Source organism: Aulonocara stuartgranti, assembly GCF_965226115.1.
Source record: "Aulonocara stuartgranti genome assembly, chromosome: 2".
In the NCBI taxonomy this organism is placed as follows: domain Eukaryota; kingdom Metazoa; phylum Chordata; class Actinopteri; order Cichliformes; family Cichlidae; genus Aulonocara; species Aulonocara stuartgranti.
The window spans coordinates 25,022,209-25,088,724 of NC_138940.1; the positions used below are offsets into that span (position 1 = coordinate 25,022,209).

Sequence of the window (66,516 nt, forward strand, 5' to 3'; positions counted from 1 at the left end):
TAAAATTTGAATTTGAATTTGTAACTACAGCCCAGCCCATACAGCAGTATATTAATGACTAACCTCGTATTGTGGATGGATTATCTCAGTTGTTCTCCTGACTGAAGTTTTTCATCGAGTGGAAAAACGTTTGCGTTCTTCCTTCAGATTCACTGTGTTAATGTTATGCTAACATAGCTGTGTCGCTAGCGATCACGTAGCACATCATTAACCAGCTAGCCCAACTTTGGTAACCCTACAAGCGTCACTGCTGTTTAGTTTCCTGTCTTTATTTATGTTGGAAGAGATAGCAGAGCTGTACGTTTTAATTTGTTTCAGAAATCCCTCATTCAGAACATGGTATATTATATTTAGATGGAAACTGACTAGCTAACTTCCTGCTAACTTTTAACTCTGTTAAATTTCATAAATTCTGTTTTCATGGATGCCTGGATGTTAAACTTAATTGTTACACCTGGTAGAGCAGCAACGCTGATCATTTTATTACAGATGAAAGAATTTAGACAGTTCTTCAGCTCTCAGCGATCCCGCGGTGTTTGTTTGACTTTGGGACCTGCAGCGTAGTTTGGGCCCAGACACGGCTAATGACATCAGACTTAAAGACCGGATAGATCCTGAATATTGGTTCCTCTTTTATGTCTGTACCCTAAACCATGGAGCTGAAGTTGAGACTTGAGCTTTGTCTAGATAAGAAATATCCTTCCAACAGTTCTACTGTTTAACCAACATTAAACAATAGCTGAACAATAATTGCTTACAGCTGAACCCAGCCAAAACAGAAACTTTGATTATTGCACCATACAGTACAATACCTGATATTAAATGGCGACTGAGGTTCCTCACAGAAACAGGTGCTAGTATAGATCACTGGGTTAAACGGGAGACCCATATACCACAAGGCTATTACAGAGGCCTAGGTTTGATTCTATCCTGAGCCTTTTTGCTATGTGTCTTTCCCCTGTCTCACTTTTTCTGTCTGCTCTCACTCTGTCCTGTCATAATAAAGAAATAAAAAAGAAAATGAGTACTGATGAAAAAAGAAAATGAACACTGATTATTCATCCAAGTAAAACTAGTCATGGTTTGTTAGCTCAGGTTTCAATGATGCCAGTGTGGGGGGGGTCATAGTTTGGTCCCGCCTTCACTGTTGTGATTGGTGTGGGGGTAGGGACAGGCTTAGGGCGTCGGGGGGTTCCCTGGAGGCATCTTCCTTGGGGGGCTCAACCCGGGGTAGCGGTCATGTCCGGTTAGGGGTTCTGTTGGCTCTCAGGTGACTGTTTCCTCGTGGCTGCGTGCAGCGGGGCTAGGGGAGGGTCTGTGCTGACGGACGTGGCTTACTGACCTGGTAGCCTGGCTGCCCCTGGGTGGGTCCTTTATGGGCGTGAGGTTCTGGGGGCGCTCCGTCTCTGGGCTGGGGCCCTGGCCGGGCCTCGGGGGCTTGGGTCCTGGTTGGTGTGTTGCCGGGGCTGTGGGCGGGTGGGTGCATGGGGGCCCGGCCCTGGCGCAGGGTGCCGCCGGTGCGTCGAGCCACCTGGGGGGCACTTCAACTGGTGGGGGAGATTGTCACATCTTGCAGGAGCGTTCCTCTCTTCAGGAACTCTCTCTGCAGGAGGGGGAGATACAGGAGAGGTGGAGGAAGATCTCAGCCTGGGCGTCTATTGTCTTATGTAGTCTGGAAGATGAGTGGATGGTGGGGTGGGTGCAGTTTTCTCTGTGGTGGGGTTGGGTGGACTGTCCCGGGCTCTGTGGGGCCGGGAGGCGCTGCTGCACTGGGCCCCGGTCTGCATGGGCCTGGGCCCCCTTTCCCTGGCAGGTCGCGGAGTATGGGGGTGCCTACTGGGGTCAGCGGGGGAGCTGGCCCCATGGAGGGGTCACTTGCCCCTCCCTTCCTTCCCTCCCCATCTCCAGCTGCCTCCCCTCCCTCTTTCCGCTCCACCACAACCACCCACACATGCAGGGCCTTGGAGTAGGGGTATGTCACCAGGGTGCAGAGGAGGCAACCCCCCCCCCCCCGGTCCCCTTCTGGCTGCCTCTGCCTCAATTTTATCCCACAACTTAGACATTCACATTACTCACACTCTCATTACACATAAAAAAAAAAAAAAGATGCCAGTGTCGCTGCTTGGTTTTTGCCAGATATCTATAGAATTAGGAAACGTCACTCGTCAGACAGTAACACAAGTCTTCTTAAGGTAAGTGGTCACTTTAGACAGAACCAATTCCCATCGAGTTCCAGATGGTTTCCATGCAGTCACCTTGTCAGAGTACACATGTTGTCAGGACGTTGTTTGTTGTCACCCTGCTGAGAGAAGGTCAGCACCTTGCTGTTCCAGAGAGCGGAGCAACCTCCTCTGGAACCACTCCTGCTCTTGCCAGCGTGCTTGACGGCTACCGTTTGTGACATAGTTTACTAATTGTGGGATGCAGACCAATAACATTTTAGTAGCATGATGTGTTTTTCTTGGCTTGTCTAAAATAATACCCCTGTCCCTGCGTTAAGACAGGACATCAGTTTACACTAATTTGTGCGTAGGCTGGCATGGTAAAATAGAGGTAAAATAAGGCCAGAATATGAAACGGCACGCGCACTGCATTTTGTAATATACTGCTCTTTGTCCTTGCTCATATTCAACTGTGATCACTGTTCTGGCATCAAAAGGAAAATTACATTTGGGAAATAGGAAATGTCTTCTGGCGAAACATCGTCTGGCCAGCCATTGGCCTCAGCTGAGTTCAGCTCAGGAAGAGATGAGACAGCCTTATCACCGCATTTCTTCCCCGTAATGCTTGCGGGTTATGTTCAGGATTAGGATGATTTTAAAAAGTGCCATTATCTCCGTTGTGAAAGATTTCAAAGTTGGATTTCTGTTACCAAAACCTATTTTGAGACATCCGAGAACATGAGCTAACTCCACTCCTTTAACTCAAACAAACTCAATCAGCGTCAACACCACAGTATAAATTTGTTATAATATATATATTACCTGCATGGTCTCTAATTACGCTACTGGTACTGATGAATTCCAGATTGACACACTGGCAGAGTTGTTTTAATACCCTGGGCTACCTGACGTCAGTCGGTTGAAGGGGTTTGGAGGAGGCGTGTGGAGGAGTAAGAGCAGATTCAGCAAAAAAAGGTGACAGAGAAGTTTTAACCACATTTTTAATAACCTTTATCACATGCTGCTGATCAGTACAGGGCATGCAGAACAAAAGACTGCTGTGCTAAGCAGAGCACGAGTGTCGATTCTCTTGGAATGTCAAGATATTAATTCCAAGTATTAATTATCATCCCTTTTTAATGCAGGACTAATAGCAGTTATTAAGACAGTATGACTCAAGTAGGGGCTTCACTAATGTGCTAATGTGCTTTACATCATTGTGCATTAAGTGCTGCAGATTTGTGACAGGTTGTCTTTTGTGTTTGCTATAGGCTCTGCTACTGTTATATATTGTTGCCACATCATACTCTGAACCCTTGTGAGAACTGTTGCTGTGGGATGTTCTCTTATTGATGCTCTGTTTTATCCAGATAGCTGAAAACATAAGGGTGCATGTACATCTCTGTGAGTCATTTATTTTTTCCCATGTTCTCTCTGTCCACGTTGTGTACTTGTACAGAAGGGTATGTCAGTGCAAGGTTGGAGTCGGGGGTGCCACTCATCAAAAATAGTCTCCCTTCCCTTGAGCATGATTGTAATTTCAAGCCCCCGGGGGAGTCATCGTGTGGTGCATTGACTGAGGGTAGATAACCGGTCGAGGCGTACATACGTTCCTGTTCTATTCTATCTCGCCTCACAGCCCACTGCTTCCATTTATGTGTGCGCATCTGTTGGCATGTTGGAAGAGAACAAAAGAGGGGAGAACGTGAAAAGAGGAGCTTATTGCTGCGAATGTTTTATGCATCGCACATAATGACACGGTGTCATATCTCTCACCCCAGTGGATACCTGCTGTCACATCTTCAGCGAGTGTGCGTGCCGATATCTGCCGTCCCCACAGCAAAGCCAGCTAAGCCAGGTGCCCTTGCTCCCAAAGATAAACCCCTAAAGCTTGAATGACAGGTTGAGCACTTTGAGACCACACACATACTCCCTTTCTCACTCTTCTTCTTTTTGTGTGTGTGTGTGTGTGGGGGGGGGGGGGGGGGGGTTATCACTCTTTCACTTTTCATCTGTTGTGACGCTCTTCTCTTACTCTGGCCTCAGCTTGGTCGCTTGTGATTGTTTTTTATGAAACACAGCACAAGCACATGTGATATTCTGTCAAATTGGGGGATAGTGTTTGTTTGTTTTTTTTCTTATTATATTCATAACTCACAGTTGATATTTTGTCCTACATGTGCAATTTTCTTTTTGATAATCCATATAGAGGTTTCTCAAAGCTCTTTTGCACTGCAATAAAGATGCAAGATTCTCCCTCGCTCTCTCTGTTGGCAAAGAACGTGAAATAGGAGGAAGCAGTTCTCTGAACTGAGAAAACCTCACAGTTGATAGACTACAGTGAGAGATAGCTGAGTAATACCACAGAGATAGTCCGGTCTTGTATGTCTTATCAGGGAAGACTTTAAATTTGGTTAAAAGGATTTGAGCTTCAGGATGAATTCAAAAACATGCAGCTGTGTGTACTGCAGTGATAGCATTGATCGTAACTATCCTGTTTACTTGGGTGGGCTATAAAAAAAGGTAAACATTGCTTGATCTGGGCTGTAAGCCTCAAATTGGGTATCTGTATCCCTGTTGTTTATTTCAAATGATACCCACTGTCCATGTGTTCTAATAATGTTTTCCAGTTGTTAATTTCCTTTCACATATTAAGCCATTTTGATGTTTTTCTGTCATTTTCAGGATAAAAGCACAGGTGATTAGGCTTGATTTTTGCTTTATCATTGATAGGTCCAGTCTGGTGGTGGTGGTGGAGATGTGAATAAGATGTGTCGGAGGGTATAGCGACAGAATAACAAGGCTACTTTTTGGTCAATGATACCCGCGTTTCACTCCAGTGGCAAATGTTTGTTGTAACACCAATTTAGGCCGAAATAGAAAATAAACATTCGGCTCTCAGATTTATAAAACTCAGGCAAACAGCAGTTGGTTGATGAGATCAGGACGGAGCCCGGCAGGAGTCGAGCAAAACTCCAAACAAGAGCTCTTATGTTACAGGAATATGACAAAGCTACTCGGCGCTTACTGCACTCGGTGTGCACAGATCATAATTACAGCAACTTCTGCTCTAATTAAGTAGACATACAAATGAGTGTAACATGGCATAACTCGAATGAACATTATTATAACATCTGGACAAGAGAACAATGCTCCTCTGACTTCCCCGCCATGGTGAGACTTTGCAAAAATGTGCAACTCCATTTGTGTGAATGTGGGCTCTACGAACCCTGTGTGGTAATTAGGCCCAGTGCCAGGATTAAATAATTGCAAGCATAGTTAAAAATTGTGAGAAAGCAAGTATTTACGTAGTAAAAAGATAGATTGCCACCCTGCCTGCCACCCTGCCTCACTCCCTATCTTGTTTGGTGCACATACAAAAATTAAAACGATTACAATTACAAAAAAGAGAAAATTCAGATTGCCTTTACTCTCTTTTTCCTCATACACCTAAAAATGCATATATGTAGATTAAGAGACTTGATTAGAGACCAACCTTCAAAATGTAAACATAAGCGTTTCGTTATTTATCTGCAACTTTTTATAACATTTTTTTATATGATGTATAAAATTATACTGTGGGAAAATGGGGAAAACAATCACTTTTCCACTTGTAGCATCAGGTACAGGTCAGGACTAACTGAACCCCAAACAGAACAAATATGATTATCCGGTTGTTCAGTCTGACGTCACTAGCCGTGTCTGGACCTAAACTCCGCTGCAGGTCCATATATCAAACGATCACTATGGCATTACTGAGAGTTGAAAAACTGTCTAAAGTCTTTCATCTTTAATAAAATGATCAGCGTTCTGCTCTACCAGGTGTAACAATTGATTTTAACATCCAGGCATCCATGAAAACGGAATTTATGACATTTAACGGAGTTAGAAGTTAGCAGGGAGTTAGCTCACTAGCTTCTATCTAAATACAATATAGCATGTCCTGACTGCGGGGTTTCTGAAACAAATTAAAACGTACAGCTCTGTTATCACTTCCAGCATAAATGAAGACAGAAAACTAAAAAGCAGTGACGTTTGTAGGGTTACTGAAGTTGGGCTAGCTGGTATATAATGATGTGCTACGTGACCGCTAGCGATACAGCTATGTTAGCATAATATAAACAAGCTAACTTTTTTTCCACTCGATAAAAGTTAACGTGAGTGTTCTCGGTGGTCAGGAACAAATGTAATCGCATGGCAGGATGCTGTAAAAGGACCAAACTTCAGCCAGGAGAACAACTGAGATAATCCATCCACAATACGAGGTTAGTCATTCATAATCTGCTGCATGGGCTGGGCTGTAGTTACATCCTAAGGTTTTAAAAACTGAGCTTAAATAAATGATTAGCGGTAATAAAAGCCGAGGGAGATCAACAGTGATCACTGACTGTTTTAGGAGCTTTTTGAGATCAAATAGAAGAAAATACATAACATTAAACATGTTAACAACACAAAAGCCATATTAAACGCAGACTACTTTAGACCCGGAAGTAGGATTCGTCGTGTCATCATTGAACAACCGGATTGCGTGACATCACTTGTGTGACATCAGTGTCAGTTCACTAGTGTAAACTGAGTGACCTATGATGAACCCCTTTGCCAAGTTTTGTAATAGGCTTTTTGGGACATTCAATATATTCTATTTATCACCATGCATATCTCTAGACTGTAAGATGCATAATACTGAAGGTCTACCTGAAAAACATAAGATATAAGATGTGTTTTAAGAAAGATACACTGCTCAAAAAAAGGAAAAGAATACGTTTTAATCAGAGTATAGCATCAAGTCAGTTAAACTTATGGGATACTGATCTGGTCATTTATGTAGCAGAGGGGTTGTTAATCAGTTTCAGCTGCTTTGAGGTTCATAAAATTAACAACAGGTGGACTAGAGGGGCAACAATTAGACTATGCTCTAAAACAGGAATGGTTTTACAGGTGGAGGCCGCAGACATTTCTTCCCGCTTTCCTCTTTTTTCACTAGTTTTGCATTTGGCTAGACCAGTAGTAGTGTAGAATATATCATAGAATACCAGAATTGTCAGATTCACCACTGGCAACCCGTGCTTTTCACAGATAAGAAAAGGTTCACTGTGAGCATATGTGACAGACGTGAAAGCGTCTGGAGAAGCCAATGTTACTGCCTGTAACATCGTTCAGCATGATCACTTTGGTGGTGGGTCAGTGAAGGTCTAGGGAGGCATAACCATGGAGGGACACACAGACCACTACAGGCTAGGCAACACTACCCTGACTGCTATTAGGTATCAGGATGAAATCCTCAGATCTACTGTCAGATCCCGTGCTGGTGCAGTGGGTCCTGGGTTCCTCCTGATGGATGACAATGTCCGACCTCATGCAACAATTGTCTGCAAGCAGTTCATGGAGTATGTCGGAACTGATACCATCGACTGGCTCCCACACTCACCTGACCTTACTCCAATAGAACATCTCTGGGACATTTTGTTTTAGTTCATCCAGGCTACACTTCAGACTGTCCAGGAGCTCAGTGATGCCCTGGTCCAGACCTTGGACACCATTCATCCTGTCATTAAGAGCATCCCCATTACAATCATCTGCTGACGTGGAGGCCATACAAATTACTGAGTACACATTTTTAGTTGCTGTGATGAAATATTGGCCAAAAAGACTAGCCTGCTGCATCATTTTTTCCACTTTGATTTTCAGGCTGTCTTTGAATTCAGCCCTCTAAGTTGGTCATTTTCATTTTTATCAAAGAGTATGGCATCTTTTCATAACACATTTCCGAGCCCTTATCAGCATAGAAATCCAGTATGATTTTTTTCCAATGAGATCTGATGTGCTCTTTAATTTTTTTGAGCAGTGTATTTTCGGGCATTAACTAGTCTAATTTTTTGAGCATCAAGTTTTTTTTAATACAATATATTTTTTTAGTAAGATAACATTACAGCCTACAATAACACTTGACAAAGTGACCGCATGTAAGGAGGATTTGTCTTGTTATAGTTAATGAGGTCATCAACAACAGAGATAAAAATCCCTATATATTATCTTTGAAAATGATGAGGTCGACTGTGTATTTCTGCTAAGGTTAGCAACCAAGAAATATATGCTTTCATGAATTCAACTGACCTTTGCCGTGGGTTGCTAAAAGTGATAATTGCACTAGGGCAAAAGCCATGTGAAATGTTTTTGCAGGACCATCCGGCTCTCTAACAGAGCTCTTGATAATTTAATTAACAGTGAATAAGCACTATGTTGTAGCATGGTTCTAGAAAGACTTAGGAAAGTAATAAAAAATAAAGCATGTCCACTTTGTTGATAAAAATCAAAGTACAAATGCATATCCATTAACACCTTGCTCAGATATTGAAAGACTGCAGGCTAGTATGATTTTAATATCAATGCCGAAGTGCTGCAAAAAGAAAACTGAAAATGTAATATCCCATCCTATCATTATTCTGAGATCCGAGAGAGAAAAAGGCAATATGGGTGACCCAAGGGAAAGGTGTGGCGACCCTTGCTGTGGGTCAAGCATGGATTTGCACTCCATAGCACTGGCTACAGAGAAAACATCACTAATCTGACCCGAGAAGGTCGGGGCAAATATATGCGCACACACTCAGGCACATTCTCAGGCAAACACACTCTAATAGTCACATGCATGCACATGCACAAGCCCACACAGCTTACTCATAGATTTGGCAAAGGTGCAGAGGCTGATCACAGGATTTGCAAAATGACATATTCAAAGGCGTGAAAGAGAGAGGAAGAGTTGAGGAGGGTTGGCGGTGTGAAGTGGGGGGGGGGGGGGGGGGGTTATCAAAGGATCATTTAGCAACATCTGGGTCCACAATCTGCATCCCCCTCCCACTAATTAGCTTCCCCTGCATCCTCATTTTTGCTCTCCCTCCTGTCCTTTCCATCTATGCCATCATCGTCATCCTACCCTCTTCTTCTTCACTTTCTGTGCAGCAAGAGGCCCTTATTTTTTCAGTTTAGCTCTAATAGAAGCAAATGCAGGAGCACACCGACACACACACACAACTCTGAAAGAAAAAAAACACAACAGGAAGATACAAATATACACACACTGTTTGATGTAAGGTTGGTTTCTAATGCCATCGTCATGGTAACACTCCCTCGCTCCTTTGCACAAACGAACATATCCCAGGAATCTGTGTGAATCCTTATGTAACTGCACAACCCCGCAGACGTATAAAGAGACAGACAGAAAGACAGACCGGTGGGGGGGGGGGGGGGGGGGTGTGAGTCAGCGCTAGACCACATAGTGAGAGCTTCTGTCATCAACGGTATACCTTACACTGTGACAAGAACAGTATGTACCGCTGTGTTACTTCAGCCTCATTATAAGACACACACCACTACACACACACATACACGCTTATACACCCACCCACACACGCACACGCACACACATCTGAGGCTTCTTCAGTGCTTCACCACAGAGCGAGAGGTAGAAATAGCTGTTGAAATAGTTACGGCGACACCACTGGCTCATGTATCAGCATACTAATTACTACTTTTGTTTCCTGAGGGCCCTGAACATGTATGTGACATTGGGTGTGTGCGAAGAGGAAGTGCTGGACAAATGAGAATGGGGTCAGTAGAGGCATAGATATAATGAAGTGACTGGCTATTTGTCACGGCAGAGAAGCATAGCACAGAAGGAAATCATGGAGGAAACACAAAAGAAGACAACGCCATGTGCTGGATTATTTATGCGGTCTTTGGGTTAAAATGCAAAGTGCATGTGTGAAAGCACATAAGTGCATGGCATCCTGTATGTGACTGATGTGGAAAGAAGAGATAATTCAGTGTTCCAGGATGATGCTCTCCTCCTCTGCTACTTGTTTGCTTTAAGTAGGCATGGAGTATTTAATTTGGTGGGGTTTTTTATCACCCTTGCCGCGGCACTGATACATTTGTATATGTGGGTAGGTGACGCTCTGCCCTTGCTGGTGCCTAATATAGCCCGGTGTACGATTTACTGATAGATGAAGACAAGATGGGTGAATAATAGAGACGTGCTGATCTGGTACTAACATTGTATTTTGACACGATATTGACTGAAATACTGACTCATGAAGTAAACATAAGGTCTCAAACATGGTGGGATAAAGAAACATATAGGGGGGGAAATAAATCAAAGAGCTAGTTCTTTGAATAAACATGGTATTGGAATCCAGTAAATAAATGCACAATTGCTGTTTTTTATAACCGTAGAAAAATCATCTTTCTCCAGTTACATAGATTTTATAATATATTGTGTGTAATCATTTTGCAGCACACTGAGTATCAAAGAATTGGCTTTTTTTGTGATAGCACTGATATTGTGGCAAATGCATCTTGATTAAATTGTGTCATGAACAGTGTTGGGGAGTAACGGAATACATGTACCGCCGTTACATATTTAAAATACAAAATATGAGTAACTGTATTCCGTCACAGTTACCGTTTAAAAAGGTGGTATTTAGAATATAGTTACTTTGTTGAAATAAATGGATTACACGGCGGTACTTTCCTGTTTCATATTGTCACGGGTCAGGACTGTTTGGGTTTTGTTTGACAGCTACGTTCTGTTGTTCCAGGCGGCAGCGTTACAGTTGCCATGGTTACAGGGTGACGCTCTCTCTCTGTGTGTTTCCTGGGTGAGAGAGCGCCTTTTTGTTGTTGTTGTGCTAAGCTAATAGGCAGAATGCTACAGGTATAGCTCTGAAGAATGTAGCATCATAGGCAGTGTAGTCGGGTGCTGCAGTGAGAATGGACTGCCATACCCGTTATGTGTCTGTGAGCGAGGGAGCGAGAAAAAGGAAAAGTACGAGCTGTCATCGAGCAAAAACGGGAGCTGGAAGCATGCAAATATAATAATAACCACAGCCAAGAAGAGTGCCTGACGAGCCCAGTTGTAAGTAAGCTATAAAGACTCGACTGTACACCGTTATCGTGTTTTCCTCCAAAACAATAAGTTCCGTTGGAGCAGCCTTTCAACGCCTCTCTCTGTCTCTCGCAAGCAAAGTTGACCCACACAACAAAGTAAAGCTAGTTTTCGGCTACGAGCCCGACAGGGAACCCACCGTATTAGCCACAGGTCCCTTTACTACGGTTCGGAGCCGCGGACCTTCAGTAACAGTAATAAATCACAGCAATAGGACATTCACGTAGTTGTAAACAGCATGATAATCTATTAAGTAATCCAAAGTATTCAGAATACGTTACTGTCATTGAGTAACGTAACGGAATACGTTACAGAATACATTTTGGGGCATGTATTCTGTAATCTGTAATGGAATACATTTTAAAAGTAACCTACCCAACACTGGTCATGAATGACTCTAGTTCCCAGCTTTATAATTATCTACTGCCAGTATTAGATCGGTAGACAGCATTGCCCAACACTCAAAGCTGTGATTTATACCTCATAGCAAGAAAAGTATAAAGATTATGTCTATAGATTTAAAGATTATGTTATATCTTTTATTTATTTATGCACTTTTAAAAGCAGACAGACTGGTGATTTGCCAAGGGGGTACATCGCCTTTTGCCTTGGTAGGTGGGAAAGGCTCCAGACCCCCCCCCCCCAACAACCCGGATGAGGAGAAGTGGAAAAGAATGGATGGATGGAGGGGTGAATTTTTAAAGCACGCTGCTATTAGGCTGGTGCTGTAAAACATAACACCTCTACTTCACACCAAGAGGAACTGGGATGCAACTCCTATACAGTACATGTTACAAAAGTTCCACAAGGGGGAGCTGTCCATTCACTACCAGACCAGTTTGTCACAGCCATAGACTGTATATAAAAGGTGGACATATGCCTGGTACCTTTTAGCTCAAAGTCAAATGTCAGACCTAGGAGTGATTTCATTCCTGAGCTGAATGTGTTTAATTTAAGTAAGGACTTTAGACCCCACATTCTGCATTTGACTGATAAACCAAAAGGAAACTGCAATCTCACACAGCAGCAGCTTGCCAATCGGAAGCTAGCAAAACTTAAACTAAAGAGAAACCTGCTTTAATTTCCTTTTTAAGTCTACAAAATGAACATGATGTTGTATTCATTATTACATCAAATTAGTGAATGAGGGAATACCAGAGGCCTCTATGCAGTCAGACTTCTTGTTCAACCAGAGAATAGTCTCCGTCTGCTAGCCATTACATCCTGCAGATCTGAAGCTTCTCTGTCTTCCCTTTAAATTGTATTTGTTTTAAATGTTATATACCTATGTGGTATGTGACTTTTGTTGCTATGATGCCAGGTCTCTCTTGGAAATGAGATTTTTAATCTCAATGAGATTTTTTACCTGGATAAATAAAGGATTAATAATAATAAAAAAATTAATGTTCCAGATTCCTGAGAATTGCAAAAGAAAGTGGAAATCTGAGGAAGACTTTAAAAACATGAATTTTGCAAAATAACTATTAAAAATAGTAAATATAAGTTAGTCTTAACATCTTAACACAACTTTATATTTTGTATTATGTTTATGTGCTTATCTGTGGTCTGTGTAGTGTGCTTGTACTGAACATGTGCATGTGAAGGTGAGTGACTCACTACTGCTGCAGACCAAATCTACCTACAGGCACAAATAAAGTAATCTGAAATCTCAAAGCTCACAAATAGCTCTTCCAAACCATCTATGACCATTTAAGATTTGCACATTTATGCTTTCAAATTCTCGTTTCCATCACCTCTTTCTTTTCTTCATCTCCCTCCCCTACTTCCCTCTCCCTCATCATCTTCTTCTCCTCATGTGGCACCTTATCTCCCCCACTGAACTCAGAGCTATAACACAATAAAATCTGCATAAACACGCGTTTTCATTTGTAATATTGTTCCAGTTAGTTGTTGTCATCGATGAAACGTGCAGCCCTTCCCTGTCTGCAGCCAGCTGACAATGACAACAGCTGGTTAAAGGCTAGCTAACATTCCTAATTTGCTAATTGCCTGCCTGACAACGTTAGCGACACTTTGAAGAAAGTTTGCAGTAACACTGGCTGATGATGACTAAATCAAAGGACTTACAAACAGAAAGGTAATAATGATATCTGTGCACTAATAGGTTTTAGGCTAGGCATGCCTCCTGAGAAATTTAACTGTACGTCTTGGTTTTAATCACCAACCAAATACTAAATGGCGACCACAGAAGTTCCTTGTGTTTTTCTTTCCTCAAAAGGAGGGAGCATATAATCAGTTCGGTTTGTTTGTCTGCATTCACAGCATTCGCAGTTTTTAAGGTATAATTTTCAAATGTTGTTTGATGGTAGATACCAATAATAGCTAGAGCTGATTTTATCTTAATGAAAATTGGGTTAAGGTCAAGGTTACACAAAATTTGAAAATCAGTAAAAACTTTATATTATGCACAAGTTTTTATGCATTATCCTAAAATTTCACAACCTTAGAGAACATGTGTACCTAGGCTGACTAAGCATTTGAACTTGACTTTCATTGTTTGTGGCAAAGGTCAAATTTGACCGTGAAAAAAAATGTAAAGAAACCATATTGATTAATATATCAAATTAAAAGGGTATAGAGAGAGCTGCATAGAGACAGCTGCGCAAAACACGTTTTGTTGTAACAAAACAACATAAATACAAGTTTTATTATAGGCTTGCCCTTAGAGTGCAGTTAAATGATATGTTTTAAATGATAGCAGAGAATTAATCCAATATAGTGAGTAAAATATGAAGCAAGTTGTATTATATAATGCACTGCATTTTTTTTCACTGCAAACATGGATCACATATCTCTGTTGGAAGCAACATCCACAAGCTACTTCACAAAAGAGACGTACTGAAACAGTTAAGGCCTTTCCACTGCACCTATCACAGACTGAAAGAAAGAATGGGAAAGACTCAGCCACTGTTTCTCCTGGTGAAGTAGAGACATGGAAAAAATCCTCTGCTGAACTATAAATCAAAGCCCGGAGAGCTCCCTTTAAATTCACTTAGAGTATGAATTTTTTTTCCCGTGTGTGACTGAGATTTTTCATGTTTTATGCTACTCTTGTAGGATCCTGTGAATATAGTTTGTAGCTGCGAGACACAAATTATCATTCATGTCCTTTTCAAAACTATACATTATGCCTGTAACTTTGATTGCTGTTATTTTGAATTTGATGTCACAGCAGGAAAAAAACCTGGATAGAATACAATAAAATCTTGCAGTAACATTATCACAAAAACATCTGAAATCATCCCTCATCTCAGGTCGCAAATTTAAATTCGAGAACACAGATGATAAATAGGGTTTTATAAAAACTTGGAGTTGAACTAACAGCCAATTCTCATTCACGGAAATGGATTTCATCAAGAAATGTTGTTTCCGGGGTCTTCTGAGCATCCACCTGTTATATGTTTCCAGTATGTTTCCCTCTCACCTCATTAACTGACAAGCGGTTCAATTTGTGCAACTTTGTTTCAAGCTGTTTTAAGGAGGCGAGGTGAGGAGGTACGGTGGCTCGTTCACAATTGGCTCCTCGAGATTATCATGTTTTAGAAAGCTTCCCGGAGAAGCCGTGAGCCCAATCATCTCTTCTACTCCGAGACAGAGTATGTCTGTTTGCGGCAAAGCCTGCAGTGCATGAAATCTGACTGTCAGGGTCTGCTGACGCACCTGCCTGCAGACACGCACTGACGCATTCACACACATGGACAAACACATGCTGAAGCTAGGTAATTGGGCGCACGAAGCCAAAGAACAAGACAGACAAAATCTCCCTTCCTGCGAGTGGTTTTCTGTGTTTCAGTTCAAATGCCCTGGCACACTTTCACCATCCTAAAACCAGGCAATTTCCTGTGAAGCCATCCGACTGTGACAGCTGCAGGTGCCTAATGGGCAAGGCTTAGGAAACAGGGCATTACCACAATCTGGCAAACTCAATTGTATTAATCCTCGGGATTAGCAGCTTTAATTCTCGACACGTTTCCAGTTTAAAAAGTCTTATTTCCTTGCTGAAAATGGGAGCGGCACGTGATGAGAATGCTCGACTTCTTCAAGTGCTGCACAAGAGTTTCCTCCTGTTTTTTTGTTCTTAAGTAAGAGCTTGTTTAAACTTGGGCATCAAGCCAGAATAACACACTTTGTTGTCATGTCATGAGAAATTAGGATTTTCCTCCCTCCCCCTTTTTTTAAAACTGCAGACAAAGTATGACCACAAGTGGAGGACTAATGAGAAAATCCTTCACAGTGTGTTTTTAAGATGCGCCTTCAAACCTCTGGTTTACCTGTCAGTTTCACGATGAGTGTGCTTCTTGCTAATTAACCCTGCGATCAATCTCTTGCTGGTACCATAGAGCCACTATCTTAACCCCACTCTGCTCACGGGGCCCTTAGACCATTGAAAGCTGTCACTTTTAATCTCCCTCCCTGCCACCATCCTCCCGTCTCACACACGCACAGCTTTCAAATAAGGGATTTAGATTACAGTGAACAGTGCTAGCTTCATGATGATGAAGTGTGTGCACTCTGAGGTTGAGCCTTATTGGAATTCAGATGATGTTTGTTGACTCCCTTCTTATAAACAGGTGGCTGTGTGAAGATAACATACAGCATATTGTGCAGACGATGATGTTCCTCCACACGCGCGCACACACACATTCACACCACCGGATGTGTGCACGTGTGTGCGTGCTCTTTTTTTTTTTAAGCAGTCACAGGTACATTTATTAATCTCTCTATTTCAGAAGTGCGCAAAAGCCTTTCAGGTGCGTGAGCAGGGATTCCTGAACAGATGTCACCTCGTATCCACCCAACATGGAGCTGCAATCGCAAAACAAAACCAGCTTTGTTTTGTTGCCTTTGCTGCAGAAAAGTGCAAAATAAAAAGGCAGCATCTCTTCTGTTTTTTCATACCCTACTTCCTGTATTCTCGAAGAAATACCTTCAGTTTATTTTCACAGCTCACTTTCACCTATTAAAATCATTCCTGAAAGATGGATGCTTTTTCTTTCTTTTAAAAAAATGCACTTCTCATCTATTTAGGAGAGGTGGTTAGTAAGGTTTTCTGGATTTCTGAAGCACACACATGCTCACAGACACACAGGCACACACAAATCGTTTATTGAGCTCCTGATTGTCAAGGTAACAAGACTCGACTGTCACCTCAGTGATCTACAGTACCCCTCAGTACCTTTTGTCCTGAACAAGGACAAAAGAGAAGAAGAGAGGATACATGTGTGTGTATATGTCTTTTTACCACAAAAACAGCATATATGTGCACGTGTGTGTGTGTCCCCATGATTTGTTGCTAAACTGTTCATCCTAAATAATAAAAGATGAGGGAGTTTTTTTTCTCTTCTGACAATCTCTTACTTGTCTTTACCAATACTATGTCTGCATGCAGACCTTGCCACTTCACATCCGGCAGCAACCCAACCTCGATATTGATCTCTCGTCTCAGAAACACAGGCTGACGGTGATGACGGAGCCATTACAATTCATCATAGCTAAGTCAAACAGATCCCTGTCTACGTGGGACAGTTTTAGGGAACTTTTGCATTGTTTTCTTCTGCAGTCTATGTATAAAGTAATAGATAAAAAAGGAACATTTTCTTTGGTTTGGATGTTATTGTTGGGTCTTCAGTTTCTCCTCCTTTTTTGTGCCTCCAAAAAAGGCGCCATAAGTGAGATCAACTAATGTCGCGGTTTCTTGGTCACCAGAAGATTTGTGTGCAACCTGTTATAAATAGCTAGATGCTCCTTTAATAAATAATCCTCTCTTTGAAAAGCCATAGTGACTCAGCCAGCCCACATAGCGTTTATTTGAAAATTACGGTTAGCCACTAAAAGCCCTCTTACTGTATAAGGTCACAAAAGACAGCATCATCATTAGCTGTTGACAGAGGAAGGTATGGTTAAGCAGAAGAACCCAAAATACATCTTGTTTGATTTTAGAGAAACCAAAATCAAAATGCTCTGAGTGCTGTTAGAGAAGGAGCTTGCTTAAAAAGTGAGTAAAGATATTCTTCTGAAATGTACCTCGATTACACCCCAAACCGAAACATTTAGTCTATATTGTGTCATTTTAGCCTGACTGTTGAACTTAGGAAACTCGCAAAGGGACCATTTGAGAGTTCTTCTCAAGTTCTATCCCAAAGAACTTTAGCATTTTTAAATGTCACAAAAATTCTCACAGATATACTTCAAAGAATAATTCGGTATGAGTGAAAGACTTTTTTATTTTTTCTCACAAAAGCATTTGGGTATATTTTTAAATTTCTCTAAATTTAAAGTCCTGGTTTAAAAGAGACCAAGTTGAAATGGTATAAAAATGGCAAATAATATTTTGCATGGTTATGAGTTTAGAAATTGTTATTATTACTACTTTGGGTATATACATTTTTATAATTCTTACTTTGCTTAACAACAGGTTGCAAATGATAATAATAAAACAGAAACTATAACTTTTATAAAGTAACATAAACCTGCCCTTTCTTGCTCCTTGGTAATAAATCTTATGGTAAATGAACTGAATCTTATAGCGCTTTTCTACTCTACCAGACTAACTTATACAGCATGTATCATTTACCCATTCACATTCATACAAGCACCATTTCTATGCAGCAATGCTTTCTTTCTAACATTCAAACACATTTGTACTCTGATGGATGCACTGGAGAGCAACTTGGGCCCAAGAATATTTGGCATGCAGACCACCAACTTTCTGATTAGTAGATGACCTGCTCTACCTCCTTAGTCACAACCACCCCTGACTTATATATGTTGGAAAGCCTGTTTGTTTTCTTTAAATGGTGCCACATTTGTAAGGAAAATGCATTTGTGGTTTAGCAGCAGAGTTGTGTATGTGGGTTGTTCCCATTAAAAACTTTCCTGGTCTTCCCTGCTACACTGTAAAAAAGGGCAGTGAAATTGACATAAAAACCATGTAAAACCCCTACAGAAATGCATAGTAAACCCCAAAACACAACTTTCCTGTTTCGATCACAGTGAATTATTGTAAACCTTTAAACAGAATGTTCCTGTTATATTTACAACATGAATGTGTGATTATAATCAAATTTATTGGTTAAAACTACAAATACTGTGAATAAAAACAGTGAAACACCGTAATACTCATAACCAAACAATCATGTTAATTTGACATGCAAATACTGTAAAAATCACAGTTTTAGTCAGTTTTTCTTAAAAACACATGACGTATATGTAAGTCACTTTACAACTGCATGGATGTACTGGGCCTACTTTTAACATGATTCATGAAATGATGCAAAGTCATGGATTGGACTAATAAAAATGTTTTCACAGAAGATGTCATTGTGAACCTGAGAGGTTGCCTCTCCATTTATAGGCTATATAAAAATATACAATTAAAATTGTTTACATCATGTTTTTTTCTTAAATCATTTGCAGCCTATTGTAGGGTAACCAATAAGAAATTATTATTTAACGACTAAGTAATGCTTCTGTCATAATGCTTGTATTCTTTATGTTTCTTTTAATTGCAATGTGATACTTAGACTAGAATACTTTTTTGGGTTAGGTCAGCAATGTCTCATTATTAAAGGCTAAACAAACTTACAGTGCCTCCCATAGGATCTCTATGGTGCCTCATCTCCACAGAGCTGTAAGCTACTTCAGGCCACTCACAGTTGCACTGAGCGCGCCTAATTTTGAATGTGCATCTGAAGCTCGTCTCTGATTGGATAATGACGTGAGGGCGGGAGGAGAAGAGCGCCTAGTTCACGACTATAGCTAACGAGCCAGCACGAGAGCGAAGACGGGAGAAGAAAACATCGAACTTTCAGCAACTACGTTGTTAGGACAAATTACAAACATACGATTTCAAGTGTTTTTTGAGGATCTGTGTTTGTTCGTCAGAAAGTCTGCACGGTAAGTTCAATATCTTGGCGACGTTTTTTCGAGATAAAAGCACCAGTTGATATTTAGACCAAGGCTCATAACCTAGCGCTAGCATGCTAGTTCAGCTGAAAAGCACAGGCAAACTTTAGAAATACTAAAAATGATCATCTGCGTCTTTTGTAAAAAGGTATTGGTCACATTAAGAGGCTATGTACTACATTGCAGAGTGCATAAGAATGAGCCTTGTTGTATTTTTAAATGTGTTGGCGCCAATTGCAGCCAAACATTCACCATGTACTCTGCTTTCAAGGGGCATTTTTATCGTGTGCACAATGCACCTGCACTTCAAGCTACTCCTAAAGCTCTTGTTGCAGATTTAAAATGTGCAGTTTCATTATGTGCCCGCCATTTTCAAACAGTGAAAGAGCTAGTGTCTCACTTAAATGATCATATTGCAGGGGGCAGGTCTGTGTCATGTCCAGTAAGTGGTTGTAAGCATATGTTTACAAAAAAGTCATCATTTACTTCTCACATGTGTAGGAAGCATAAAGCTTGTTCCCCAGATGGTATTGATGACATGTACAAGGAATCTCGTCCTCAGCCCCCAAATGACAGTACAGAATATTCAGAAAAAACACATGAAACTATGGCATCTGCTAGTTCAGCCAGTGATATGCCAGAGAAGGATAGTCATTCTTATCTCAGAAACATGTGTCTCTTTTACCTTAAACAGCTACTCAGCTACTTTGAAGAGAAGGAGGAGTCCATGCTTCTCTGTGTTGAAGATACATGTCTGGCAGATGAGGTACAACTGGAGCAAGTGCCTCTGACACCCACTATTATCATGTGTGGTAAGTCTGTTTCATAGCTCTCTCTCTCTCTTTTTTTTTTTAAGTGCATTTTTTATAGAATGTCATGTGACTGCCGTGTTTATTGATATAACCTGTTAAATAATTTCTTCACAGGACAGTCCTGCTATTCCTCAAGAAGATACATGCTGAGTGTTGATCGGCACCTCGTCAGCACAAACATATCCTCCTTCATTTCTGCACTGTGCCTCATGTTCGGGAGCTACTACAATTTCAACATCCATTATCCATCTGAGCTGGCTTCCACTTTAGAGTTTCTTCAGAGGTGAACAAATATGGCTTTGTTATTTCTCATAACTGAGACTCTGGGATCTGGAGTCTGGCTTTGATGTGGTTCGAGTCCAGGTCTGGCTCTGAGTCTCGGTCGGCTTTGGAGCCGGTTTCAGTTGTTTTTTCTGTTTTTTGTTGTTGTTTTTTTTGTTTGTTTGGTTTTTTTAAATACATTAACAGTCTGAATCTGGGTCCAAGCCTGGCCGAGACTCAGGGCTAGACCAAGCGTCAACTGACGTCTGACTACCTATAACCTTTGCTTTGGATTTTAACAATGCTAAAGTGTGACATATCACTGCAGAAGACACTCGTGAAGGGTGCCAATACTTTTGACCATGCATTGTTCACTTCCCCACAGCATTTTGGTTATACTTTGTCTTGAACGTGGTCATGGCCATGACTGTATATATATGTATATACTTAATTTTTACTTACTTTGTATGTGTATTTTAACTGATCAATTATAAAAATGCTTAATAAACTTTTATATGATTGTTATTCTACAGGTGTTTCTTCTCCATAAACCCAGAAAAAGGAACCAAAGTAGAGAACAAAAACTCAAAGCGTCGTCTCAGTGTGAACCCTCGAGTCCTCACCCTGATTTAGGATCTCGCCGACCACGAGTGGCGCTAAGCCTAAATCTTGACTCTCTGTGGACTGTTAGTTTTACTTTGTTAATTTTGTTCCACAATGTGTACTGGAACCTTTTACTGGTCGAATGCATGAAGCCAATTCATGAAGATGTTCTTTCTTTGTAGGAATGTTCTTTATTTACATAAGAAAAGAAAAAAAACAACATGCTGCTACTGCAGTGTTTCTAGACCACATGTGTAGGTTTGTTTCACCACGTGGTTTTGCTGATGTTTTCTGACCAGGGCCATGGTTGTGGTGACAGCAGGGTGCGTGTTGCGTTGCACGGTGATTATGATCATTTTTGGCACAATATGTGTTTTTTGTTTTAAAGTCTTAACAGGTTATTTAACTTTTTCTGGTGGAGGGTCTAACAAATGCTTGTTTCATGAACATGGTTCTTGCTTTGCAGGAATGTTCCACAGCTTTTATAGCCTATATTTTGATTGAATTGTGTAGTTGCTGTGTGCCTTGCATATTGTGTTAGTTGGAAAAATGGATCCATTTGCTGTCATTTTGCTAATGTGGCTGCAAAATAAATTTCCCAAAAGTGATATTTTCCTCTCTTGTGTTTTCTCATGTGTATTTTTGCATGTTTGGGTGTAGGCGTAGCAGTAAGAAATTTGCTGGGTTATGGTTAAAATTTTACATTAAAACATATAATATTCAGCATAGATTTTATGTATAATTTACAGAGCAGCTCCATTTAATATGCACAGTTTCACCGTAGTTCTACCATTTTAAATTAGTTCTTTGTACGATATTTCCCTGTTAATTTTGCAGTTTATGGATCCACAAAAAGCATTTATTATTTGTAAAAGATACAGGAAATAGTGTATTTATATATCACATCTATGTGTGAAATTAACTTCTTTTTCCTGTAGATTTAACAGTTTTAATCTGAGATTCATTCACTGTAAATCAATTTACAAGTTGCATCTGTAAAGCGTTTTTACAGGAAGTCCCTGGTAACCCCAGCTGCCAGGGTTTTCCTGTAAAAACAGCACGTTTTTTTTTACAGTGTAGTGTCAAACAGCTTATTCCGCTAACAAACTGGTGCCTCAATAGCATGTGGAAGAACCATACACAACCAATACAGCCTGGCACTTCCTCCTCATGCTGGTCACCAGCTTGGTCACACAATGCTGTGGGATGGCATCTAGTTCTTCAACCAGCATTTGTGTTGATCCTAAAAGTGTGCAGTAGTGTTGAGGTCAGGATTTTAGGGAGACTGCTGAATCCTCTCCACTCCCAAATTCTGGAGGTAGTCCCTATTAGACCCCACTTAGTTGGGGTGATCATTGTCATACTTTCATTGACTACATTTGGCCCACATACTCAACATTGCTGCTCAATCCACAAATGTATTTTCCGTATAAATATGGCGCCATTTAAGGGGAAACAAACAGGCTTTCCAACGCTATAAGGTTAATTGCCAGGAATTGTTGCTACAACAAAGAAATAATTAATCAAACATTAATACCTAACTTTTGGTTTATCGTGTTTATTATTTCTAAGAATTAAGGCGTTACAAAAATAATTCCCAACATCTATATAGATGTTGATAATGCTGGCACCTTAGGCAGTTTATATGGTAAATTTCTATAAGATTGTTTAACATGTCAACAAGGAATAAGGGAGCAGATACACTACAATCCTTATAGTGAACTCAAATGGTATAGATATATTATTTCACACCATTTCCCTCTAATCTCACCAAAAGAGATACAATATGAGGGCAAATTAGTACTTTAAGAGGGTTTAGGAAAGTGGACAAGACTGCTTCTGTGGAGATTTTTCATATTCTCAGCCAAGAAAAATAAATAAATAAACACCTCCCCTCATCCTACACACTATTTTAACTTTATATTGAATGTTAAGCTGCTTCATCTTTTTATCAGTGACAGTTTATCACTTCTCCATGGTTACTAACATGGTCCTTGTTGATATTTTTTATGTGTTTTGCTTTTATCATTTGCTGCATTTATTAAGTTATAGTGTTCTCAGTATTGTTGAATTTGTATTTGTACTGTATGTTCATCTCTCCTTCTGTTCATATGCATGCCCTCTATCATTTGTGTTTATTATGTATTTGTTAACAGATTTTTGGATATGCAACATCTACATCTATGTGACTGCTGCATGAGACAAGAATCCAATAGAGGCCTATATCTATCTAAGAGCATTTGTAAGCAAATGATTCCAGCAATTAAAATTAGTTTAACTATATATCATAAAAATATATACATTAAAAAAAACATCCGAGTCCTCTTTAACACAATGCAGATTTTCAAGCTCTTTTAGAAGAAGAGTCATAGAAAATTATTCAACTATGTGCTTATCTGGAAAACTGAACAAATCAAAGATGGATTGGAAGCACAATCGTGCAGTCACAAAAATAAAATGTTATGGCCGGGAAGTGTGAACACAAACTGGCAGAAAATCTTGTTCACTGTAGGAGATCAAAAGCAGAGACAGATCTCTAAGAAACACACCAACCAGCCACTCTTTGGTCATTTACTGACATTGGTTGACCGATAACAGGAAGTAGAGACTGTATAACAGGACAGACTGCAGACCTAAAAATTGTCAGATGCCATGTAAAAAATAACAGATTTGAAATGATTAAGGCAGCACAGTCGCACGGTTGTTAATAATAATGGATTGGATTTATATAGCGCTTTTCAAGGCACCCAAAGCGCTTTACAATGCCACTATTCATTCACTCTCACATTCACACACTGGTAGAGGCAAGCTACGGTTGTAGCCACAGCTGCCCTGGGGCAGACTGACAGAAGCGAGGCTGCCATATCGCGCCATCGGCCCCTCTGGCCAACACCAGTAGGCGGTAGGGTAAAGTGTCTTGCCCAAGGACATAACGACCAGGACAGAGAGCACGAGGATCGAACCGGCGACCTTCCAGTTACAGATACGCTTCCCAACCCCCTGAGTCACGGTCGCCCTCAACAGTTGGCACTGTTGCCTCACAGCAAAAAGGTCCTAAGTTCAATTCCACCATCAGGCCCAGGTCTTTCTGTGTGGAGTTTGCACGTTCTCCGTGGGTTCCCACAGTCATGCAGATGGTGGGGATAGGTTAATTGGAAACACTAAATTGCCCATAGGTAGGAATGCAGTGCAATTGGTTTTCTCTTGTCTATTTGTTCACCCTGCGATAGACTGGCAACCTGTCCAGGGTGTACCCCGCCTCTTGCCCTAAGACAGCTGGGATAGGTTCCAGCTCCCCCCGTGACCCTGAAAAGGATAAGCAGAAGTGAAAGGATGGATGGAAATTATTAAGTAAAATAATAGTTCCTGTCTACTTTATTGTGTTATTTTCTTTTCTTTGTTTTTTGTGGGTTTTTTCTTACTCGGAAAGATTTATTCAGCGATGCATCAAATATTACCTCTTTACACTTTCCACACCTGAATTTTAAGCATTTAGAGAGCGAGGTGTCCGGGACGCAGTGTCATCATAGACGATAGCACAACCTTTCAAGAGATCAGTGAATGTGCACCCCGAGGTCAGGTACATGCTGCAGATGCTTACAGTCATTTTCATACCTTTTGTTCTTTGCTGATATAACTCAAAACTAAAAACACTCTGATACAGGGATTTAAAAAGAGCACCACTGCACCATCATTTAGCAGCTAATTGTTATTTTAATTGTCAGAAATGAACAACGCTCAGTTTTGTTTTCCTGCACGGCCAGGGATTGCGTTCAATACCCTTCTCACGTTTAGTTCTCACAAATGAGCAAATTCGTTGGTTGTGCCAGTCATTTAATTTACAGGCGGGTGGACTGAAAGGATTGATCATTTGCTTAATCTATTCAAGCCCTTCAGTTGTGTGAATGCTTAACACATCGCATTTATCCCTGGAAGAAAGTTGAGGAGGAGATGAGGGGGAGAGATGTTGAAAGAGAGAAGATGCATAGAGGATATTTACTTTGATGTGCTTGCAAACAAGGCCTTAGCTCACCCTAAAAGAAGATATTTCAGGAAGAGTGATGTAATGGATGCGCATAAACCCCACAACACTAACAAAACTATGAACACACACAGACACTATTACAGGCAACAAATTCAGATAGTCATTCCTTAGAGTTACCTGATAAGGTGCATTACAAACATGTTTTTTAGAACAGTGCTCGAATCTTCCATCTATCTCATTCCCCCACTCTCTCTCTCCTTCATCTCTCGCTCTATCTCGACTGTTTTTTCCCTCTCTTTTCATCTCTGTCACTGTCCTCCAGCTGGCTAGGTGAGATAACTCCTCCACACCGAGATACTCTCAGCTCATTGGCCCAGCAATGGAACACAGGGCACCAGTCAAACACTGCATCATTAGTCGTGTAGATCATGAGCTGAGCCAGAGCGCTTATCAGGTCTTACTGATCCTGCTCTGTCCTAACCCATCCCACAAATCCAACAAGTCTTCAGGAAAAAAAAGCATGCAGAGTTTCAGCTGCTTACCAGCTCCATTTTGTTTAACACCTAATTCCTCTTTGAATACGGAGTAATCAGACTTGTTTGACAGACAAATCAGTGCTCTCAGAATGGCTGACAAAGTAAAGAGATTATTTTGAGAGGCCTTTGCATATTTGCATTAGAGTCCCTTCATTCTGTTGGTTTAAGGCTGATAAAAAAGCTCTGGGCAGGATTTAATTTGTTTGAATGTGGTTAGTAATTACACTTCAGCCAGAGTTCTTCTTGTTGAATAACAATGTCGCCTTGCTTTTGTTCAGGGGGGAGCTAAATAAATTGCCCAATCTATTTCCAGCACTTAAAATCATCTTCCATCAGGCCAGATGATGAAAAATAACTTAAGCTGTGTGCAAGTGTCGATATGTGTGCATACAAATGTCTGTGTCGATGCCTGTAACGTTTAATGTGTGTTCAGAGGCATTTCTCTGTCCACCAGACTGCAAGGAGAGAAAAATTGCAAGGGAAATGAGTGTGTGAGAGTGTGAGAGCAAGAGTGGAATAGCGTGACACAAATTCACATTCATACCACAGTACAAACCCTGTTGATGTATTGTTGAGAAATGTGTATCTCAATTGGTTAGCGAGTGGTTTTTGGACATTGCTAGCTGTCACTAGCTGAAACTGCAAATCGGGTGCTACACCAGAATTCTCTTTATGACTGATGCTGTCAACACACTGCAGTCATTGTGCCAACTTGACTGCAAGCACTCACGAACTATAAGCAGAATGCTAGCAAAATCTGAAAAAGGGCAAAACAAAAAACTGTGGTTTGCAGTAGTTGTGCCACAAAACATGTTCACTGCAGCACTGAGGCAGTGCTGCAGTGAACATGTTTTAAAAGGCTTAACATTTACTCCATTTCCAGTTTGTGTTACACTTTTCACAGTTTCGCCACTGCTTGAAGAATATTGGCAAGTGTTTGCAGATATGTCAGTGTGTTTTTTATGAACTACAGGAAAATTTAGCAGCCCAGAAACTTTACCAGCAGCACACATTGTTGTGTGCCTTAACTTTCAGTCTTTTACCCAAGCTAATCTGCCATTTTTTTGAGGGGATAAGAGATCTGATCTAGATTATCATATTAAGATTTGGGACACATCATCAGTAGTGGACCTTGGATTCATTGGGTGTTTCGGCCATTATCTAGACACCCTCATCCAAAGAGGCCCTGCCAGGGTTGATCAGGCCCTGGAGTGTGTCACTGGTTTGTGTTAAATTGTTATTTCAAATCTTCTTTCTTCTCTTTAGTTTCCTACAGTTTATTTTCTCCTATCTATTTGCTGCAACGGAGAAATAATACTTACCTCTTTAGCATTTACAGAGCCTAACTTCTTCAAAGGGATAGAAAAGGTGATATAGAGAAGTAAGACAAAACGTACAAGATAGGCGAGAGCAGAGAGGAGAGCCGGAAGGGGGGCGCCCGATCTGGCTTCCCACACCTCTCCGCCAGATTGGGCTGTATGCCCTACCTCCCCACTGCCTACCAGAAAAGGGAAGTGGGAAAGAACACTGAAAAAGCCATTACATGAATATTTTTGCCAGTCACTTGGGGAATACACATTTTTCTCTTGCACCAGGTGGTTGCTGACCAAATTCTATGCCTGTTTTATTGAGGCCTTATCCACTTTACTCTACATTGTCATATGTCTAAAGTGGCAGTCCAGTTAATGTCACATGGTTAGCAGTTCTCTCCAGGTCTGAAAGTCTTTTTTCAGCCACATTCATTACCCTTCTCTTTAAAAAGAATGCATGTTTGCAGTTTGGCTTCATTTTCTCAGAAGCCTGAAGTTACATCTTGTCATTTATAATTTCTGTGGTTCAGCCTTATGCAACCACCATGTTTTCATGCCTGACTAAATATAAACCTAACCAACAGTGCTAAAGCTAATTTTTTGACACAAGCTTAACATGTTGTATATGGTTTTGTGTGCACTGTTCTCTCTCTGTACTAAGCTAACAGGTGAGGAAAAAGGTTTGTACAATTAAACAGCGGATGCTGTTAAAAAAAATGTTCAAATACTGATTATGCTAATGCTAAGGTGCTAATTACATTATGGTTTTTCTTTGTCCTCTTCCAACAACGGTGTTATGTTAAGTCATCTAAAAGTGACTGAGTAATAAGAAGGGTTGGACGATACCTTCATTATCATCAAAGATTTGTGCCATTAAAGTTCTTTTATGTACAGTGTTCAAACTAATTAATTAATCAAAGCTAAAGTTATGAAGACAAATTTGACAGCACAAATTATTAAGTGTCACCTATCTTTTGTATCCATTAGCCACTGACGAGCTTCATATTTACCTTTACTTTCTCTTCTACCCACAAGCAAAGACAGATGAGCATACTCTGCAAACATTCACAAACTGTGACCAAAATGAGAAATCATGCCTCCAAACACACTCTGTACAGCAAATATTAATGAATGCATAGTATTTTATTCCATGTAGTGTAAACTACATAAAATGTAGTGTAAACTTAATTACCCACCTCTGCCCTCCCCAACCAATTAATACTAGTTTTTAACAATTCCCAACCTGTTAACCTTATTTAATTAGTATTCTTATATTAACTGTCTGACAGTGATTAACCTTCAACAGGAATTTAAGAAGCCGCTGTAAATGAACAGCCTGAGAGCAATTTAGTCACAGAACTGTTGTTAGTTATTTGCCATTACTGTAAATGTTGCTGTACTTGAAGCTTCTCTGCAGAATTGACAATAATTACTAGAGGCTCCATTTTTTACTAATTTCCTGTCATCTTATAGTGTCATACTGAAACCATTGAGCTAACTGGCTTCAGACTCTTGCTTTTAAGAAACAAGTATGGAATAAGTGGGAGAGGGAATATATATATATACATATATATATATATATATATATATATATATATATATATATACACACACACACACACACATACATACATAGTCGGTGACAGTACAATTTAAGCTGTTACCAGCTGTTGGTTAGTGCTGAGGGATGACTGCACCCTGGTGGTCCCTCATAGGCTGTTAACTTCACTTTAATTTTAAGCCAACAAATTTTAAATAGTCCTGTGCTGCCATCCTGTGTTTAGTACAAAGAAAATAATTGTTTTAATGTGTCAGAACAGGCCTTTCTGGATGTTAAAAAAAAAAAAGAGAGTGAGAGAGAGAGAGAAAATAAAAAATAAAAGAGTAGTTCTTACATATCATTTATCTATTCATCTATAGAATTATGTATGGTTCTGCCATTTTTTGCCTATGGGATCTCAGTATGTGCTCTTCTCTACTGGTATCATTGATTTAAACACTGTAGCACAAACACAGATTTGAACCCACAAAAGGTGTACTGGTCTATTACCACTCATCAACGGGAAGTAGGATGTCAGATTTTTCTGACAAGTCAGTTGGCTTCTAAGGCTGACCTTTGTCAGAGCGTGTCTCCTCTCCCACCCTCAGATATAACATTTCAAGCAAAAAGGTTAATTTTGAGGGCCTGGACAAATTAGAGAAGGTCAGAAATCGTCTTCCCCCTTCACAACATTACAAGGAAACAAACAGCTTATTAGAAAGATATGCTTGAAAGGCTGAATCAGTGTGTGACTTGAAGAGCATTGAAATATAATGAGCTCCAGAAGGCATTCACGTAGGATAGTGTGGATTATTTAGAGACTGTATGTAGGTTTCAGCAAGGTTTGAGTTGAGTCTCAATATAACCAGGTTGCAAGATATGATTAATTTTGTTGTAATTTTTTTTTTCAATTCTGTGTGCACAATGGATTGGGCTAAATGAAGAACCTCAAGACTTCAGCCAGTAGGTGGTGCTGTAGTTTCCTCAGAGACCACTTTAGAGACAGTGATCTTAATATAACGTTGATGTAATCCAGTAAAGCCCAAAGTCATCCAGTAATGTGATGTCACACATTAACACAGTGCTTACCAGAGGTCATTTTGCTTAAATCACCGCATCATTTCAAGGGTTGGGCTCAGACTGAAAGGGCTAAGTGCTTATGTGCTTATGTATCGTACTATATGTTGGTGCAGGGAATTTATAGCACAATGTAGCAAAAGTGAACATGACTGGCAACATGTTATCAGTAAATGAAGTACCACTCATGCCATATTGTGCAAAAGTTTTGAGCCATTTTTCCTTATAAAATAGAATTTTGCACTAACAAGGAAATTCCCAAAGACAGAAAATCTGTGGCACCAGATGCTATGAAGTGAGGAATACAAAGGTATAACTTTTAGTTTAAATAATCATCAATATGTGCAGAGGAGGTCAGGAGAGATGTACACACGCATCTATAAAACACAGTGGAGGCTCTGTCATGGCTTGGGACTGCGATTCAGCCAGTGATGTTTGGGATCTTTTGAAAATTTATGGAATTATGATGCAGAAAAACACTGTCAGATTTTGATCCACCATGCAGTACCATCTTGAAAGTGTGAAATGCTTTATTTTTGCAGCATGATAATGATGCAAAAAAAATGACCACTGCAGTAAAAATATATCTGGATTCAAAAACAAACCATTGAACACATTCACTCATAGATTGTCCTCCAAGACCACTGACTACTACAGGCAGCTAAGTTGCCTGGGAACGTTCAGGCTTTATTGAAGACTAAAGGTGGTAATACCAAATATTGACTTCAACCGTGTTAAAATTGTACAAACAATTGTACAAACAATCTATTTTCATTTTTTTCATAAAATATATAGCAAGAGGGAGAGATGTGCACAAAAAAGAAAGGAAATCGTAGATAGAATTTATTGGGGATAAAAGAATTAAAATTTATGAATGATGTCATTTCATATCCAGTCACTTGATTCCATTCCAGGTCATGTTGACTCATCATCTATGCTGATTGGAGATGAGCTGTTCTTTTTTGAGATGGGTTTCCTCAGCAGCTGCCATCGGCAGACTGTAACCGTACCTCTGGGAAGATTAGAGAGGAATGAGTAGCGGGCTTCATGATGTCAGGAAAGGACCATGAGCTCCTCACATCACAACTTTATTAGTGTACGATGTAATCAAGAGCTGTTTGAGCACCAAGTGAGTTAGGTGGAAAATAAAACCACCCACATACAGCTGCTAATGAGTAATAAATGATTAATGATTTCCCCGTTAATCCTCTTAGTTTAAAGGATAGTAGAATATTGTTTTTAGCCTAGCACTACAAAAATTCAAGAAGAACCAGTTTATTGACATTAATACATGCATGCAGAATAAAGGTGCATATTTTTTTCATCATAGGTGTTTTTATTTAATTTTTTGTGTCCTATCAATCCCAAATTTTCATAACTTAGTTGGCCACACTTTTCCTAATGATAGACCTTTTTTTCTATGTCTGCTTTCTTGGGGTTTTTTTCAGTGTGTAACTACCAATTTGGTGCTCCAGGGTAGCTTGCTCAAAAGCACTTAATTCCACCTTTGCAATTTTAATAAATGGAACTATTTACAGTATTTAGTTAATATTTAGTTAATATATTTGCCATGGGTTCTAAATTGGAGTAATGCACAGTATCCAGGGGTCAGTCATTTTAAGGAACAAACACTTCAACTGTGCCAACCGTGACTTCACCTTCTGGATGGGGAACTTCACATACGGGAAGTTATCAGAACGTTGGAGAAGTTGCTGGATCTAGTGTACCCGAGAGATGGGCCATAACCTGGTCTGCCACACATGAAAACAAGAGTTGATACAATACTGGGATACTGCTACATTAAAAGCCCCAATCAAAGCAGCGATGACCTTCTCGGGAGTGAGGAAAACTCCACCCGTTGACTGTTCAATGCTCAGCTGGAAAATCTACTCAGCAATGGTTTTTAACGTTTAACTTCCCAAATCACAGAAAGGGAGTTACCAACTGCTTGCTCCTCCTGTAACATGTCAGTATAGTATGGGGAAAACTGTGTGCCATAACTGCCTGTTGAGTCTGATTAGTTTTAGATGCTTGTAATCGTTTCTGCAATAAGTCAGATTGGGAAGAAAGGGCTCCCTTTGATTGTTGTCATTATATTTTTGGGCAAAATTTCTAGGCCCAGCCAAGATGTGGGGGGATGGAAGGCTCAGTGGTGTCATTGCGTCTTTTTTGCAGATGATGTGGTTCTGTTGACCTCATCAAGAGATGGCCTCCAGCTTGCATTGGAACACTTTGCATTTGAGTGTGAAGCAGATGGAATGGGAATTAGCACCTCCAAGTCTGATTGCATGGTTCTCATGTGGAAAAAGGTGGAGTGTCCGTGACGAGTTTCAGTATTTCAGGATCTTATGTATGTTTGAGGGGAGGTTTGACAGATGGATTGGTGTGGCATCTTCGGTAATGTGGATATGAAGCTTGATTTACAGTTTGATCTATGTTCTGACGCTCACCTATGATCACAAGCTCTGGATAGTTGAAAGAATGAGATTATGGATACAAACAGAAACAAGCTTCCTCTGAAGCATGTCTGGGTTGTCTGTTGTAGATAGGATAAGACGCTTGGGGATTTGGGAGGGACACAGAGTAGAGCCACTATGAATCCACATCCAAAGTAGCCAGTTGGACGTGGTTCAGGCATCTGACCAGAATGGCTTCTGGGCATCTCCTAGATGAAGTGTTTTTGGTATGCCTTAGAAGGAGGAGGAGGTAAGGAGGCCCCAGGGTAGACCCAAGACATTCCAGAGAGATTAGATCTCCTGGCTGGCCGGTTGTGTGTTTATTTCAGTTATTTCATATTGGGGTCAAAATCATGCAGTTTGGGTTTATTATGTAAGTACAACACATAAAATGTTTACTTGAAATTTCTGTGACACCAGAGTCACATGATGGTATATCGACTTTGATGCAATAATGTTGATAAAAGATGTAAATTGTATTAAAGAAAAGCAGAGTTTCCTTTTTTTTATATATCATTAACTAAATTAATCATATTAATTACATAAGTAATAATGCTCTGGGAAATAAGATTTCTATTATAATTATTACTATCATTGTTGTTGTTGTTGTTGTTTATGATGGACCGAGTTGAATTAGCAGGAGTCACAGGAATTATTAGAAAAAAGGGTTTTCATTTATTTAACCCAAAAAATTATTTTACAAAAGTAATAAATGATGAGCTAATAAAAGAGGTCAAAGGAACAAAATTAAACTCAGGCAAAGAACTCCAAACTCAACAAACCAAAGGAAATGACACACAGGGGCAGTAGCTGGGTCAGACCACTATGACACAACAGGGGTAACTAAACAAAACACAATCAAAACCACAAAAACTATGCAGCACAGTCTAGCTTTTTAATAAACTAAACACCAAATAAGAAAATCAAAACCCACTAAACCCTAAACTCAAATATTTAGTTAAGTACAAAAGCTTTTTTAATTAAAGAAAATACACATTCTCCCCCTTCAGCAGGAAGTGGTGGTGCAGTCCAATCATCCCTCTTTCTATTTAACTGCTTTAAACCCTAGCTACCACTTTTTGTCTGGCAACTCCCAGGGATCATGAAAGGTGAGAAACAGGTAAAAGAAACAAATATTAGTCACAAACCAAACAAAGTAATGAACTGGTATGAATACATGAGTAAACTAAATATGCGTGCTTACAAATAGAACAAATGTATCCAAACCAATCAATAAACTACTGCAAATTAAAGTGTGTTGTTTTAAATGAAGAAATAAAGAATACAAAAGAGTTACTTAGACTTTTAGAGTGTGGCCATGGGTTTGGCCATCACATTGTTGTTGGTGCTTCCCACAGTAAATTATTATATAAAGCAGGGGTCTCGAACTCCAGACCTTGAGGGCCAGTGTCCTGCAGGTTTATCCAACACTGACTTAATTGGATAAATTACCTCCTCAACATGTTTTGAAGCTCTCCAGAGGCCTGGTAATGAACCGATCATTTGATTCAGTTATGTTGACCCAGGGTGAGATCTAAAACCTGCAGGACACCGGCCCTCGAGGCCTGGAGTTCGAGACCCCTGATATAAAGAATCTTCTCATGTTACATTCTTGTCTCTATATAAAAAATGAAGAAATTAGAAATAAAGAAATAGAAAATAGAAAATAAGAAGTTTTGTGCTATGCAAGTTCTTTTAAATTCTATATTTTATTCTATATCTTCTTTTATTGATCACTTTTATTGATCACTTGTGAATGTGTGTGTGAATGGGTGGATGACCGAATGTAGTGTAAAGCGCTTTGGGGTCCTTAGGGACTGAGTAAAGCACTATACATATACAGGCCATTTACCATTTATTTCAAGCATTCAATTAAAACAAAGTGATTAGCATGATCCAAAAGAATAGTCACTAAAAAAGCATATTTCACCATGGCTACACTGAGTTTTGTGGACATTTTAATTGCTTTCATTTAATCTGTATTTTTTTCTAGTTTCACATGAATTTATATTAAATATTTGAATATATAGAGAGGATGTGATATAAACAGGCTATTGTCAAGAGTAGTGACCTCTATTTTGACAAATGCAAATATACATTTCTATTGTTTTGTTTTAGTTTGTTTGTTTTTAATTAAGTGCTGCTGATATACTGTCACTATAAGTTATTAAAAGTGTATACATTAGTGTACATTACATTAGTACATTAGTGTATACAGTTCCATGGTACAGTTTCACATCTTTCTAAAACAGGAAATACTAGGTGTTACTGTTATAAGTACTGGGTGTTTTAATAACTGTATGCAATCTCTTTCCTGTTACCTTACTTCCTGTTTTGGTGGTTTTGGTGGTTTTTGGGGAGAAGTATATCAAAGTTATATGTAACTGCTAATGCTAATATGTACTTTCCTCACACTATTACACAGACACTGAGAGAACATGCACAAGATGTATGACAGTTTATTTATTCACCACTGCAGATGCTTAGACCATGAACAGCAACGACACCCTGTGATACTTTGTGGAATGTGGCATTAGTCCATGGCATGTCTCAGTAAAAATAAACCGCTATTACTTAGTGAACTTTGATATAATGCTATACTTATTATTTACTATAGTGACAAATGAAACAAACAAATAAGTACAGTGATAAAATATATCATTTTTCAGTGAAATACACTATACACATCCATTAAATGTCGTCGTGTTTAGTAATAGAAGCAGCTCGACTCCTCTTTTTAGCATTTCGTGCATTGTGTCTCCGGCTTACTCAGCAAAACAGGGTTTAAGGCAATCTATAACAAACTCTTTGTATTAGATGAATAATTAATCATTTTATGTTTAGATGATCTACACAAAACAGCTGTTTCTTGTTAGTGTTTGCTTTCCTTTTAGTCTTTTCCCCTTGAGAACATTAATATTGATGACATGAAGGGAGGCTGACCAAGCTCTCAGTCATTCTCTCACCACCACCACCACCTCTCTCTCTCTTCCCCTCCCTCTCTCTTATACCCACACCCTGGATGCAGGCAGGCGTGCACACACCGGCAGAATCACTCAGCTTCCGTGCCCCTCTCTTCTCTCCATCTCGCTATCGCTGTCCCTCCCTACTCTCTCCACCGGTGGATTTTAGCCCACTGCTTCGTGGAACGTCGGTAAGAATGATTCATCTCTTAGTATGCTCTTCATTTCTGTGTTTCTCTTTGGTTCTGATTTTTTACCAGGACTCAGACAAAGGATTGGGTGTGGCTAGATGGGCAATGGCAGCAGAAAAAATGTGGGAAAAGGGATGTTGAGGACACTGATGGTCATAGAGATAAAGATACAATATTACAAATTGTTTGGATAATTGGATTTAACAATGAATCGGAAAGGGTGAGAATATCACTGCTAATATTAATATTAATGCTAAGCTTAGTGTATATACATGTCGCGAAATAGAAATGACTCAGTGCGCCATAAACATTCTGGATGTGTGCCAAGCATATCTATTTCTTTGTCAAAGTGATTTTCCTAGGCCCCATTCAAATTCACACTAGTGAGGAGATTGCCGTTGCTTGGTTTGTAAATGACTTGCTGCAGGCTTGTGGGCTTGTCATATTTGCACAGAAGACTCTGACAAAGCAGCAGTTCAGACAGGCATGACTGGGCTAGACTGTGAAAGGCAGATTAGTCAGACCTGAGGCTAGCCTAGGAATAAAACTGCAGTGGAGCCTGTGGAGCATTGCCTATATCCACAAGGCTGCAGGGGTGGATGCAGTAGGGTGAGAGAGAGAGAAAGAGAGAGAGATGATGCAGAGGGAGAGAACAAAGACTTTAGCCTTAGAGAGGTAAAATCAGGGACAAAGGAAAGAAAATACAGCTGGGTGAAAGCAAGCACATGTTGACTACATCTACGTTTTGGAGAAGCCAATGTGAAGCCGTGTGGGAGGCAGCCACCACCCATGTTCATCCATGTGGATGTAGTCTGAGCAGCACATGTAGTAGCCACTCCCTTTATGTACAGTCATTGCAGAGTTTATTCTAAAGGCTAGACAAAGCTTTCACAGATTTAATGGCTCCTACGATGAACTTTCAGATTGCTACAATGATTTTGATCACATTATGCTGCATTATCAATTTAAGGCTCGACAGGAAAGGTCAAATGTGTGTGCTCAGGTATCTTTCTCACCTTTGCCAGCCAAAATGTCTGACAAGCCTGACATGACCGAGATCGCTCGTTTCGACAAGACGAAGCTGAAGAAGACGGAGACAAAAGAGAAAAACCCTCTGCCCACCAAAGAGAGTGAGTGCTCGTTGTGCGCCGTGTGTTTCTGATCACTGTTGAAGCCACAAAGGCTTCGTCGTCTGCAATCATTTGTTACTGTCAGTAGCTCCTCATCATCACTTCCTGTGCTATCGAGAGACCGCATTGTCAGCCGGCGGGAGCTCTGAAGCAAACAGCTGCAATGTCATCACACATTTTATACACAGCAAAATCAAAAAGCAACATCCTCACACACGTTTACTGAACAAGAGCCTACCAACGGTTGTGTTTCTCTCTTCTTTTCTAGCCATTGAGCAAGAGAGGAAAGGCGATGCCACACCTTGACTCAAGCACACGAAGAAAAGAAGCTGAGATGCGGCAACAAAAAGCACTTTCTTTTGATTATTACAGTATTTGAATCTCTTTCATTGTCTTCAGAAATGGGTGCTCTTAAGCTCCCCAGGGTGCTGTTAAGGGTATATGGCATCCTCACAAGGGAGCCTCTGTAACCAATATTAAAACTCCAGCCTGGGTGCCTGTCTTGTGCTGTTAGCGTATAGCTAACATGTCTCCAATGTTGCCAAACTGGGAAGTGGTGTAGTGATGTAGCACAGAGAGACAGGCAGGCATCCAGGCTATAGGGCTGGTGGGGAGCTGGTTATGGACATGGGAGTAATTGAAGTTAAATCATGTGGGATGTTTTCTTAATCAACTTTTTACTTTTATTTATGAAATAAAAATGAAGACATGGAACCAGTCAGTCCTGTGCATCTTGATGTCTCGTTTTTACAGATGTGCAAATCAAGACAATCACAAACACAGACACACACTGTATTTATGAGGCAAAGAAATAAAGCAAATGACTCACACATTAAAATATAGAAAAAAATGTAATATAATGCTGGTGTATGTTTTACCTACTAATGTATGTTAGAGTGCTAATGTTAATGTGATTACAATAAACCAGCATAAGGTTTGGGATCAGAAAATATAGTGCTAGTGGCTAATCAGCCCAAGGTTTTATGGGGCCTTAAGCACAATTTGATTCTGAAGCCATCCCCCACCTCAGAAGCGCCAGCGTTAACAATATGTGGTCCATGCTTGATTTTTTGTGCTTTGTACGCCTAACACAACCCTTATCGTGGCTTATAGTGCACTGGAAAGCACCATAGGCAGATGTTGTTTTCTATGTTCCGAAATGTTTCAGCAAAGCTTCTGAGGAAATATTTTAATCAAGCAGTAGAAGCAGGTCTTAAAAATTAAAACACGGAGCTAACTGAGGTGTAACAATGCTGGATTATAACAGCAAAGACTCCAAAATAAGGCTGGTCTATAGAACAAAAGGCCTGTTTCATAATGGGACAATGGTAGTCAAATATTAAGGACATACATTTTCACCTGTTAGTTACTGAGCAATAACAATTATCTTACACCGAAGAACTAGCTAATAGAATTTTTTCATTATGTTAAAATGATCGTTATTTAGGAACATAATCCAAACACAAAGACCACACATGTTCTCTGGGCTGTTATAACTGACTAGTAAGCTAAAGGTAGGCTGCCAACCATAATGCCTTTGATTCACATACAATATAAACCAAGCTCACCTTACTTAAAGGTTCATTTTTGTTTTTGTTTTATATGTTCAAAATTTATATTCCACGGATGAAAAAAAATATATATATACACATACATTTACCCGCTAGTTTTGTGTGACATTTAATGAGCTTGAGACTCCCCCTGGTGGTGTGGAGGCCTCAAGCAGCTGTGTTGTCTTTTTATGCCCTTATGCTGACTCTTGTAATGTTAAACATGAACTACTAAATTAAATAATAAATTAATCACACACAAACACAAAGCAATATTGAAAATAGAAATATAGTAATTGAGTAACTGTTCAGAATAATTCCGAATTGGAAATTATTCCAATTTATTTATCACAGTGGCTAACATTTCAGGCTATCCTGTCTTATTTGCTATTACTTGACTGATAGACAAAATAATCTGTCTTCAATAACAAACAATTATAATAATCATAACAATAATTCATTTAGCCTTTTTTTAAGAAAACAAGCGCTAACTATTCAGGGGTGCAGGCTCATGTAATAAATAGAACAGCGTTAGGTTTTATGGTGTTACTAAACCAATACAATCTGTCAATCTTGGCTCTAGAATAGAATATAATTAATTGTTAGTTTGGTAGAGAAGTATCAAAAATGTGAAATAAAAAAATACAAACTGCACTACATTTGAAGAAATAGTCACTAACAAACTAAAAAATATTTTTTTTGACCACGTGAAGATAAAAATGTATGTCCACATGGTCTAAAAAATCAGAAAGCTGATGTTCACGCTTAGATTTGTGACAGTGTACAGAAGGATGATCTAATCAAGCGCTGCGGTTTCAGTGTGAAAACTACCACTAACTAAATAAATGCAAAATGAAGAGAATTGAGAGTGTAAGATTTTTACAGGAGACAGAAAAAAAACCTACAAACATTTCTAAGCAATGTTAAACACGGGTCTGATAATCAACGTCAGAATTCCCTGCTATGGTGAGATCTGCAGCTTCCATTTCAACTTTGTTGAATTGCAGTTATGCTCTTGGACTGCTGTATGGGACATGCCTCACTTAGAAAACCCTGCTATGAAGTTTTGTTGCCCTTGCACTTAATGATACACGCAGGAGTGTGACGCATTAATATAGCGGTACAGCCATACTCCTGTGTCCAAAGATCATCCCTAACCTGACCACCATCCACAAGTTAGGACTTCCAAACCATGATTCTATAAAAGACACCAGCCTTTTCACATATTTATAGACTCTTAAACGCCTGACGTCTGCTGCTGAGCTCGGTGAATCAACTAAAATTGGAGAAGAAGTCAGTCAACAAAGCTGACGGTTAATGTATCCACAGTCGTAGTGTATTGTTTTAACTGACAGCATTTTGTCCTGTTGAAATGATTGTGTCATTTTAAATATTAAAGTTAAATGGAGCAGTTGACAGAAATAGCTCTATGGGGGTGGGGGTGGGGACCGTTACAATAGCACGTAATGATTTGTATTGTTAAATTTGATTGCATCACCTGCGTTGGAAGAAAAAAAACGTGAACCTGAGTATGGTGTGAAAAATAATTTCATTCCCCATATTCCTGTAAAAGGCACTGGTTACAGCTATGTTCTGACTTCTAAATTGATGTTCAGAATTATTCAGTAAACATTACGGTGACACCTAAAATGACCAGTAAACCCACCCTAAACTCAATATCAGTGATTTATAACCCCAAATCTCCGCCTGCGGGTGTTGCTCCTGTCACCCTGCCTCCGCCTGTCAAACCTCTCACCTCCCGAGTTCTGATAGACCCACTTCTCGTACTTCACACTGCAAGCCATTCACCAACTCTCACTGGTCTCCTGTGTCCGAAATTTATTTTAGCTCAGTTTTACTAATGCATATTCACTTCACCACTGTCAATTACTTAAAAGGGTACGTGTGTGCAACACGTTCTCACTCCCAAAGTGTGTAAGGTGGTGGGTAAAAAAAAAAAAAAGAAATTTTCTATGTGCTCCTTGCAACATTCGTTTAAAATGTCACCCAATAAGCCCGGTGTTTTGTCCTGATCTGTAGTCCTGAGAGTTTCGATACTTATGTCGTCATGTAGACACGTCCAGATTGATTGTTTCTATCAGTAAATCCATTAATATCGTTAAAGGTTCTCTATTGGCTTAAGCTGTTCTCTACTATTCTCAACTTTTTGAGAGTAAGTCAGACCGGGGGTGGGGTGGGGGGTTTCAGTCACGACCTTAGCTGATATCTAATTAGTGGGGATTATCTACACCTCTCCGCTTTTTGTGCAGGCTGAGTGAATTATTGTTTTAAGGGATTTTGAGTGGCTTAAAGGGGATCTGACAAGTCCGCTGTCCAAGTCGCAAGTAAAAGTATGAAAAGACAGAAACTGGTGGTGATGATTCCTTGATGAGGGACATGATTATGTGGGCTAAAGCGAGAAAGCGAATCAGCGGGATTAAACGTGATCAGCCTGAAAGGATCATCCAATGCTTAAACCTGCATATAACTTACAGTTTTTTAATATTTTATCAAAAGTCAAACTAAACATATTATGAAATAAAATGACCTTGCAATGCTACATTTTAATTGTCATAGCCCTTACGTGTCTTATGTGTCTTTACTCGTGTAAATCCCAGACTGTTTTCGCACCAAGTTGTTTCCCAGGGAAACATCTATTATCCTATTATCACAACGGTGCCAATTTCGCCGATGTGTGAGGCGGTATTTACATGACTATATACTGTCACTCCTGAAAAGCTGTAAGGCTTTGTAGTACCCAGTGTCCCCATGGGATACTGGTGCCATCTCCCGAATGTTTCAAGTGATTTTATTTATATTATCTTTTAGCTAAGCTATCTTCGATTTGTGTGCACATAAAGATGAACAATAATCACCACAATGAACCCATACAGAGATTACTTTTTGTGTGAATAATGATCTTCTATTAGTCAAAAATAATAATTTTATTCTTAAATGTCTCCAAATCCGGGGGATTATTAGAAGATGGTTTTAATTATTCTATACGTAGTGCTCATATGGATTCACATATACTGACACACATACATATACTTTAAATCCATGCATATACTTTGTTTTTATAATTAGCATCAGAGCCTGGGAACAACAGGTGAATTCGTCTGCGTTGCTTCTTTGAAGTGCACTTATGCACCGACAATTCCTATTTGTCCATGGGAAGCCCCAGCCAATGTCGTTGACGCATTTCACAGTAAAATGTTACTTGCTGGACAAATCTGTCTGTCAAAGGGGGCACGACCATATAAATATCATGAGCGCCGAGTAGGGCGACAAACTTCAGTCGCCTCCTTCTTTTCTTGGCGCTCACATCTGGAATACGTCACACTAGCCTCTGCTTGGAATACACACGCTATGCAACCACTGAATTTCTCTGCAGTCTTGGTTCTGTTCCTGTGTTGTCTTTTTCAGCTGTCATCTGCTTGGTATGTCCTTTTTTTCTCTCGTAAAGAAAGTTTTAAATGCTATAGTTTCTATGGGTTTGCAATTGGTAAAATAACTTACAGGTTTAACATAGCTATCTTTTTTCCCCTCTACAGGACCATGAATAATTTCTTGATGACTGGACCTAAGGTAATACCATTTAAGATTTTAAGAATGAGTGTTGCGTAAAAGCTGTTCCTTCCAGCCAAATTCTATGTAATTAGCACTAACATTAATATTCATAACTTCCTTTCCTTTCTCATCCAAGGCCTATCTGACCTATGCCAGCAGCGTGCGAGTGGGCGCACAGAGTGGGATACAAGAGTGTAAACGCCAGTTCGCTTTGGAGAAGTGGAACTGTCCAGAGAACACGCTTTCTTTGTCCCCACACAACGGCATGCGGAGTGGTAAGAACTCTTTTTGAATCAAATCTATGGCAACTAAAATTAGTGAGGTCGTGCGCTTTTTTTGAGAGCAATCTTGAAGCGCCTGTGCGTAAAGTGCTTTTCACGCACAAAACTAGAACTCATCAGTTACGCATTATTCGTGCCAAACTGGATATCCAAGTAAAAAAATCCGGATTTCTTTGTTTGTTATTTATTTTAGCCACAAGGGAAACTTCTTTCGTCCATGCCATCAGCGCTGCCGGAGTGATGTACACGCTCACCAAGAACTGTACGGCTGGGGACTTTGACAACTGCGGCTGCGATGACTCCAAAATTGGACAGCCGGGTAAACATGTATTCCATGAGCATTCTATCCGCGGTTACAGTAAGCGATTTCTAAATTGGCTTGTATTCCTACAGCGAAATAACGTCATGTGCTATTTTGTCTCAGGCGGTGTAGGGTGGATTTGGGGAGGATGCAGTGACAATGTTGCTTTTGGGGAGAAGATCTCCAAACAGTTTGTGGACGCGCTGGAAGATGGGCATGACTCGCGCGCAGCGGTCAACTTGCATAACAACAAGGCAGGCAGACTGGTAAGATTTGATCTTAATATTATTGACGGTTTTTTTTTTATGTCAATAGTGTTCTGACACAGCGTAATAAATGAAAAACGAGATCGTTGTTTTTGTTTGGCTTTCTGTTTATTTTTTGGTAAAACGTTTGTGCTCTCGACAGGCAATCAAAGCAACCATGAGGAAAGCCTGCAAATGTCACGGAGTATCTGGAAGCTGCACCATCCAAACCTGCTGGATGCAGATGGCCGATTTCAGAGAAGTGGGCAACTACTTGAAGATGAAGTACAAACATGCAAAGGAACTGGAAATGGACAAGAAAGCGGCGAGAGCAGGGAACAGCGCGGACAACCGAGACGCAGTCACGCACACTTTTTTGAGCGTCGCTACAAGGGAACTCATTTACCTGGAGAGTTCTCCAAATTACTGCGTCAAGAACCAGACCCTCGGACTCCACGGTACAGAGGGACGGGAGTGCTTTAAGGAGGACAAGAACATGTCCGAGTGGGAGAAAAATAGCTGCCGCAGATTGTGCAATGAATGCGACCTAAAAGTGGTGAAGAAGCGCACAGAGGTTTTCACCAGCTGCAACTGCAAATTTCACTGGTGTTGCACAGTTAAGTGTGAAAAATGCAAGCGAGTTGTAGCCAAATACTTTTGCGCGCACAAAAGTGGGAGGAAAAAGAACAAAAAAGGCAGGAACAGTGCGCATCAACAATGACTGGGATCTCTTGCAAAATTTGAACTCTTCACATTATTCGATAAATATGATTTTCATCATATTAACCAGTTTTATATTTACGAACTACATGAGAAATTATTCTGCATCACATGAATGTTATTTACATTTTTTAGCTAAAGTCCTTTAAAGCACCTTTCCCCCCTTTAGTTTTGAATGGAGTGTGTATAGGTCAAATTTTGTCTTGTGGACCAAAATCTCCAAGCATTGGAGCAACAGTAGCAGTGTTGGGAACTTGGGAGTTCCGAGGATGTTTGTTCGCTGTTTATCACGTGTGACTACTGAAATTGGTTTAATATTTAAAAGTCTACCTAATAATTATTTAAAATAATAAATATTTTTATACAATACACGTAACTGCCTCCCAGTTTGTCGGTGGTAAAATTCTGAGTCTTTTAGTCTTATATGCGGGTGCCTTGGTGTCATACAGTCTTTGGTAGGTAAATAAATTACTTCCTAATGCCAACCTTTGAAGTGCGAATAGGCGTCTCCTGAACCAGTCACCCAATCAGCTTTCTCGGGTCTCAAGACAAAGAAGAAGACTTATTTGGTCCTCAGTCAAGTAAAGGACAAAGCTGCAGCACACGGGGTCAAAATACCTACATCTCTATAAGCAGGATAACGACAACGGGATAGGTGAAGATGGCGCAATCAATTTTTTGGCTGCTGTTTGTTTCGTGTAGAATCAATCCTGGATACGCTTGGTAAGACATGTATACACTAGTTGCATGCATGCTTTAAAATAAGTGAACAGAAGACAGAATTATATGACTTTTATTATTATTATTATCATTATTATTATTGTTCTCAGGGTCGCAAGCAATTTTCTGATGACGGGGTCAAAGGTATATATACATATATATTTGATTGCTTTTATTGTGGAAACATTTTTTTCCACATTTCAAATGTAATAAAAACAAAATAAAGGACAGACTGTCACTGCCTCTTCTGCAGGACTATCTCACCTACGCAAAGAGCGTGCAGGTGGGCACACAGACTGGCGTCCAGGAGTGCAAACGCCAGTTTGCCTGGGATAGATGGAACTGCCCCGACAGCGCAACCCAGCTTAAAGGACTGAAACGAGGTAGTTATTGTTTCTCTATTGAGCCTCAAGTTTTATTCGGCATTTCCAACCAAATGATTGGTTTTCCCAGATTTTCCTGGCAAAAAGTAATTTCCAGTGTTTCTATGCTTTTTATGTGTTAATTAAAGCAATTAAATCAATTAAAATATCTTTACAGAACTATTGTTAGACTTGTTGCAATCTCTGCTACGCCCCTGGCCAGACCTGCCTTTAAAATACTCTTTTACCCGTGCTTGAATATGCACACGCACACCCATGGATGTGGATCTATTTTTCATGTTTTTGATGCTGATTTAGTTGGTGACCTTTGGACATGTTGACCTTTATACCACTTTATTTTTCTTTGTACCTTTGTAGTGTGGCCTTGATTATCACAGAGTTATAATAAAAACAATGCAACATTCTACACGTTATTAGTCAATGCTGGTTATGTATTCTCCTATAAGAGGCTGTGGCAGTAGACCTTGTATGTTTCCTCTCATTCAGCCACCAGAGAAACGGCTTTCGTTCATGCTATCAGTTCAGCAGGGGTCATGTACACTCTGACCAGGAACTGCAGTCTTGGCGAACTCGAAAACTGTGGCTGCGATGGTTCAAAGAACGGAAAGCTTGGTGAGTCAACGTACGAGTTACAGCGCCATTTGTCAACATGCAAGTTCTTAATTAATGATCTTTAAGTATTCAAAACTGTGTCGTGCAGGCGGTCGCGGATGGTTGTGGGGTGGCTGCAGTGCTAACGTGGAGTTTGGAGAGAGGATTTCCAAAGAGTACGTGGATGCGGAAGAGACGGGTCAGGACTCTAGGGCTGCTGTCAACCTCCACAACAACGCGGCTGGCCGATTGGTGAGTTGTTTTCAAACGACACGCACTTCTTTACTAACCCTTCATCACTCAGCGCTAAGGCATCAGCAGCCGTTAACAGAACCTTGTTTCCAACAGGCCGTGAAAGACACAATGACGCGTATCTGCAGATGCCACGGAATGTCTGAGAGCTGCAGTGTCAAAACCTGCTGGACACAGCTGTCCGATTTCAGAGCCGTGGGCAATTACTTGAGGATCAAGTACATTCACGCTGAAAAGCTGGACATCGACCAAAAGCGCATGAACGCCGGTAACAGCGCGGATATCCAAGGTGCCATCATGGACGCGCTCGGCAGCATCGCACAGTCAGAGCTCATCTACCTACAGGACTCTCCAGACTACTGCAGGAAGAACGCCAGCTTGGGGGCGCACGGCACGGAGGGCAGGGAGTGTCTGCTGCACGGACAGGGCTTGACGCAAGGGGAAAGAAGGAGCTGCCGCAGGCTGTGTCACGAATGCGGCCTGGGAGTGGAAGAAAAGCGCACGGAGGTGATGAGTAGCTGTAACTGCAAATTCCACTGGTGCTGTAAGGTGCACTGCGAGGACTGCGCCCACGTTACAGTCAAACACGTGTGCGGCAGGAAGGACGGTGGGGATGGAAAACGAAGAGATCGTGGACCCAAATGAAAACGACTGCGTTTATGGATTTGTCTGTTTGCACTTTCCCCCCTCTTTCGTGTATGATATCCTAGTGTCTATTTATTAAGAATGCTGTAATTAAAATAAAAATGTAAAAAAAAAAAACCTTCTAAATATTTGTATCTACAATTTCAGTTTTTCTCTAGAAGAGGGCCACCACAGTTTCTGACACCGCGCACGCACATAATAAGAATCAACTGCATGCATTTTAAAAGGGGGATTACAGGGATAACATCGTGCAGTTTACGCCACACCGAGGTGTCGATCCAGCGTTTATCCGCCACCACTTTGATGTCAATGTGGATTGATTTTTATTCAAAGAGCAAAGAGCCTTTGAAAGACAAATTAGGGAAGCGCTTCCACCATTCAAGTTACAGTGTTTGGTTGGTAATCGGCGACACCATTGCCCACGCTAGTCTTTGTCGCATTCCAAATGGAATGCAAATGTGTCTCAACACATTAAAGCTAAAGCCTGGTGTTTATTCGCTGTTACATGAATCTTGTATATGCAATCAGACACTTATATAAAAGCATGACTCACTTTTTTCCCCTGAAAAGCAAGATGATTTCTAATCTTATCATCTGCAAGTAATTAGGTATTAGTATTAGATCTATCTCTGCTGGCATGTCAGTTTTTCTCTCCTGTACCCCCTGTATCTCCAAAACCTTGCCTCTCAGCTGGATGTGTCATAAATCTGCCACTGATTCCACTAAATGACTGATGGCATGGATATTACCTTCTTCAGGGGGCCCATGGCTGGAGGGGAAGGCGTAGGGGGAGGGAATGTTAACAGTTATGGGTCTGGTGACAGGTCTGTTTCACTTATCTTTACAGAACAGTTACTGTTGCACCAATAAAAACCCAACCCGTTCTCACTCCCAAAGCGTAACATTTTACGCTAGGTGACAAATCGTCACCATATTACGTTTTCGGCTACCCACCACGTTCCTAAATGACGACCTCGGAAAAAGAGGAAATATGAGAACCGTCTGGACTGAACCTACACATGTTCGCTCTTTTTCTTCAAATCGCTTAGAAACACGCTATTTAACATCATTAAAGTCCTGGTTACGGTCTGGAATAAGGTTATGGTTAGGGCTAGGGATAAGGTTAGGTTTAGGGCTGGAATACAGGGCAGGAACGTCTATTACCGCGGGAGCGTCATTGCACTGGATTCCAGCCATAACCCACCGCGTACCATAAGAACGCTGAAGGTCTCCTTTCGCGTTCCTCAGGAACGCCGCGGGACGTGACAAAACGTCGACATGTTACGCCTCGGGAGTGAGAACGCTCTGTAAAAACACAGAGATAAGTGAGAAATTCTGACATGAATTATCAGACTATCTGGTGTCTCTACATCATAAAGCCCCGAGACCTGGGGCAAAACAGCGAATGCATTTCACTTTTTCAGTTTTCAACCATGTTTGCAATGTGAAATTAGGCATGTCATATTAAATCTAAACACAAACACTGTGGCAAATAGTTACACAACTCTACAAATAAACAGACTACTGTTAGCGTATGTACTGTTTGGGGACAAAATTGGGTTCTAACACAACCAAGGATCAAAGAAGCATAACATCAAGTTAAATTCCTGGCTGCAGAAGCAAACAAATAACACTCTCACCGACCTGAAACGCTCCCTCCCACACTTCCCATTTGTCTGTTTCCCCTCTAGGGATGTCCCGTATTTCCCATGCTGTCCTGCTGTGCGTTAATGAAGGTTTTGCCCCACTGGAGGCCCTCACGCTTTATCTCTACTCTCCAGTGAATACATTACTGGTGCCATATTGTTCCCATATGATGCTCAGCTGTGCTTGGATTTACTCTACAAGTGAGATGCCCCTGAGCAGACCCTGCATTTGACATTTTTTTCACCCACTAAACTGCATTTATTTATCTTTCAGGAGTTTTATGATTTTAGCATTTCAAACATTTTAGACTCAGTAAAGGAATTTTTTTTTTAAGGAAGAACTTACATTGACCCATCACTTTTTATTATTTATACCACATTTGGTGGCAGTTACATGTCACAGGGGTATGTTTCCAATTCAGGATAAAAGAAGAAAACAGAGGTAGGGGGTTCTGCCACAAGGACCCCCCAGGGGAACTTGTGTATTCTCCCAGAGTGGCTCAGGGGGGTCAGAGCGTGATTGATCACCCCTTCTCATTGCTGCCCTCCTCTATCACCAGGGTGTGAGATACCAAGAGGTCTCACACAAGCTGCAGGTGGGAAAAAAGACCGAACACAACCAACAATAAGACTAAAAGGTAGAATGGTAATAAAAGTGTGTGTGTGTGTGTGTGTGTGTGTGTGTGTGTGTGTGTGTGTGTGTGTGTGTGTATATATATATATATATATATATATATATATATATATATATATATATATATATATATATATATATATAGACTATATATAGACTATATATAGACTATATATATATAGTCTGCTGTCTGCTGTCCATTAAAAATTGACAATCAACTTTGAGCAGACTTAACCATGTGTTAGAAATGAAATCAACAGCCTCTGTGTTTACAGATCGACCATTTGCAGTGCATGCATGCTCTATTCATAGCTTTCTGACCACAGAAGCCTTTTACTCTCTTACACAATAGGTGAGAGAGTATAAAAAAAAAACACACGCATTCTTAAAGTGTGCTTAAGCAGGGGTAATTTTAGACCGATCATTTCACAGTGATGAGTAAGATGATGGCTGGCAAGTAAAGTCACTGTGTTATCAAGTGTAAGTTATCATTCACAACAGACAAGAATGAATTTTTCTAACGTTCCCTCAAAAGCAGAGGTGATGGGATGGAATGCCCAAACTCTAGCGGACTACATGCGGAAGGTGAGTATTAAAACTAGTTTGAAGGTGAAAGTAGAGATGTTTATACCTTCCATGTACTGTAGTCTCTTGATTAACATTATTTATGAACATCTGATAAGCGCGACTGCATAATTTGCAAAAACAAAAGCTCACTTTTTAACCAAGAAAAAGATATATTTCCTGCTTTTTCATTCATGCCTTGTTTTAGTTGGTAACACCTTATCTAAAAAGTAGCATTTCACGCTAATTTAAGGAAACACCAAACATACAAGAAAACTTGCATGGTTTAAATGTGCTCAAAGCTTCACTCTCCTCTCAGCTTAAACTGCCAGGCTGTGACAGAGTAGTGACAAAGAGCAGCATAGATGGAGCACAGTTTATGGTAAGCGTGTGTGTGTGTGTGTGTGTGTAACATTTCTTTTTTTATTATTCTGAAATCACAATAAATCTGACTTTCATGATCTCCAAATCCATGTCATGTAGAATATGACAGAGTGTGATCTGCAAGTGTTCCCCTGCCTCTTTGTCCCGTGAGTCTAACTGAAAGTGTATTTCTTACACTGACAAATTACCCAACAATTAATATCTCTGAAAACATGAAAAGGTTCATTATATTGATTGGTTGCATGTTTTTTTGTATTAAGTATTTTGGACCCTAAATTAATAAATAATATAATGATACTTACCATCTTTGATAATATTTTACTTGTCTCTGTGCTGCACCTTTATAGAGTAATTACTAAGATACAAACTGAAATCAACAAAGAAGAGCGCAAGAAGGCTACTAGTCACAAGTAAGAGCGTAAACTACATACACTATTTATATCTTCAGCTGACTCTAAAACAGTTGCTCACCGAACATAAAAAAAAACCTGTCTGTTTTATTTTTTTGTCCAGATCAAAACCGCTGAAGTATCCGAAACAAGATAAAGGTCAGTTTAACCGTGTCTGTAACATTGTGCTACCATCTTTCGTAAGGCTTCACTGTCCTCTTTTTACAATTTATTTCACTACAGTATTTGTACAAGAAGTAGACGTTTGGGAATCTGATGAGTTCGTAAGTAAATACACTAGCCACTTCATTAGGCACCCCTTGCTTGCTTGTTGGACCCCCTTTTGCTTTCAGAATCACTTAATATTTGTGGCACAGCGTGCATCAAAGTGCTGGAAACATTCCTCAGAGATTTTAGTCCATGTTTACACGATGGCATTTTGCAGTTGTTGGTTCTGATTCTAATCGTTGAGTTTGAGAGGATCTGAGCTTTGTGACGTGGTGCAGCAGCCAAACTCGACTAGATGTTTTTCAAATCTTCTACTGCCTGACTTTGATGACCATGTGTGAACTGTTGCCTCAGTTTCCTGTTCTTAGTTGACAGGAGTCGTCTTCTTCTCCTGCAGCCCATCTGCTTCAATGTGTTGTGTGTTCAGGGATGCTCTTTTGCATAACTTGGTTGTATCGAATTACTGCTGAGTTAGTTACCATTTTGAACTCGGACATTCCACTTACTGCATATTTTCTCTTTTTCTGACCATTTTCTGTAAATCCTTTATCTATGTGAGGGAAAAACCCAGGGGTTCATCAGTTTCTGAAATATTCAGACAAGGCGATAACAATCATGCCACATTCAGCAGGTGGCTTTCAAGATGTTTGCATGCCTAAATGCACTGCCGTAAACGTGATTACCAAGTTGATATTTGTTTTAACAAGCAATTGTACGTATGCACCTAACAGCTTAATTACGCACCTAATACGTCATGTGAAATTTTTTTAAAAAGTTGCTTTTGTCATGAGTTGCACTCATGCGCTCTGCTTGTATCACATGTCCGGGCTGCGGTAAGGACAATGAGAGCGATGATCCAATCTATGAGGGTCCAGAACACGAAGCAGAGAATTACAACTGCAGTGTAGTTGAGCAACAACCAGGACAGGACAAGACAAGTGAAGCAAAGTACAAGCAGCCTGCTGCTGGAGACCTAGCGAAGCCTCCAAGACCCCCCCGAGGGCCAAAACCTCCAGACTGTCAAAGAGGTAAAGGAGAGCAATTCAGAATAATACTGTATAAAGAAATGCAGTTATATATGTAAGCATCTCAGTGCCTATATGAATTGGGGACACTTTCACAGAGATACTAGACTATATTAGACCTGTCTGTATGGGTAGAGCAGCCCTATTTTTGCTCAGAGATTAGTCTGAGACAAGACTGACAAAAACAAAGACTAATTTCAAGCCAAACAAAATAGACACTTTACCCCCAGGCTGACTCAAGACTGTGGCACCAATCAGTGACATTTGCTTTGACTAGTGTGACTCACTGGTAAAAAGAGGAATGACTTCAAATTTGCGGTTTGCTAACATTATTATGCAGCTTTTTTTGAGGCTGTAGCACTGAAAATGTAGCTCTGCTACAGGTTTCTGTGATGAGAATTTTATGCAGCATGTTATGCCTACCTACACTGTACAATTTCTTCTAAGGTTTGACTATTTATTTATTATATTTTTTGGAAGTAGCTAATTCTCCTGCTCCTCCTTTACCTAGTATGCTTTGAAACCAGAACTGGCATTAATGTGTCCTGAATGTATGATAACATGTGCACAGAACCTCTTCCTGATCCACCATTCTCTCAAAGAACCTTCAAACCTCCACTGCCATCAACCCCAAGGGGGGATCACATCCTCCAAAGACCGTTAAAACCAGCAGGTAACAAAAATGTGTTGAATCAAAAAGCTGAATTTACCAGTTATGATGAGTGTTGTACGCCCATTTCATTGAAAGATTTCCTTTTTTTTTTTTTATTTATAAGTTCCTGCAAGTGTGCACTTAGACCGGAGCAAGAAGCCTGGATCATCCCAAAAAGACATTCCAAAAATAAGTATGCAACCTACAACATGCTGGAATAGTTATAGCAGGTGTCCTACAAAAGTGTTACACTGTTGTTACAATGTTTATCATTTCTATTTCACACCATCAACAATGTCCACAAGAGGGCAGTGCTGTAAAAGATACTATCAGCAAACCTCATCATCCAAAGGTGCCTGTGCCTACTGATGTGTCCAATAGGTAGAACAGCCTGAACAATTTATGAGCATAAAAAGACGTTCACTTTAATTCAATGCAACTATTTAATAATTGTGTGTGTTGAATCTCTCCTCTTTCAGGCCAAGTAAATTAATTCCAGAACCTTCAGGAGTGACACAATCTACAGAAGAATACAATTCGACACCAAGACTAAAAAAGGTATTAAAAAAAAAAAGTGCGTTAAGTTATTTATACAAATGTGAGAAAACCCAATGGTCCAATTAAGGTTTTATTTATAGATCATGAGCACTTTCAGAAAGGAAACAGCAGATCACAATGCTGTACAAAGAGAAAGAACAACAGAGATGCTTATATCTTATACACTGCCTTTTATTAACTAGTCTAACTGGAACTGTCTGTGATAGCGCTACACTTACACTGACTGTTCTATCATGGTGCGCTCAGGGCTTGGATTCGAGTTGGTATGGAGGAAAGTTGACAAGACACCAAGCTGAGGCTGCTCTTCGGGAGGTCAACAAGGTCAGATGTTGCACCTTCTCATTCTAAAGCAGACAGAAAAACACACACACACACACACACACACACACACACACACACACACACATCTGAAATGTTACTGGATGCATAATGTGAATGTATGGGTTTGTGTATTTACATGTATGTATCTTTAAGGATGGTGCCTTTGTGGTGAGGGACAGCTCTAACGGCTCAGTCGAGCACCCCTTCACCCTGATGCTGCTGTATCAAGACAAGGTTTACAACATTAAGATCCGTCACCAAGGCAATGGCTACACTCTCGGCAGTGGCCTCAAAAACACCAAGGTAAACTGGAAGCAATGACAGCGTAATGTTACAAAAAAAAAAATCAACATGCTCGCTTAAAGTAAACTATTCACATCTTGCGGCACGCCTCGGGGAATGTGTGATGCTAAGTTGTGCTGCACTGCATCATTAGGTCCCCGTCATTTTTTGTGTGTGCTGTTTGTGCTTCAGAGTTTCCCTGGGGTGAAGGAGCTGATTAACCATCACACACACACCCCGCTGCAGCTCATTGATGCCACAGACCAGAGTCATGAAGAGCACCCCCAGAGTTGTCTGCTGCACCCTACGGGACATTGACCAGCACTGACAACAGTTTTAATGTGCGTGTTCGCACCTTTCTCTGTGCTCATATATGCTAATCTGTGTGCATGCATGCATGCGTGGCCTATTCAAAATCTTTTTAAGAACATGTAAAGCAAATGTCACAATTTTCACTCTCAAAGGTCATTGTTATGCAATTCATCTTTGTGCTGCTCTCACTTGTATTTTTAGTAAACACAAAGAGATTTTTTTTTCTTACATGTGTCATGGTTTGTTCACAAAGGAGCACAGCATTACCTCCTTTATTCACACCTCTGAGGACTGCTGCTTAACTGCCTCTTGGATTTTTAGAGACGCCAACTTGTCAGGGTGGCCAACACAAACGATCAGATCACATTGTCTCTGATTGGTTCGCACTGCCGGCAGAAAGCAAATATCTTGTTTCACAGCTGTGTCAGATCTATCAAATATTATTACACTTTAAAACCACACAGTCTGAATTTAAAACCGAAACACAAAACATGTACTGACATATTAGGTTGCTTTCTCGTTTGTCTTGCTATTTCAAACAGCACTACTAATTCAGTGTGACTGACAACAACATATGTTTTTGTGTCCTAGATTTACATAGCAATGTAATGCAAGCCAAATTAGTTGAATCTGAGAGATGTGCTGATGGACACATTTGTCCTTTATTTAGTACATCAGGACTTAGCAGGGCAGCTCAAATAAGTCAAAAGATATAGACCAAAAACTGAGTGAGATATGTATTTGATCCCATACAATCAGCCAGAACTCAGGTTGTCCCCATGTGACACTTAATCAGTCAAACAATTATAGATACTCCTGAGCTCAACTCATTATGTATATTAAGCACACCTGTCTACAGAATTAATTTCTTCCACCAAAATAGAGACCAAAGAACTGTCAGAGGACATCAGGGACAACACTGTAGATTTGTACAAGGCTGTTATGGGCTACAAGACCATCAACAATAAGCTTGGTAAAAAGATAACAACTATTGGTGTGACTATTTTACAATTAAAGAAATATATAATGAACATTAATCGAGCCTTTGCATTTATTTAGAAGTGAAATAATGTTTTCCACTTAAGCGTCCAAAAATATTATACCTAAAACACTTTTACATTAACTTGAGTACACCTCGTATGATTTGTTGTTGGGGATAACTTAATTCATTGCAAAAATGTACTATATCAAAACATAATTTTAGATTAAACATATATATATCTATATCTATATATATATAGATATATATATATATATTTGGGTCCAGGCTTTTAGATATTTAAGTGAGCAGATAAGAAAGTCACACTGATCTGACAGTTGTTGCACAAAGCTGTCCCCCGTGGCAAAAAAAAAAAAAAAAAGGTAGCTGCATGCCTCACATCAAAGAGCTTGATGGACAACCACGTGTAAAACCCTTCAGTTACTCCTATCTACCAATCAGCAGAGCACAGTTTGACAGACATCATGTAGTATCACGCAGATCTGCACCACTGACACCGACAAGCAAGGCTGAGCCAGCCCATAATGCCCTTGTAGTTATCACATTTCACATCTGGGAGAGGAGTTTCATCATCTGCTTTGCATATTTGCAAATTGATCAGCAACTTCACGTTAGTGGCAAAAATGATTGTTTTCTGACATTTTTGAAGTACCAAGTAAGGGAGTCAAACATACGTGCCAGACGATCCAAGGCGCTTGAAAGGGAATCTAGCTCTCTCATTATGTTCACCAGGTCAATGCAGGTGTTAGAGGTAGCTTCTTCTTCAACCTTCTTTGTGTTCTCCATCTGAAAATGAAGTTCATACACACAAAAAACAGTCAGTCACCTATCAGCATACACAAGGTAAATCAAATGTGACAGACAATCATGAATGGCAATGTTGTATTTCAGCTAAAAGTCATCCATAACAGTAAAACTAAAACACATATTTTACTGTTTACATTTAGGGTAGGGCTCCAAAAAACAAAGAAAAAAATGACAGAACACATTTTTATTTCAATTTTTATTAATTTATTTAATTAATTTACTTAAAAAATCTTTCTAAAAAAATTACACAGACCAGGGCAGTTTAATAGTGAGAAAACAAACATTACAGTCCATTCAAATGAATAATTAACCATCAAAATACTGTTTTAGTGCAAGTAGTCAGAACTAAACAAGGCATGAATGCCCACCTCCAGCTACCAAAAACAAACAGATCCGCTGGGATTTCAATGTTAACATTTAAAAGTTAAAACTTGTTAATTCTAGTGCCTACTTGTGAACTCAAAACTCTTATAAGCATCACATCTGAGAAAGTGTTGTGACAGCAGTCTCAGCAGATTTGTCAATCTGTGACTCCTGGTCAGGGTCTCCGCAAACAGCAGCTCTACATTTGAGATAAGCTTCCTTCAGCTTTTGCATAGAGACTCCCAGCTCCGGACTAGTCCGCAACGCCACCATATCATAGGCCATCCAGGTCAGGTGCGCTGCGGGCAGACAGATAAGAAGAGAGTGACATCGCATGTTTCAGACATTTATTTTAGTTACCTAAGCTTCACGCCCAAGCTATCTGAGCTCATATTGACCTCTCTAAATATGCCACAATACCGTTAACGTCCCATACCTGACATACTCTCAACGTCTTCAATCATCCTCTCCAATTCCTTGTTCATCGCCAGCATGTCGTCGTCGCTGATGCGTGGAAGCTCGGAGCGAGTGGACGAATCGGCCATCCTGATTGCACACGTATTATTTATTTTATCACGTCTCCCTTTACAAACACCTCCGCATGAAAATAGCTAACGTTAGCTAACGCTAGGAACGAGCCTGTTACTGTTAGCAAAGTGATGTTAGGGCAGAAAAAAAGTTAGCAAAGTAGACTTCTAAAACTAAGATGTTGTAACATTTGTCGAGGCAGGCTAGTAAACTTGAGTTTTCTCGCCGGGGTCTGAAGGTAATGTTCAAAACTTATAAACTTACCTTAGGAAAGTTTGTCGGCTGCTTTGGAAAATAAGGGTCTCGCGCTAATGTTAGAAAGCAAAAAATAAGCATGCGCATTGTCATGTCACAAACGCTCACTTTGAACTGTGATGAGGTTTTAATATCCTACACAGTAATGCACTATTTTAACACATGAATTGAATAAACCTATTGTAACAAAACCTGCTATCATGCGAATAGAGTGTAGGTGACTGTATTCTTTATATTATCATAAATGGTCATTTGGATTCAGCAATGGAAGCCTATATTATTTCAAGGAGGTAATCTCGTCCCCCTAGAGTTATATAAACTGAATCTGCTTACAGTCCATTTTCCTCATTACTGCTGGAGGCAAGTATTAAGTGAGTACTTTTCCTGTTTGTTGTGTAACAATATATATATTGATGTAATATATTGTTTTGTTCATGAACAATATACTGTTTCCTTAAGGCTATTTCTTAAGGATTTTTGAATCAGATCGTTTACTCAAGTAGTCTACTTTTATATGTTTGACATGAAATGTTTGTAAAGATTAAAAAGAAATCATAAACCAGGGTGTTAACAAAATTGTCTGCCATAGGTTAAACTTAATAGTATCCTTGTAATATCCAAAAAATATGACAAATGGTGGACAAACACCATGAGTGGAAAATTATTTTTCCACTCAAGTAGTCAACTAGCTGACAACAGGAAAAAAAAAAGAGCTCACCTGAAAAAACAGCCAATCAAAATAGAGGGGGGCGTTTCCAGAGGAAAAGATAAAAGTGTGCCAGGTGACATCTTGACATACAAGCAAGGACAAAGACAAGAGTAAAGAGAAAGAGCAGGACTTTTGGAGTGGAGAGAAAGAGTCTGAGAAGTCTTGAGAAGAAAACCCATCAAAGGCAAAGAATTAAGAAGAGACAGAGAAGTGAGAAGAAACTTGACAATGTCTTCATTTGAGGCCCAGAGTCAGTCTCCTCCTCGATGTGGCCCGCAGTTTCCGAGCCTCGGCCAGGAGCCCCCTGAACTCAGCATGTACGGCGACTGTTACTACCCTCCTCCTTCACTGCCAAGTCCTCAGCGCACTACTCCTACCACCTATGAGATAAGTGACTACACCAGCTCCTCCTCAAACCCTTACCTATGGTTTAACAGCTCTGGGATCAACACATCGCCGTACCTGGCTACCACCGGCCCGCCAGGTAATCCCGGCCCTCCGTTTGTTCCTCAGCACTATGGCATGCAGAGGCCTTACCTGGGTCCACCTGGTGCTGGCGGTCCAGGAGGGGAACTGAGCTGGTTCTCCCTCCCTTCACAAGAAGATTTGATGAAGCTGGTACGCCCCCCTTACTCCTACTCTGCTCTCATCGCTATGGCTATCCATGGAGCACCAGACAAGAGACTGACGCTGAGTCAAATTTATCAGTACGTCGCTGATAATTTCCCTTTCTACAACAAGAGCAAAGCGGGCTGGCAGAACTCTATCAGACACAACCTGTCCCTTAATGACTGCTTCAAAAAAGTGCCAAGAGATGAGGATGACCCAGGTATGTAATTTTTGCATTTTGCATAGTTATGGTTGTGCTTTGAATTACTTTAATGGAATCTATTTACGTCTCTTCCATTCTAAAAGTCTTATTTTCTTCCTTGATAATTTAGGTAAGGGCAACTACTGGACACTTGACCCAAACTGTGAAAAGATGTTCGACAATGGAAACTTCCGCCGCAAAAGAAAGAGAAAGTCTGATTCTCTGTCCAGTGGAGATGGCAGTTCAGGGCCTCCAGAATCAGGTGACAGTGAGAGGGCCAGTCCTAAACACTCCAGCAACCCCAGCCTAAACATGTCGCCCGCAACGGACAGGATTCCTTCACCTTCACTGTCAGTTCCCGGGCCGTGCCTGAGCAGCTTCTTATCTGAAATGTCTGGAGTCTCCAATGGGGGAACAAATGAGGTGGGAGGTAGTGGGTTGAGCAGGCCGCTGCAGATGAACGTTCCTTTAGATGGGCCACATAGACCCACACAGCCAGGAAGCTTTAGTACCTATTCGGCCAACTCCAGTGGTTCAGAGTGGGTACCACAAGTTCCAGCTCCACCCGCACTCTCCTCTTCACCCAGCCACTCCTCGTTAGGTTACACTAGCCCCATTCTGAATCAGTACAATGGCTCCAACAGTCATTTTTACCCTACACTGAGTTCTACAGGTGTCATCTATCATCGTGAGGGCACAGAGGTTTAATAAGACGTTGATGGGGGAGAAGGTGTTTGAAGAGACTCTTGATGGGAAATCCATCTGGTTATTTTTTTTTCTAAGAGAGGGTCCGTTGTAGAAAATACACAAACACAAAGTGTGTTTGCGCTGACTGAGACAGTTGAGATCACCAAAGCGTGTGAAAGCTGCGTAAAAAGTCTTTAATTCCCACAGGAACAGCTTAGTCAGCTGCAGCGGACTATAGTTATCACTCCCTGAAACCGCAGCCAGACTCACTATCAGATCTTCAGTCAGCTTTTATTCTAACTAAAGCTTGTTTCTATCTGATCTGAGTCATTATTAGCAGATCCTAGATCTGAAGTGCTGACATCAGGCTATTCCACTGCTATCTATGATTCTCCGATGGTATCGCCATTACAATGCTCAGCATATTTAGAGTAGGTAAATTATTCTGTTGTCTACAAAACATCTGTAGTTATTGCTGTAAAGTAAAAAACAAGTAAAAATGTTAATGTATACCATGTTTTTTTATAGTGCTAAAACAAAAGCATCTCATTGACCTACAGTCTTAACGGTAATTGCAGTTTGTAAATATGTTTATGTGTTGTGTAATTTTATACATATGAGCTGTTGGTTTGTCGCTACAACTTTTATTGTGTAAAATGGATTTGCAATGTATGGTGTGTACTATATTTGTTGCATTTTGATATGAATAAAAGGTTTGAGTTACAGCTGCATTTTCCTTATTATTTATTTATTTTCATTTTTTTATTTTAAGATAAATAAATTACACTTTCCCAGTCAATAAACTACCCATAGGCAATCACAAACACTTACCAAAAAAAAGACAAAAATAAAATGATAAGCACTTCGTGACAAAAAAAAATAGTCCTGTCTGAAAAGCGATGACCAGTACTGTGGAACCTGCATGTCGGTGTAACCTGATCTTTGTGTGATGGATAGTTAACTGATTCTCCTAAACGGTGAAAATCCACATTCCCATGCTGTCCCTCTTCCCTACTCTAAACATTAAAGTCATTCTCTATCACACCATCTGTGCACACATACTGCTGACTGGATGCAAGCAGCTTCATTAGGGGAAAGGGGACCAACTGTAAAACAGCTGTAAAGATGCTGATGCATGAATTACCAACTAAATGGAACACAGCAGCTCAATCCAGTTTGCATTTGTTATTACCCGATGAATTTTAATACTGTCAAAACTGTATACCAAATGAGAACAATCCTAACAATAAACGAGAACGAATTAAATCAAAGTGCCAAGAATAAATAAGCTTTTTATTTGTACATCAATAAATAAAACAAAAATGCGTAAATATTTAAGTGTTGTATACATTTTGGAGAAAAAAATATAACATCTAATAAAGAAATAGTACTTATTACAAAACTTGTGTAAACTGAATTTGCAACTTTAATGTAACTTTGTAAAGTCAGATCTATCCAAGAAATTGGATTTATATATCTTGACAAAGTATTTCTTACCAGCACAGCCATATAACAAGATAGCTTACATTTTGTATTTAAGCACTTGGAATTTATTAAAGTATACATGTATACTAGATTTGTGAAAATTTGAAAAATCCATCTAACAATAATAATAATAAAAAAACATTAAAAGCAATGCCTATCGTCTTGGTTGTTTTAATTTGTTCTTTTGTTGATTTTTGGTATTTAAAACGATCTAAACTCTTTGATCAATGTCACCCTCGGGCCTTTATTTACCCTGAAATAAAGGCAGCATGACACTCATTTACGCTAAACACAAAAACAAGAAGAACAAGAAGAAGAAGATGGAAAAGACATGGAAAAGACACACTTTCAGAAACAGATCAGGTGAAATTTAACATCTTGGCACAAATGACAAAGTGTACGAGGTCAACCTGTCAAAATTTGCATAACTGATTTTAAAGAAGTTGCGTTCAGATGGGCCATAAAGTCTTGTTTTATTACTTGTGTCAGACTTGCTAGGATATCTGATTTAACTGTTTGAAAAATAGCCACCCTTATGCCAAACCTAAACTCTTCAACTCATTCAGGGAATTAGTCTTCTCGGAGGCAATATGATTTCCAAGTATATGAAGATTCAGAAAAAGACAAAGAGACGGAAGTCAGAGATAAAGGTAAGAGGAGGAACGTATAGTCAGTATTGCTGCATATGCGTTCCAACATGTCACACTTCTATCTCTAAATCCTTTGGCACATTGAAAGGTTCATGCAGCCAATTAGTTTATTCCCCCCACCCCCAACTCCATATCGTGTGCAGACTTTGTACTGGCAGGTAAAAGTCCTTTTTGCCTAGTCGATTAAGCCTGAGTACTTTTGCCAACAGAAACATTATAGGACTTTTGTTTCGGAGACTCCAAAGGAAACTGTCATTTTAGGCAGACAGTACAAAATCGATGCAAATTCTTAACTGTTTATCACATCAAGGCTGGAAATCGTGTAATCTGGAATTCCAGGTGGAGCCTTTCAAATAATAAACGGTAAAACCTGAGGGATTTCACTTACAGACTTCTCTGAAACCAAAGTCAATTTTCTTTTAATGAAACTCATAACACAATATGTTTCAGTATCTTGGAACTTCCCCTGCCTGTTACTCTGTTTATTGATTTAGACTGAACATTGTCTTTATGTGGACAGATCATGCATTCGTCTTACGTGATATAACATCCAATTATGCTTTATTTCCCTCCTGGCAGTTCTTCTCACCTGTCTTTATCTGTTGCTGAGTCCAAAACTGCGTGTCTACTGAAATAAAAACTTTTAAGAGGTGCTTGAATCTCTGTCTTTACCTTATAAAAATGATAGTGAAAGTGAAAAATTAAGCCAATAAGCACTTGTATTGACAACTAATCTGCATCTATTGTGAGGCACAGTAGCTTTTCTGTGTCTCAGGGATACCCAGTAGAGCATCCATTAATCATACAGAGCTGTGAACCTTCTTTGCCTTAGGCAGTGGAAATATTGCTCAATAGAGTGATGCGATTAAAATCTATAAATCCTCATCTCCACCTGCCGCCTGGCTCGTGGCTGTCTTCCACACACCTGTCAAACTAACGGAACGCATGGCCCGTGTGTAGTGTTTATATTATAAACTGAGACAGAGAACGATTGTACCAGAGCTGATGTGCATGAGAGATCTTTCCTGTCTGAACTCTCCTGATTATAAATGTGTGAGGGGTGGGGGAAAAATCACACCTCACTGTATAGAGAATAAGGTCTGGCAGGAATGAGCTCATGTTTATTCCTCCAAAGTGAGCAGATGCACCAGTTCACCTTGAATAACTGCTACCTGAACAGAAAGCTAACTGCTGTGGTACCAAAGCAACCCAAAACACACACAAGGACACACCACACGCGCCTTCTGTATTTACTAAAACAGTTATGTCCTGTCAAAGCTGTTTAGTAAACGGTAGAACATCAAGCCTGGAGAAATGTCATCATACCCATGGCCACAGCACTGTATTACCAGCTTGCTGTTATGTGTAAACACCTCCACACACTCCACAGGTGATGAAAGGAGGGAAATCGGTTTACGCGAGTTTTGAAAGTCACTCAGCACTCTTTTAGTTTTTAATGCTTTTCAAAGGTCAGTTCAAAAAGCTGGCTTTGTATGAGGTCTTACATCCCAGGATCCAAGTCCATGAAGTACTCTTATGTTTAAAATTCTTCACATTTTAAAATTAACCGTTGACAAATGAAATGCCACTGATCCTCATGACACAAAGAACAGGAGACTTTAAGGTGTCTAAATAGTCTCAGCAGGTTGGTCCAAGAGCCATAGTCCATAGGAAAATTCCTTCAGTTGTCCCTAAGAAAAGTGTAAATCTTCAGCAGCTCCTTCCCTGTACTGCATCCCTGTGTCGCAGAGTCCAGAGAATAAAGCAGTGACTGATCTGCACTTGTTAAACATGGTTTATATACACGATTTGGGGAAAAGTGAAGTTTGAAGACAAACACAGAAAGGAGTGAGACGGTGTGTATATATGAATCATTCCTATTTCCCCCTAAAATATTTTCCATGTCAACATGCAGTAAACATGGCGATATGAACAGGGCTTTGCTGAGAGGGAGGGAGATGAAGAAATACGAGTGGGATAAAGTGTATACATACATCTCAAATCAGCTAAGCTAAATAAGTAATCTAAGAAACTGGAACAGCATCTTATGTAACTTGTGTAACCTTTTTTCCCGTATTCCCATTTTTTTGACCAATAGTATTTGTGAGCATTTTACTGTTGATCTGATGGGACTAGTTAATGATAGTGATAATGATAAAATTAACAAGTATCTAAAAGTAAAATCCACACAGGTGTCTTTTTAAGCGATGGCAGTATTAGTATTTTGGTCAGTAAGTCTAACCCTTTTAATCAAAAATTTAATATCAGAACTAGTGTATTGGAAGCATTATCAATCATTTTGAATCCATGTTTCCTGAGGACAGGACTATCGACTTTCATTGTAATTGTTTTTTGACAATTATAAGCTGGATTGCTGTAAAAGTTTTAGCAGATACTCATTATGTTGTGTATACTCACCAAACTGTTAATTATTTGCATCATGCTAGTACGGGATTAGACCTCTTTTTGCCTACTTTAATTCTTTGTGACATAGATTTAACAAGGTGCTGAAATCATTCCTCACATATTATGGTCATATTTACATGGTAGCATCACATAGTTTCCTCAGATTTGTCAGCTTAACATCCACTCTACCACAAAGGTGCTCTGCGAGATTAAAATCTGACTGTTGAGACCTTTGAGCCCATTGATGAAATGAGATAATATGAGGTTTGTGACATGGTGCATCATCCTGCTGGAAGCAGCCACCTGACGACAGGTACACCGTGGTCATAAAAGGATAGATGTGGTGGCAGTAATACTTAGCTAAGCTGTAGTGTTTAAACAGTCCTCAATTAGTACTAAGTGGCCCAAAGCATGCCAAAAAAAAATACACACACCTTTAGACCACCACCATTAATACAACGCAGGATGAATCAATGCTTTCATTTTTATGCCAAATTTTGAATCTGCTACTCAAATATCTCAGCAAAAATCAGGAGTCATAAGACCAGACAACATTTTTCCAGTCGTCTGTCGGCTGTTAGCTGACAGGATTGGCCTCTGGTACGGTCTTCAGAGATGGTCTTCTGAATACTTTCTTTGTAATCACTCTTTTTTTTAGTTACTGCTACCTTCATATCAACTCATAGAAGTTTAATGATTCTCCTCAAACATCTAGTATCAACTAATTTAATAACAGATATTATGTACATAATAAAGTGACCAGGGAGTCAACTTTGTAATGACAACTATTCTATTTCTTGTATTATTATTGGTAGATCATTGTGGATCCTTTAATATCACATCAGAAGAGAGATGAAGGTGAGCTGAAGAGTTTGTGGACAAGACACTGAACTGGGATGTCTGCAGACAATATTGTGATCTGTAGTGAAATTAGGGAGCAGGTGGAAGAGAGCCTGGAGAGGTTTCGGTATGCACTTGAGAAAAGAGGAATGAAAGTCAGGAGAAACAGGTGTGTGAATGAGAGAGAGACAGGTATAACAGTTTCACCTGAGCTTCTTCTCCTTCTGATATACTCCCATCTAACTTTATAAGGTCACATAATGTCACTTATTTTTCTGTGGTTCTACTGTAAAGAGCATCAGGTCTAACCCTAAAGCCTTCAGCATGAAGCAACCCTGTTACTAACAGCAGCTGAAGGTTACCTATAGCAGATTACATGTCAGTTCTACTGTTTGCATAACAGGAAATGTTCTGTTGGCGTTGCATGCCTAGTAACATCTGACTGATGCATCCCTCATAGCCCGTGTGTTATGACACACTCCTCTGAATTCAGTGACAAAAACAAGGTTCTTCACCACGTCAATCTGGTTAGATAGGGGTTTTCCTGATAATATTTAAGTCCAAGCAAATATTTTTCACATTTTAAAACTAAGCAACAAGTCAAAATCTTGAGTTTGAGGTTTATGTCAGAAACAAAGATCAAGTCTCTCTCTTTTTAAAAAAAACTCTGGCCCCAGTTTTCCCAAGTTGTCAAAACAAAAGCTTTGTTTTAATCATTAACTGACTGTACCTGCAGGCTGACAGTTTGTTATAAGCTCATTTGAGATCTAACAGGGTGATATTTTTCATCCCTCTTGAAGTGAAACTGTTAGGTTCTCAAGATGTGTCACTTCACTACTGTTCCATATATTATCGGTGTTTTAGCTGACAAGGAGTAAACTTCCTTTACGTTACAGCAAGCTTTAAAATCATGGTGATGAGTTTTAAGCATGCTAAGTATAACATTTTTTCAGTTACCAAATACTAAAATAAGAGTGTGGCTTCCTCAGTGACAAGAACAAGGATCTTCACCGCACCCCTTTGATTAGATATTTTAATTAATTGCTATTAATTATGAATCAAAAATGAATGTCAGTTTTTTCAAAACCCTTTTACGACAAAGCCTGTGGACATTCACTGTTATACAAACTATCTGTGGTCCACTTTCACTCAGGTATGTATGCATGTTTAATTATGTACCGTTGCTTCATATCGTAGTTATAGGTGAGTTTGAATGACTCTGTAGCAACCTGACCAGGTGTAGTAAGACTTACCCAAATACCAAGAGACCATCTAGTGGTCATTGTAGGAACTTTTGAAGCTTACTGTTCAGTGTGTGTTTCCATGTGCTGTGATGAACTTGTTTTGTTTTCTTTAATATTTATTTCTTAATGTAGAGCTGCCACATTTTAATACTGTGTTGTCTGCAGCAAAGATAGAGAGGCCACTTTTTTTCACAGCAACTCTGCTTTTTTGGTACTTGGTACATTTTGTGGAGGTCGATGAAGGAATGCGATTGGCTACAGTTTCATTCTTTAGCATGAAAATGATAACGAACACTTCAAATTCAGTAAGAAGAGATAGAAAAACAAACAATGGAACACTATCAGTCATAGATTGGCCTCCCAAGAGCTCAAATGTAAACTTTACAGAGAACAGAACAAAAAGCAGCCGACATCCAAACAAGAGCTTTGAATGTCATTCAAGAAGACTGGAGAACTGTTTTTTTACTCATTTCAATAAATCCCTGCACCTATCTCATTTTCCAATAAGATATAAAGAAGTGAAGGGTGACTCAAGACTTTAGCTCAGTACTATAAAGCTATAATTTATTATATGTGAAGAAGAGTCACCCATATCCCATTTTTATTGTGTTATTGATTATGTTTGTGCTTGTCAGATGCAGAATTTGACTTTGACTGTCTGATGTAGCAGTAGCCTGTGGCTGGATGGCTATTCTCAATAAGGATCACAAAAACATTTATGATTTGAACATCAGTAAAACATAAACATAAGCTTCTTAATGATGAATTTCCACAGTAATAAGTAACACTAGAACATTAAAATAACAGTAGACAATTGGTGGGCTGTTCTGGGCTCTAGTGGTTTTGAGGTTAAAGATTTAAAAAAAAATTAGGTAAGAGAGAGCAGAGAGCCTGGAGGATTAACAAGCGTGGGTAGAGGATGTGTCTGATAAGGTGCCACCGGGAAAGAGGAAAGTGGTGAGACAGCTGAAAAGCAAAAAAGGATAGAAATTCTATATAATAATAATATATAGACAAACACCACTGAAGTGTGACCACACAGGTAAACACCGGGGAGCACAAGCAGCTCCCAGCGCTGGAACAAATGCATTTCATATCTGCACAACAGTTGTTAAAACAGAATATATTTTCCAGTCTAGTCCACCAAGGACTCCGGAGCACAGCACACTGGTAGCCAGTGCCTTGTTTAAACAACAAGTACACTGACATCCAAAAGAGTAATCAGCAAGCATAAACACACAATGCAAATCCATGTCCGTCCACGTATGGTGCATATGATGCATACATCTTCCATCACACTGGTGTGGAAGTTCACAAAAAATGTGACAAAACAAACAAAAAAATATTAATATTTTAGGTGTCTTGAAGCATTTTCTCTCAAATTTGTACCAACACAGTCTGATTAACCTTATCAAATCATTAATACTAAACTACTTTATGGCTCATATCTAAATGCAGAAAGAGTTTCATTTCTTGAATTCCAAGAAAACCAGGTACATAACGTGCAGCCAATGAGACAACAAGGCTTTCCCCTTTTCCAGATTCCTGGAAATCTTATATTTCAGTTAGAGTGATGCATCACTCATATGACGTGGCAGGACCAGCGAGGAAGAATTTACTTGTTTTTTTTTAACCTCTTCAAAGAAAGAATGCCATGTCAGCGTTTTTGTGTTTTTATAATGTCCATTACCAAGAAAATCTGATAAAAACTCATGCTTGCATAATTATTCTCGCTGCAGTGAAACTTTCATGTTTGTCCAGGCAGGATGCACGGCCATAGCCTTCTGAACCTTTGTGTTCCCATTGGGCTTTTTTTTCTGGTAAATAAGCTGGTGCATACTAATTGGTGTGCCCTTATCCCCGTGGCAAAAGGAGGAACAGTATGTGCGCGCGCGTGCGTGTGTGTGCATCCATGAGTGAATATATGTGTGTGTGTGTGGGTGGATGAGTCTACCGCACCATGCAGATGAGTCTGATCCTACAGCTGCAGGAAATCCTTCCTTACACATCAGTGCAGCCAGCTTTGATCTTTTTAGACACCAGCCACTCCAACAAACAAGGTGGCTACCTTACTAATAATAAGGTGGATACCACATTCTTCAGCAGTTTACACTAAACTGATTTCCGCGAGAGCCTGCTACACACCTAAAATGTTTAATCAAACAGTGTAAACCTCTATTTTATTTTAACAAATTGTCCAAACGTGGTATAGATGCTTTGCCCGTTTTTCTTTTGGTTTTTTTGGTTTTTGTCTGTTTAACTGTATTTTTGCAGCGTGCAGAGAGATTTCTGTGCTGAATCAGAAGTCAATGGAAATTTACATTTTGGCACTACAGTATCAGTGGGAAGGGGAAAAGAGGAATACTTTTGCAGTTCGTCTTTCACCAACATTGTGAATGCTTTTGTGTTTGCCAACATTTGTCAATAGCTCGCTTTCATCGCTTATATTGTGCTCGGAGCAAATACGACAGATGTTGTGAAAGTCGTTTTCTGCTACGTTCACTGGTCGCTTTTTGCAGGAGTCCAATTGTTAATAAATCTATGTTGGTGTTTGCGCTCTTGTTTTTAGTCCTTGATCAAATGCT

The 66,516-nt window shown here is 39.9% G+C and overlaps 4 protein-coding genes and 1 long non-coding RNA gene across 9 annotated transcripts; 4 read left to right on the top strand and 1 right to left on the bottom strand.

Annotated features, from left to right (window-relative positions):
• Positions 1–18,082: 18,082 nt before the first annotated feature.
• LOC309689391 lies at positions 18,083–21,313 on the top strand. The gene is made up of 4 exons (XR_014271349.1): positions 18,083–19,020; positions 19,724–19,841; positions 19,956–20,124; positions 20,636–21,313. It is a non-coding gene; the product is annotated as an uncharacterized lncRNA (long non-coding RNA).
• An 18,293-nt stretch (positions 21,314–39,606) lies between these two features.
• LOC309713519 (protein Wnt-8a-like) lies at positions 39,607–45,198 on the top strand. 5 transcript variants are annotated; one of them, XM_082545197.1, is made up of 6 exons: positions 39,607–39,616; positions 40,998–41,031; positions 41,150–41,288; positions 41,488–41,613; positions 41,719–41,861; positions 42,004–42,918. In XM_082545197.1, the coding sequence occupies exons 2-6, from the start codon at positions 41,002–41,004 to the stop codon at positions 42,559–42,561; spliced, it is 996 nt and encodes a 331-aa protein (XP_082401323.1). In that variant the 5' UTR covers positions 39,607–39,616; positions 40,998–41,001; the 3' UTR covers positions 42,562–42,918. The 5 variants fall into 5 exon arrangements, with proteins under 5 accessions (XP_082401323.1, XP_082401324.1, XP_082401321.1 ...); XM_082545198.1 differs by lacking the exons at positions 39,607–39,616; positions 41,488–41,613; positions 41,719–41,861; positions 42,004–42,918 and adding exons at positions 43,564–43,663; positions 44,150–44,275; positions 44,364–44,506; positions 44,603–45,198 and having other exon boundaries at positions 40,695–41,031; positions 41,150–41,179; XM_082545195.1 differs by lacking the exon at positions 39,607–39,616 and adding an exon at positions 40,695–40,883.
• Positions 45,199–47,828: 2,630 nt separating this feature from the next.
• Positions 47,829–52,371, top strand: lcp2b (lymphocyte cytosolic protein 2b). Its single transcript, XM_082550585.1, has 14 exons — positions 47,829–48,016; positions 48,315–48,377; positions 48,479–48,525; positions 48,727–48,789; positions 48,893–48,927; positions 49,012–49,052; positions 49,835–50,024; positions 50,593–50,694; positions 50,798–50,866; positions 50,979–51,054; positions 51,153–51,231; positions 51,478–51,552; positions 51,706–51,855; positions 52,027–52,371. Exons 1-14 carry the CDS (start codon positions 47,939–47,941, stop codon positions 52,150–52,152), a joined length of 1,194 nt encoding a protein of 397 aa, XP_082406711.1. The 5' UTR covers positions 47,829–47,938; the 3' UTR covers positions 52,153–52,371.
• Positions 52,372–54,151: 1,780 nt separating this feature from the next.
• Positions 54,152–55,199, bottom strand: syce3 (synaptonemal complex central element protein 3). The gene is made up of 3 exons (XM_082550609.1): positions 55,109–55,199; positions 54,753–54,862; positions 54,152–54,615 (listed from the first exon to the last, which is right to left on the bottom strand). The coding sequence occupies exons 2-3, from the start codon at positions 54,859–54,861 to the stop codon at positions 54,431–54,433; spliced, it is 294 nt and encodes a 97-aa protein (XP_082406735.1). The 5' UTR covers position 54,862; positions 55,109–55,199; the 3' UTR covers positions 54,152–54,430.
• Positions 55,200–56,036: 837 nt separating this feature from the next.
• foxi3b (forkhead box I3b) lies at positions 56,037–58,085 on the top strand (the record flags this gene model as incomplete). Its single annotated transcript, XM_082550596.1, has 2 exons — positions 56,037–56,637; positions 56,750–58,085. 2 exons carry the CDS (start codon positions 56,037–56,039, stop codon positions 57,325–57,327), a joined length of 1,179 nt encoding a protein of 392 aa, XP_082406722.1. The 3' UTR covers positions 57,328–58,085.
• Between the last annotated feature and the right edge of the window lie 8,431 nt (positions 58,086–66,516).

What these genes read in the sequence shown, in the direction of transcription:
- LOC309713519 (XM_082545194.1), top strand. Translation starts at nt 40,813, where the DNA reads ATGCAACCACTGAATTTCTCTGCAGTCTTGGTTCTGTTCCTGTGTTGT. An exon ending in TCTTGATGACTGGACCTAAG is followed by an intron (nt 41,032 to 41,149) that starts GTAATACCATTT and finishes TTCTCATCCAAG; the next exon opens with GCCTATCTGACCTATGCCAG. An exon ending in ACAACAAGGCAGGCAGACTG is followed by an intron (nt 41,862 to 42,003) that starts GTAAGATTTGAT and finishes TGCTCTCGACAG; the next exon opens with GCAATCAAAGCAACCATGAG.
- lcp2b (XM_082550585.1), top strand. Translation starts at nt 47,939, where the DNA reads ATGAATTTTTCTAACGTTCCCTCAAAAGCAGAGGTGATGGGATGGAAT. An exon ending in TAGATGGAGCACAGTTTATG is followed by an intron (nt 48,378 to 48,478) that starts GTAAGCGTGTGT and finishes CATGTCATGTAG; the next exon opens with AATATGACAGAGTGTGATCT. An exon ending in TTCCCCTGCCTCTTTGTCCC is followed by an intron (nt 48,526 to 48,726) that starts GTGAGTCTAACT and finishes GCACCTTTATAG; the next exon opens with AGTAATTACTAAGATACAAA.
- syce3 (XM_082550609.1), bottom strand. Translation starts at nt 54,861, where the DNA reads ATGGCCGATTCGTCCACTCGCTCCGAGCTTCCACGCATCAGCGACGAC. An exon ending in AGACGTTGAGAGTATGTCAG is followed by an intron (nt 54,616 to 54,752) that starts GTATGGGACGTT and finishes GTCTGCCCGCAG; the next exon opens with CGCACCTGACCTGGATGGCC.